Source organism: Macaca nemestrina, chromosome 2 (assembly GCF_043159975.1).
Source record: "Macaca nemestrina isolate mMacNem1 chromosome 2, mMacNem.hap1, whole genome shotgun sequence".
In the NCBI taxonomy this organism is placed as follows: domain Eukaryota; kingdom Metazoa; phylum Chordata; class Mammalia; order Primates; family Cercopithecidae; genus Macaca; species Macaca nemestrina.
This window is the reverse complement of record NC_092126.1, coordinates 97,724,659-97,796,391: the sequence shown is the minus strand read 5'-3', so window position 1 is coordinate 97,796,391 and position 71,733 is coordinate 97,724,659. Positions and strand designations below refer to the sequence as shown.

The following is a 71,733-nucleotide window of genomic DNA, read 5'->3' as shown; positions in this document are numbered from 1 at the left end:
TTCTCCAGGATGGCAAAGCGGGTGTGACTGGCCAGGAGTTTGGCAAGTAGGAGTTTCTGCCTCCCTGGGGATTGGCTCTGCCCAGGGAAAGAGCACATCCCTAGAAGGGCCATTAAGGTCAGGGTTGGTTCCCAGGTTTCTGATCAGAGATGACACCGGGAAGACCTGAGCTGGACTCCCTCCGACCTGTCAGGGATGATGTTTGCTTGGGTCTTGTTTTTGTTTTGATCAGGGCTGAAAGGCACCAATTACAGGACACCTAGTTGTATCCCAAACTATCGATGAGGAAATCAAGGTCTCAAGAGGGTGAAATGACTTGTTCAAAGTCATAAAGGGAGAGTCTTAGAGGCAGAGCCACAGCCCCAGCTGCAGATTTGTTGTTCTTTCTGCAAATTCTTCTACGTCTATTTTGATTCCCTAAGAAATGACAACAAAAACAAAAATATCAGCTACCATTCACTGACTAATACCTGCCAGTTACTAGATTAGGTGGTTTATGTATATTACCTCAGGCTGCAAATGGAGATGAGGCGTTCGAATGTCGGGTTTACAACTCTACATTTTCTTCCAGGTCTGAGGTGCAATCATTCTGTGCCGCATGCTCTCAAATTCACAGCCAATCAGGCTGTGCTTGCTTTATCCATTGATCTAGTACTTTCTACATGTGAGGATCTTGATTGGGCTCCAGGAATCCACAGATAAAATAGGACAAGTTTCTTGACAGTGCACTAGGATCAATGATTTACCAGAGTTATAGATAAAGGATCAGGAATACAGACAAATGTGTACTGGGAAGATGAAGAAGGCTTCCAGATTCAGTGACATTTAGGCAGGGTTTTGAAGGGTGAGTAGGAGTTTGCCAGGTGGGGCTGCAGATGAGAAAGATGAAGTACATGCAAAGAAAATCACATGTGGAAGAGCTGGTGGAGTGAAAGTGTTCTGTGTGTTTGAGAACAACAAATATTTTGAGACAGAGTGTGGTGGAATGAAGGGGAAGGTGTTAAATCACACCACAGAGGCAGGTTGAGACTACCTGAGCAAGGCCTTCCTTCTAGGCTAAGGAGGGCACCGCTCAAGAGGTTTTTTTTTTTGTTTGTTTTTTGTTTTTTTTTTTTTTTTGAGACGGAGTCTCGCTCTGTCACCCAGGCTGGAGTGCAGTGGCCGGATCTCAGCTCACTGCAAGCTCCGCCTCCCGGGTTTACGCCATTCTCCTGCCTCAGCCTCCCGAGTAGCTGGGACTACAGGCGCCCGCCACCTCGCCCGGCTAGTTTTTTTTTGTATTTTTTAGTAGAGACGGGGTTTCACCGGGTTAGCCAGGATGGTCTCGATCTCCTGACCTTGTGATCCGCCCGTCTCGGCCTCCCAAAGTGCTGGGATTACAGGCTTGAGCCACCGCGCCCGGCCAAGAGGTTTAAGCAGACATCTGCTTTGGAAGGATTCTGAGACTCTCATTCCTAGCTTATGTAAATACATATTCTACCTCTGATGTAGCCTGTCTCTCTCCCCCAGACCTCATTTGTCTAGGCACCTGTGAATATGTTTGTCCACCTGGAATGCTAAGAGTCCTCCAGTGAGGCTGACACTGACTGCCAGCTGTGGTCACAAACTCCTGCTCTTTGCCTCTGCACAAGAACATTCTGGGCGCTCCTCTGGCATTCCCCTCATTGACTGGGTATTAGTGGGGTCTTTACACCCTGGCATTCTGCTTGGTCAGGCGCTGTCAGATGGCCCATTCAGTGGAGCTGGGCCTTGGACCCACAAAAAACCCTTCCCTGTCCCTCTTCTGGTCCCAGCCCCTGGCCTACCCCAAACCAAGCTCTGCCCCCACGAGAACTACCCTCTCCACCTTACCCCAACTCACATCCCAGGGTGCTTTAACCTTCCTGTTAGAACATGCTTTCTTTCCCCTGCTTTCTCCCTGGCTGGCTTTCCAGCCCACCCTGGTCTGGGTGCCTGCAATACAGTGGCATTCTTCTTGTCAAGTTGAAAAAAGGACCTTTCTTTCATGTATATTTTCATTTTCAATCTCAGTTAATCATCCAAAAGAGACTTCCTGACAGAGAGAACAGAAGACGCCTTTTGGAGCCCGACAGGCTTGAAGCTGGGCTGTGACCTTCAGCAACCATTTCACTTCTCTGAGCTCCAATATCCTCATCTGTAAAATGGGAACATCAGCCCTCACCGGGCAGAGATTACAAAAGATAACATGCATGTCCATCAATCAAGGAAGGGTTGAGTTCAGTCGAGAGACCCGAGCAGGAAGGGGCACATTCCTAAGCTTCTTCTAAGAACTGGTACCTTTAGCTTCCGGCTAAAAAAACACAAAACAGAGTGTGTTAAATCAGGGCTTTGCGCTGTTGCAAGTGACGCTGTAGTGAAATGGGAAGGAACCCACCCCCAGTAAGGATCCTAAGGCCTCTGCCAACAGGAGGAAGACGTGTCCTTCCTGTTCCTAAGGGAAATGAAAGGCTGCAGCCAAAGCTATCTTCCAAAGCCCAGCAGACAGGTGGCTCTTGGGCTGACCTTTGCCAGGCTGGTAAGCCTCATAGTTTCATTGTTCCACCCGGGCTGGGGAGCTGGTTGGTGGAGTTGGCTTAGAGAAGGGTATTTTGTATCTGGCTTTTGGAATGACTAATGAATGAGCTGTCTCCACTGCAGGAGAATTATGCCACTTAAGCAAAACCCAGCCGGGCTGGTCGGCTCTGAGATAGCTAATAGGAAATGCCTGTCAGAGCACTGACGCTTCAAAGCCAAATATATTCTCACTGTGTTCTCTGTTTGCTAAGTTTACTTTATGCAAAATATAACTCAGCTGAAAATATGTAGATGGCAGAGTGCTCGCTCCTTCCCTCTGGAAGAAATTGCGAAGATGGGGAGGAGAGCAGTTCGCAGTTAACCCTACTGGTCCTGCCAGGCTGAGGAAGAGCCAGACCCAGAGATCTACTTGCTAGAAAGTCTGTGCCCCTGATGGGTCCATAGCAACTGCAGTCTTCAAAATAGAGGCAACTCCCTCCTGCCACATTTCCAGACAAGGGGAGTACAGGGAGCGTGGCACTGGTGAGCACAAACAACCTGCCTGCCAACTTGTCCCGTGTGGCAGGGGCCAACAAGGCCATGTGGGGACAGCTGAAGTTTTGACCTGTTTAGTGACCTTGCCCACCAATACCCACCCCTCACTGGTGAGGGGCAACAGCCTCCAACCAAGAAGCAACCAAAAAAGTCCGTGACTCCTATAACCCCTGAATGGAGCAACAGCCGGGGGATGCTGAAGCAATGTAATCTATGAGAAGAGCACTGGATGGGGAGTCAGGGGAGCTGGGTTCTGGTCCTGCTTCTGCCTCTTCTTCTGCGACCTTGCAGGAAAGGTTTTCAGGCCTTGGCTTCACCATCTATAAATGGAGAGATTGGACCAGCTCAGCAATTTCTAGTGTCACATGATACTACCACTCTGTATTATACACAACAGAATGGAGGCAGGAGTGTGGCAACGGCACCCCATTCTCAATTCCCTGACCCTCTCCCTCTCTCAAGAATTGCCATAAGGAGCTGGGCATAAAGACAGGATCATCTTTACAGAGATACGTGAGATTTCTCAATACCCAAAGTAGAAAAGATCCCCCGAGGCCATGACCATGGAATGAGCATGTGCAGATCCCTTGCTGAGGAGGAGCAAAGAGACAGGAACTCCTGCAGCCTTTGACTTGGAAACATCCTGATTCCCATAAGGCCACAGTCACCAGGTAGCTTGCTGGCAGCTCATTCCTCTTCCCAAACACCCTCCCTACATCAAAGGTCTGGCCTCCTTCATGGAAGGCATTTGGGTTTACTCCTCTGGGACAGAAGTGGTGAGGGCTGGGCCTACGGAGCCGTGGGCTTCTCAGAAAGACCTGGAGAATAACCATGGAACACCCAAGTGTGTGACGCAGAGTAGGGATGAAAATATTAATTAGACATGAAGAGCTCCCTGTTTGGTTGCAAGATGAGAACACGCAGAGGAGGCTAGGTGCGGTGGCTCACGCCTGTAATCCCATCACTTTGGGAAGCGGAGGTGGATGGATCACAAGGTCAGGAGTTTAAGACCAGCCTGGCCAACACTTTGAAACTCCGTCTCCACTAAAAGTACAAAAATTAGCCGGGCGTGGTGGCGGGCACCTGTAATCCCAGCTACTCGGGAGGCTGAGGCAGGAGAATGGTTTGAACCATGGAGGCAGAGGTTGCAGTGAGCCGAGATCGCACCACTGCTCTCCAGCCTTGGGGACAGAGAGAGACTCCATCTCCAAAACAAAAATAAAGAAGAACATATAGAGGAAACAAAGAATGTTGTAGGGCAAATCACTTGACACTGACGTTGCTTTTTAAGCACATTAGAAGTTCAGAGAGGTAACGCCCTCGGGCAAGTTGCTGAATCTCTGAACCTCCGTCCTCATCTATAAAATGGGGATGATGATGACTTCCCTTTGCTACAGAGACAATGTAGATAGAATGCCTCACACACCACCCAGCACATTTTAATCACTCAATAAAAAGAAGCTATTACTATTTTATTGTCAAGGCTTAGAGGACAGCTTCTCAACAGAATGGGTTCCAGGTGAGCAGAGACCTGACCCATCCCTTTAGCCCTTGGGGCTCAGCCTGGGGTGTCTGGACCCCTTAGCTGGCCCTTCTCAGGCTGCCGGCAGTTCCTACAGTGTGTCACACAGACAGTAGCCATTCCTTTGTGTGCAAAGACCGTTGGGAAGCCCTGACTTAGAGACCTCCAAGTAGGCTTCAAAACCTACAAGGCCAACCAGGCACAGTGGCTCAGGCCTATAATCCCAGCACTTTGGGAGGCTGAGGTGGGCATATCACCTAGGGTCAGGAGACCAGCCTGGCCAACATGGTAAAACCCCATCTCTACTAAAAATACAGAAATTAGCCGGGTGTGGTGGCGTGCACTTGTAATCCCCGCTACTCGGGAGGCTGAGGCACACGAATCGCTTGAACCCAGAAGGCAGAGGTTGCAGTGAGCCAAGATTGCACCACTGTACTCCAGCCTGGGCAACAGAGCAAGACTGTCTCAAACAACAAAACAAAACAAAACCTACAAGGCCTTTCATGAGGTGGGCAGCATGGAGGGGCTTCTGCTGCCCTAATAGGAATCAAGGAAAACAGCAAAAACCAGCCACAAATAGTGAGAGATGGTGGGCCTGAGAGTCAGGGGACAGTTGGGAGGTCTCGGTGCCCTGTACAACGCCTTGCACATGGACCCCCAGCACATATTATTAGGTGAGTCATTGATTCTGCTCTATGGGGAGCAGAGTCCAAGTTGAGAGATATTGAGGGAAAAGGCTGGAAAATATCCACTCAAGTGGGCTGAGACCGGGCAAGGGGCAGGAGGCAGAGCTTGGGGCTTATGGGGACATGCTGAGGCTTAGGAGCTTGTGCTGCTCAGGGGTCAGAGGAAGACAAGGGACAGGAGTCAGTGCAGACACTCAGGCAGGCATCAGATGGCAGAACAGGGTGGAATGCAGGCATTCAGGTCAGCAAGCAGCCGCGGACCGCAGGACGCATGAGCTCTCGTGTTGAGGAGGCATTGAGCCAGGCTCAGCCATACAGACTGGTCTCAAAAGGGGGCTACCAGGGCCACGGGGAAGAGGCTGCCACTGGTAGATAGAAGCGAGGGAGCTACATGAAGCCCAAGAAGCCAGGGAGAGGTGCTGACACTCGCTTAACCCACCTTAGAGAGCCATGTGGGGATTAAAGCAGGTATCGGCCCATCCAGCTGGGGGATGGTGGTGGAAAGAATCACATGAGAACCTCTCCATGCACATGGGACCGTCACAGACACCGGAGGGCAGGGCTGGGGAGCGGAGGAAGCTGGGCCCGAGAAACTGACTTGGCTGCTGTGTGGTCAAGCACAGCACTAGAGGGGCACAGAATTGTGCTCAGTTCAGGTGAGGCTGGGAGGCTGGTCCATCAGGCAGGTAGGGTGGAGCCACTGGGAGGTCAGTAGCAGGAAGGCAGCTGCAACCTGGTTCTGGGTGGCTGGACCCCAGCTAGAAGCAGGGTTCCCAAAGGGGAGTAGACAACTGTCAGAGTCCAGTCCTTGTCAGACACCCTTAGAAGGAGTGGTATAGCACACGGGCTTCGGTCTCGGACAAGCCTGGTCTGAATCCCGTTCCCCCACTTTAGCAGTTGTACAACACTCGTGGTAACACTTAACCTTTCTCGGTTTCCTTATCTGCAAAATAGAGAGAATCCTAGCACCTACTTCACAGGGATGAAGGTTAAATCAGGCCATTTGTGAAACTTCTGGTGTATATAGATGCTCACAAAGTTGTACCTATTCTAACCATGAGGATTAGCCCCTGAGATTGTCAGGTTCCCAGAAATCAGGAGGGCTTCCCAGGTTAGATGGGTAGAACATGGCAGAAGCCCAGCCCATGTGAGAAGGAAACATCACAAAGGCTGCGACCACAGAGAAGCCCAAATCTCTGTGAGTCCTTAACAAGTGACATAATCCCCTCAAACCTCAGTTTCCTCTCCTATAAAAGGGAGATACTACTGTCTGCCTTTGGGGTTGTTGTGATGATTAAATGAGATAATGTAGTGAAGAGTCCAATCCAGTAAGAGCTTAGTGAAAAGCTACTCTGTGGACTAGGATGATACAGGAGGGAGGTGAGTGAGGATGGGACCCTGGGGGTAAGTGGGGGCCCAGGCTTACCCTCTGTACTCCAGATCCCAGACCTCTCACAGTAGGAATACTCTCTCCCTGCAGAAGCAGACGCAGTCAGAGCTAAGGGGGCTCCACAGGAATGTAGTCTGCAAACACACTCACATGCTCTCTGATAGGATTCTTCCTACCTGGATGGAATTGACTCAGGAACCAGGTAAGCCATATCTGATGGTGGAGACAGCTTGTGGCTGTAGCAGGGAAGGGAGAAGAGAAAGAACAAGGGAGGTGTAGGGGGGCGGCGCTGGTAGAAGAAAGATATTTCCATTGACTCTGTAAGTAAGTAATGACTTGTGCACTTTCTACGGGTCCAGCCCTATAGATACCATGTGAACAAGTCATTGTCTCTGTACCCTCAAAACTGAGCCTAGCAGGAGAGCCTAGCACAGGAGCAATGAAAGGGGAGCTTTGGGGCTGGACACGGTGGCTCACGACTGTAATATCAGCACTTTGGGAAGCCAAGGCGGGTGAATTACTTGAGGTCAGGAGTTTGAGACTAGCCTGGACCAACATGGTGAGACCACATCTCCACTAAAAATACAAAAGTTAGCCGGGCATGATGGCATGCACCTGTACTCCCAGCTACTGGGGAGGCTGAGGCAGGAGGATCGCTTGAAGCTGGGAGGCAGAGGTTGCAGTGAGCCAAGATCAAGCCACTGCACTCCAGCCTGGGGGGACAGAGTGAGACTCCATCTCAAAAAAAAAAAAAAAAAAAAAGAATGAAAGGGGAACTTTGGGGAGATGGTTCAGTGACCACATTCTGACTGGAATGAGGCGGGGGCTTGTGCGGGCAGGAATGTGTTCTGTGATCAGGTGAGAGGGAGTGAAAGTGGCTGAGGTTGCAGGCTGTGTCACTGGTGGAGAGAGCACTGTGTGTCACCAGACAGACCCCATCCCATCGAAGCTCTACCTCTTACCAGCTATTTGGTTCTGGACAAGTGAGCTTTGGGGGCCTTCAGTTCCCTCCTCTGTAAGATGAGGCTGCTAGTACCTGCCTCATGGGGTTGTTGGTGACTATGAAATTAGGTGATAAATAGAAATCTGGCCTCTTAGTAAGTGTTCAGCACATGGGGGCTATGATTAATAAGAACATTCATCACAAGGAGAATCTAGGAGATAACTAGAAAGCATACATGAGGACTTGGGAAGTACTTTAGTTGATAACTGGGCAACTCTAACGTGTTGAGTATCTTTTGCGGGTATAGGAGAGGTTTGGACTGGAGCAGAGTGGGGAGTCTGGCTCCTCAAGAGGGAGGACCCCCAGGTCAGCTCAAGCAAGGGGATAAGATTCAGTCGAGGAAGAAAGCACTTGCGGCCAGTGTCTGGTTTAAACGTTTCCACCTTTACTTTCTCCAAGACGCACCCCGGAAGGGCAGTCAGAAGGATGGCCTAGATGCCCCGAGCCAGCGTTGGGCTTGACCTGGCCAAACTCTGAGAGAAAGATCCTGGACCAAAAGTGTAGTGTGAAAAGGAAATGGCTGCTCAATCGCCATCTTTCTTTCTGTAGACAGAACAAACCCTCAATAAACACGTTACCTTTGGTTTTTTAAAGTGGCAGTCCCATTGGAAGCAAAGGACTTATAAGACAAGGTCCCCGATAGGAACAAAAGAATCACCCCCACCAACGCTCTTGCCAGAAATGAGCTGAAATTCTTGGAGAAGTCTCGGAGCCAAAATTCTCAGGAAGAAGTCCCAGAAGACTGCCCATCAAATGAAAAAATGTAGGGAAAATGTAATGTGTAAAATGATGAGCTGGAGAACCATCCAACAAGCCTGCACCGAGCTATGTCTTAATGAGGCGAACTCCAAAGACGCTTTTCCTTTAATCTGGCATTTGAAACGAAATGCTGCTAAGACGCCCCCAACTCACCCACCCCACCCTCATGCGTTGCCATGACTACTCAAGTTCTTAGACCATGAAAGAACAACCTCAGCATTTTCCTCTGCAACAAAAGAAAATTATTCCAGGTTTCTAGGCAGAGAACTCCAAGGAATGGGACCTGTTACTGGATAGCAGGTTCTTCAGAATTGCTAGGGATGAAATCTGAGCCTATGGGGACCAGAGCTTTCTGAAAAGCCAGTGGAAGGAAACTGAGGGTGACAGGGCCCCCACTCTCGCCCCAGCTCACACAGCCTGTGCTCTGCCGCCATGGCTGGCTTCCTCCCTTCAGCTGGACCTCATTTGCTCCTGCAATGAAGCAAGTTAAAACACATCCCCTGTCCATATGGGAAAGGGCAGGGGGTGGGAGAGGAGCAGGTCCCAGCTCAGTAGGTCCCAGGGCAGCAGCAAAAGGTGACTTTGCCTGCTCTCTAGCTTGGTGTGTCTTGAGACAACCAAGGGAGGCCAACCTGTGGCATGGCTAGGAAGCCCCTCCAAGGCCCCCTTGAAAGCCTGAGGTCCTGCTAATGAGGGCCAATCTAAGCTTTCTCCCAAATCCAGAAAGCAAAGCTGAGGAAGCAACAGTTGGACAGGCAACCTGCTCCCTCACACTCCCTCCCCGGCCTGAGCTTCAAGTGGAAACCCAGACACTGCTCTCGACATCTCCCTTTCCTTCATCCTCCATGTCCAGTCCTTCAACGCCTTTTGAGACTACTTCCTCAACATTTCTCAAATCAATCCACCTCTTTCTCCATCACTATTGTCTTGGTTCAGGCCTCACCATCTCTAGTCTGAAGTGTTCCTCCAGACCACGTCCACACTAGTGCGAGAGTGGTCGTTTCAGAACACAAATCTGAGCAGGTCACCTCTTGCCGAAAACCCTTCGGTGGCTCCCATCGCCTTTAGGATAAATCTTCACATTCCTTAGAAAGACATGCAAGGCCTTTCATGATGGATGCCCCCATCCCTACTCACACTACTCCAGACATAAAGAAAGCATTTCCCCGGCCGGGCGCGGTGGCTCAAGCCTGTAATCCCAGCACTTTGGGAGGCCGAGATGGGCGGATCACGAGGTCAGGAGATCAAGACCATCCTGGCTAACACGGTGAAACCCCGTCTCTACTAAAAACTACGAAAAACTAGCCGGGCGAGGTGGTGGGCACCTGTAGTCCCAGCTACTCGGGAGGCTGAGGCAGGAGAATGGCGTGAACCCAGGAGGCAGAGCTTGCAGTGAGCTGAGATCTGGCCACTGCACCCCAGCCTGGGCGACAGAGTGAGACTCTGTCTCAAAAAAAAAAGAAAGCATTTCCCCAACTTATACATTCTTGCATACCTCTGGGCCTTCACAAATGGTTCTCCTCTTCCTAGAAAGGCCTTCTGTGACCCAGCATGCTGGATATCTTCTGCTTACCACGCCAGATCCGCTCTCCAGCCTGCTCTGTGCCCCAAAGTCTGCCCTGTATAGATCACATCAATCAACTCCAGTGCCCTCTGGCTCCTGGTTGGGTTTGGCCAATGGGGACCAACAGCAAGAGTTTGAAAGACAGGAAAGAATGAGGTCAAGGCAATTGATTCCCTCCTTGTAAGGTTGCATCGGGCCGGCTGATCCCTAGAGGGAAGATCACTCCTATCAAGGTGACCTGAACGACAGACTCTCCCTCTTTCCAGGGTACAGGCTGCCCCTCTCCCATGTCTTCTGGCCTAGGGGTGGAAAGAGCTCTGCTGCCCATGACCCTGAGTTTCTGTACTATCTTGTGTTGTTCTCCCACATTCTGCCCAAACCTTTGCAAATAACCTCTTTGTGGTTATTATAAACCCTCCCCAAATCACGCTAACTTAAGGGGGCCTGTTCCCTTTTAGGACCCTGACTAATGCACTCATCCTTTGTCTTTGCCGAATCATAGCCATTCCTTGGGACTACACTCAGGCACCCCCTCCTCCAGGAAGGCTTCCCTATTCTCCCCAGGCTGGTTCAGCTGCCCTTCCCCTTGGGCTCCCAGAGCTTCTGTATGCTCCTGTGGCAGCTCTTCCCACACTATTGCAAAAGCCAGTCATTTGTACTAAATCTAAGTCTGCAGAGGGTGACTGAAGTTGAGTGTCTTTCGTGGGTCTGAGGGGAAGGTTTGGAATGGGGTAGAGTGGGGAGTCTGGCTTCTGCTGAGGGATGCCCCCCCAAGTCACCTCCAGCAAGGGTATAGGGTTTAGTTGAGGAAGAAAGCACCTGAGATCAGTGTGGGGTGGGGACCTTGTGTCAGTGCTCATCCCTGCACCCCAGAATCTGGCACAAAGCAGGTCTTCAGAAAACATTTGCTGAGTGAAGGAAAGAAGAAATCATAGCTCAGAGTGAGACCCTGCCCGAGACCCACGGGGGAAAAGTGCAGCATCCCTTTGTGGTTGTCAGTTGTAGGAGCTGGTGTTCATCAAACCAGGGCCCAGGGGGTCAGTCAGATCACAGACCAAAGGGCGGGAGGATAGGCTGTTATTTAAAGAAGACCCCCAAGCCCAGGACCCGAAAACCATGTCAGTGTGCATGGGGAGAGAGCAAGGGAGATGTGCTGATCTGTGTTTCAACAGCTGTGCTTCCTGAGAAAAAGGAGTGAACAGCCTCCCTCAGCCTGCGGGGACACAGTGGAAGGGTTCCTCCTTGAGCTGACAGCCCTGCGAACCTAGGCATCAACCCCAGGGAAACTCACATTAGGTTGCTGAAATCAATTATTAAAAGCCCAGGGGTAGCCGGGTGCGGTGGCTCATGCCTGTAACCTCAGCACTTTGGGAGGCCGAGGCGGGTGGATCACGAGGTCAGTAGAGCGAGACCACCCCGGCTAACATGGTGAAACCCCATCTCTACTAAGTACACAAAAAATTAGCTGGGCGTGGTGGCGCGCGTCTGTAGTCCCAGCTACTCGGGAAGCTGAGGCAGGTGAATGGCGTGAACCTGGGAGGCAGAGCTTGCAGTGAGCCGAGATGGTGCCACTGCACTCCAGCCTGGGCGACAGAGGGAGACTCTGTCTCAAAAATAAATAAATAAATAAATAAAAAGCCCAGGGGCTGTTCCAAAGGACCCAGCAGTACTCTCCCCAAAACATTACCAAATCATTCATTCATTCTTTCAGCAAAATTTATTGGGGATCTGCTCTTTGCAAAATTCTTCCCTTTTATTTATTCTGTTAAAATTCTATCCAAAAGGGAAAAGTCATTTTTTTCCTTCCAGTCAGTGTCCCCAGTGAACCCTGCAAGAAGCCTAGCAGGGGCCGGGCGCAGTGGCTCACGCCTATAATCCCAGCACTTTGGGAGGCCGAAGAGTGTGGATCACCTGAGGTCAGGAGTTCAAGACCAGGCTGGCCAACATGGCGAAACCCCATCTCTACTAAAAATACAAAAAATTAGCCAGGTGTGGTGACGCGTGCCTATTAATTCCAGCTACTTAGGAGGCTGAGGCAGGAGAATCACTTGAACCTGGAAGGCGGAGGTTGCAGTGAGCTGAGATTGCACCACTGTACTCCAGCCTGGGCAACAGAGCAAGACTCACCTCAAAAAAAAAAAAAGAAGAAGAAAGAAGAAGACGAAGAAGAAAGAAGAAGAAGACGAAGAAGAAAGAAGAAGAAGAAGAAGAAGAAAGAAGAAGAAGAAGAAGAAGAAGAAGAAGGAAGAAGAAGAAGAAGAAGAAGAAGAAGAAGGAAGAAGAAGAAGAAGAAGAAGAAGAAGAAGAAGAAGAAGAAGAAGAAGAAGAAGAAGAAGAAGAAGAAGAAGAAGAAGAAGAAGAAGAAGAAGAAGAAGAAGAAGAAGAAGAAGAAGAAGAAGAAGAAGAAGAAGAAGAAGAAGAAGAAGAAGAAGAAGAAGAAGAAGAAGAAGAAGAAGAAGAAGAAGAAGAAGAAGAAGAAGAAGAAGAAGAAGAAGAAGAAGAAGAAGAAGAAGAAGGCGGCTAACGGGGCAGAGGGTGGGCTTCCAGGTAGAAAGGCCCTGCAGCACCTGGGCAAATCATGGAAGAGGGGGCAGACATGGTGGGTGGAAGGCAGAATAGTGAACTGGTATAGCAAGAGGGCTCTAGAGCTCTCGCTCCCCGATTTTCTAGATATCTGGCCTTAGGCAAGTTACCTCATGTTTCTGTTACTCGGCTTCCTCCGGTGCAGAATGGTGGGCATAATAGGACCTAGCTCAAAGAGTTACTGTGAAAATTAGATAAAATCAAATATCCTCCATGAGGTCACCTAGAGCACTGGGTCCCAACCCTATCAGACCCAGTGCTCCCATTTTTACATCAAATATTTTGTAAGACCACCTTGACTATTCTGAAATGAAATTTATAGATGATATAACCCATCTATGCACATATTTTTTAGAAAATCAATATACCACCCTAACTATAAGATAATGAACAAAAAGGAAAATAACTTAGAATAAACGAATATGCACTGCAATCTAGAAATGCTTGGGCATAACTACACTAGAAGAGATAATGTAGTCAAATGATTGCACCTATTTGTAATAAATAAGCTTGAATGTAAGAGAGGTAAAATAATATTCACTGGAACATTATGGGTACTTCTTTATATTTGGTGTTCTGAAACAAGACTAAATAAGAATTATACAGTCATACAGATATGTAGAATCACTACTCATCTACAAATGCAGATGAATAGAGGTGGGTTGTTTTGGCAACTCAAATACTATGAACATATTATTGTTGTTATTGTGGTTTTCTAAAATGGTAAATAACTCCTGGCAAAGATAAAATACAGTGTTCTTTCCATTTATATGATGGTAGCATTCATTAAAAATTCAGTGCATATTAAAATTGTACAAAGGGGACGGGCCCGGTGGCTCACACCTATAATCCCAGCACTTTGGGAGGCCCAGGAGGGTGGATCACTTACGGTCAGGAGTTCAAGACCAGCCTGGCCAACATGGTGAAACCCCGTCTCTACTAAAAATACAAAAAATTAGTCGGGGGTAGTGGTGGGCACCTGTAATCCCAGCTACTTGGGAGGCTGAGGCATGAGAATGGCTTGAACCCAGCAGGTGGAGGCTGAGGTGAGCAGAGAACATGCCACTGCACTCCAGCCTGGGCGACAGTGAGTCTCCGTCTCTAAATAAATAAATAAATAAATAAATAAATAAATAAATAAATAAAATTGTACAGAAGTCCTTTGTGTTTATATGCAAATTAGAATTAGGTTCTAGGCTCAAACCAATATAAAGAGGTTTTCTACCTACATGAACATCTGGTGGAGCTTTCAAATGTCAGGAGACGTGCAGGAGAAATCTTCATTGTACAAGACTGCCCTGCCTATGGCAGGAAGTCTGCTCCCCTCTACCTCCACCTCAGTAGTGCCCCCAACCAATGTAACAACCACCACACATTTCTAAAGTGCCTCTAGGGGGCAGTACTATCCCCATTGAAGACAAGTGGGCCAGAGTTTATGGGATTATCCAATAGGAAGCCTACCGAGGAATGCAGGATGACAGGCATACAATCTCCAGAAATGCAGAGCAGACAGTCAGCGTTAGGGAACTCTATCAGCACTTCACACTCAGACCCTGCTGTTTTGCTGTGTTCTGCTATGTTTTTGTTTGGTGGGGGCCATAGAGCAAGGCCATTCCCCAATGGACAGGGGATGAGATCTCTCCTGAAGACAGTGAAGAAGAAATCAGCACCAAAACAGACAGAGCTTTTGCACAGACTTCCAAGTTTAAAAAAAAAAAAAAAAAAAGTCTCTCCAAACTGATACACCCTTGTATTTTTCTTCCCTGGATGATTGTTGGGAGCTCTTTGAAAAGAATATCATCAGCATTCTTTGCAAATAACCCTCAGTTTGCTCACCTCTTGCTCTGCCGTGAACATCACAGAGTATTTCACAATGCTGTAACATTTTGCCTCTCAACTGAACGTATCTAAAGAAAAGTCATTGTCTTTTGTGGATACAAAACCGCACTTCTAGCAAGACCGGTCAAGGCATTGGGGTGAGGTAGTAAGCTAGTGTTTGCCCACCCCATTCCTTCTCTATGCAGCCTTAAGGCTTATTTACCACTAAAAAGAGCAATCATTTCTAATCATCCCGGGAAGAGACAGATCCTCATACAGAACTCTGTGATTCAGATGGTGGCATCAGACACAAGGGGAACTCTCGTCTTCTTCTCAACTCCATTCTTTATTTAGTGGGTCCATCTGAACTTTCAAGAGCACAGCTGTCCCAGCTTCTGCCCCAAGGCCGGGGCTGGTGCCATGGCACTGACCACGCAGAGGCAGCCCCCACACTGGTGAGGGCAGGCCCTGAGCCCTCACGATCAAGCCGTATCTTGTAAACAAGATTTTATGGGCTCATGTTACTCTCTCTGTTTATTTCTGTTTTTCCCCCAACCTGTGGTAAAGGCTGGTCTGAGGAATCCAGCCTGGTCTCAGCTGGCCTGTGTGTGTTGAAGGGTGGGGATGATGAGTGAGAAATCTCAAGGAGAAATTCTAGTCAACCCTCTCCACACAGAGACGCTCCCTTCATTGCTAAGCTTGCAGGAATTGGCTTTAATTCATTAGAAAATGTGGCGACTTTTCCGCCACAGGATCTGGTGGAGCCAGGGAGGCCCTAGTTTTAGATGAACCAGGCAAAACACCAGGAAGGGGTCTCAAGCCCATGGGCTAAGCCCCCAGGCAGGTTATTAGAATTTGAGAATAGCATGAAGGCTGACTTTGTAGCAAGGAGCTGTGATGTTGGTGCCCAATTTGTAGGCTGTAGGGAGCACATTTTTTATCTATTTGCCAGGAGACCAAGTGGGTCCACCAATAGTTGATGGTAAGTGTACATTTGGGAGAGAGTGGCTCCATCCACAGATAGAATAGATCCAGCAAAGTTGGGAACCAAGCAGGCTGGACACATGTCACCTACTGTATTAGTCCGTTTTCACATTAATGATAAAGACATACCTGAGACTGGGTAATGTATAAAGAAAAAGAGACTCACAGTTCCACATAGCTGGGGAGGCCTCACAATCATAGCGGAAGGTGAAAGGCACATCTTACATCGTGGCAGGCAAGACAGAATGAGGGCCAAATGTAAGAGGAAACCCCTTATAAAAGCATCAGATCTCATGAGACTGATTCACTACCATGAGACCAGTATGGGGGAAACCTCCCCAGTGATTCAATTATCTCCCGCTGGGTCCCTCCCCCAACACATGGGAATTATGGGGGCCACAATTCTTTTTTTTTTTTTTTTTTTTTTTTTTTTTGAGACGGAGTCTCGCTCTGTTGCCCAGGCTGGAGTGCGGTGGCCGGATCTCAGCTCACTGCAAGCTCCACCTCCCGGGTTCACGCCATTCTCCTGCCTCAGCCTCCCGAGTAGCTGGGACTACAGGCGCCCGCCACCTCGCCCGGCTAGTTTTTTGTATTTTTTAGTAGAGACGGGGTTTCACCGTGTTAGCCAGGATGGTCTCGATCTCCTGACCTCGTGATCCGCCTGTCTTGGCCTCCCAAGGGAGCCACAATTCAAGATAAGATTTGGGTGGAGACACAGTCAAACTATATCACCTACATAAGTTTTTGAGGACAGAGAAGGAGCCAAGAGAAAAAGAGAACAAATATGCAAATAAAATAGAAATAAAAACTAAAGGTGTTTTCTGAAGATTTATTTCTCATTATCTCCCACTCTCCTCAGGAGTCAAAGTCAGCATGGTCCCAGGGATCCTCTAGAGGTAGGGGAAGCTGCATCAGGACGGGGACTAAAACAGCTCCATCTTAAAGACAAACTGACATCATCTCCGAAAGCCCTGAGGAACGTGCTCTTACACAGACCTGAGTGTTGGGGCTGTTCACTTTAGCAAGCACAGCAGCAGCCTAAACATCGCCGATACCTCCACCATCTGGCCTTCTGCTCCACAGAGCTGCCGCCCCAACTTGGGGCACGCTTTGGGAGAGAACCAGCGGGAAAAACCTCTCAGCAGTAAATGTGGATCTCACAAAGCCTGCGCACACAAGCAATGGTTCTCAGCCCTGCGTGCACATTAGAATCACCCGCAGAGTTTTTCAACACACCCATGCCTGGGCCCCACCACCAGAGGTTCTGATTTAATTGGTCTGGAGTAGGACCCAGGCATGGATATGTTTTCAAAGCTCCCCAGGTGATTCTAACGTACAGCCAGAGCCCAGAACCACCACGTTATACAATAGGAGAGGCCCTCGGGCTCTCACTCAGATCCCAGTTACTCTTAATTTATATATACTTCGAACAATCCTGTTGTCTGGTTTTCTAGCTGTTATAAGATTAAAAGCAGTACTTTTAGAAGGGGAGAGAAAGGCTGCTAATGAAAAGACACTAAAAGCAGCAAGACATAACACATGGAAGTCTGATCACAGGGTAAAGATAGAAAACCTATAAAAAGCAAGCACAGCATCCAACCTCTCCCCACTCCAGCATATCTTATTTACAGTCAAGGCCTGAGGGCTCACTTGATGGGGAGAAGGGAGCATGATGGTTGCAGTGTAAAGGGCAAGTGATAAATATTGACTGTCCATGATGTGAAAGGCATATGTAGACAGTCGCTACAAACATTAGCTCATTTAATTCTCATTACAGTCCTATACGTATTATTATCCCATTTTATAGGTGAAGAAACCAAGACTCAGGGAGGATCATTGGTTTGCTCAAAGTTGCACCAGCAGTGAGCTGCAAAGCTAGGATTTGAATGTCAAATGTCAATCCATTTGACTCAAAAGCTCACATCTGTTAGAAAGTGCCACATCTGCCTGCTAAGCTAATATTTCTAATGATGACCCAAAGTGTAGAGCTGCGTTCCCTTCAGTGTCCAGCTGTTCAAGATGTTCACTTTAGGAATAGTTACACACACACACACACACACACACACAAATATGTGCTTTTTAACAGTGATGAAAGAATTGAGTACCCATACAGGAAATAAATAAATAAATAATACACGTTATTTCCCAGCTCACACCATTCATCAAAATGAATACCAGATGGATAAAGATGGAAATGAAATCGTAAAGGTACTAGAAGAAAATATGAGTGAATATTTTATAATCTTAGGATGGGGAAGGACTTTCTAAACATGTCAACAAAAGCAGAGACCATAGAGGAAAAGATTAATAGATTTGACTACAAAAAAAATTAAAAACTTCTGTACATCAAAACCCACCATAAATTGAAAAAATATTCAGCCTCACTAACATTCAAAGAAAGGCAAATTAAAACGGCAATAAGAGACCTTTTTTTGCTGATCAGATTGGCAATGATTAAAAAGAATTATTATACTGAGAGTTGGCATGGGTAGGGGAATCTGCACTCACACATGGTTGGAGGGGGTGTAAACTGGTATAAAGGCATTTTGGCAATATGTATGAAAAAAGCCTAAGGAGGCACATATCTTTGACCCAGAAATTCCATGTATAAAAATGGAAAGGACAGGATTGATTCACTATACACACAAATGCATGTGTGCCAGGATTTTATTCACCGATGCACTGTTTGGAATATTGAAAAACCAGAAGCAACCTGAAAGTTTAACAAAAACGAATTAGTCAAATAAATTATGCAACACATAAAAAGCAATACTATATAGCTATCAAAAATGGTGCTGTATAGACAGACCAATGGAACAGACTAGAAAGCACAGAAACAGACCCAAGTAAATACGAGAATCTGGTCTATAAAAAATATCAAATCAGTGAGACAAAGATAGATTTTTAAATAAAGCGCATTTGGCTAACTGGAAAAAGATAGAAGCTGGATCAATATTTCTCACAGCATGCCAGGATAAATTTCAACTGGATCAGAGAAATAAATGCGGAAAATAAAACCATAAAATTGCCAGAATAATAATAGAACTCTTTTATAATCTTGGAGCAGTGAAGACTTTTCTAACTGATTCAAAAATCAAGAAGTCATGAAATAAAAGACTGAAAAATACATCTACATAAAAATCTTAAAACTCCTGCATGGATAAACCCCATAAGCAAAGTAGAAAAATAAATGGCTAACTGAAAAAAAAATTACAACTCATTTCGCAGAAGGTCAATCACTCTAATACATATTTGTTTCTACAAATCAAAACCAATATCCCAACAAAAAGGTACCCATTTTCAGAAAAAAACACAAATAGTTTTTAAGCGTATGAAAGAATGTTCAATCTTATCTATAATAACAGGAGAGCAAATTATATAGGAGTTGCAATGATATACCCCCTTTTCACCTATCAGATTTGCACATATCCAAAATATACTCACTTGCTAATGTTGTAGGGAAAGAGATACCCTCATTCTTTGCTGGTAGGAGTGCAACATGGTACATCCTTATGAAGGGCAATTTGATATTTTCTATTGATGTTACTGATAATCTATTTTCCCCTTGATTCATCAGTCCTACTCTCAGAATTTTTCCTGCAAATATATTTGCACATGGACAGAAATGACATATGTACATATTATAGAATTATGTATAACAGCAGAATATCAGGAATATTTCGAATGTCCAATTATATGGGCTGGTTAGATATTATGATCCATCCATACCATGAAATACCAGGAAACTCTCTATATACTGATATGGAAGTCTCCACTATACGCCATTTTTTGGGTTGTATTTTTGTTTTTTTTTTTTAAGGAAGGTGCCAGAGGGGAGGGATGAACAGGTGGACACGGGAGATTTTTAGGGCAGTGAAAATACTTTGTATGATTCTATAGTGGTGGATATATGTCATGATACATTTGTCCAAACTCACAGAATAAACAACACCAAGAGTGAACCCTAATGTAAAATATGGTCTTTGGTGATAATGATGCCAATGTATGTTTGTCAGCTGTAACAAATGTGTTAATTGTATGTTAATCCCCCAGCAGTCGATACATTTGTTACAATTGATACATTTAACAAATGCAATACATTTGTTACAAAAATTGATACATTTGTTACAATCAGTACATTTAACAAGTGTATTACAATTGATACATTTATTATTATTTATTATCATTTGTTAATACATTTAACAAATGTATTACATTTGTTACAGAAGTTGATATATTTGTTAAAGTTAATATATTTAACAAATGTATTATAATTGATACATTATTATTATTTATTATATATTTATTATTGTTACAATGGATACTTTTAACAAATGCATCAATTGTAACAAATGTATCAACTGGTGGGGGACATTGATAGTGAAGGAGGCTATGCACGTGTGCAGACAGGATATATATGGGAAATCTCTGAATCCTGCTCTCAATTTTGCTGTGAACCTAAAACTGCTAAAAAGTAATAGTCTCTACAAAAAACAAAAACAAAAAAGTAAGGTGCCCAATAGTGTATACAGTGTGTTATCTTCTGTGTAAGAAAGGATGGGGAATATATATCTGCATTTGCTTGTAACTAGGAGAAGCAGTGACCTATGGGAAGGGAAGGCAGAGAACCAAGTGAATGGGGACGTGTGGGAACAAGAATTCTCAACATATGCTTTTTAATGTTTTGATTTTTGAACTGTGTAAAAGCATTATCTATTTTTAAAATAAAATTAATACGTAATGGTACAGATTAATTTGTGTTGACATAGAAAGATTTTCAAAATCGATTTAGTGCATAAAGTAGGTCACAATTATATATAGAATAATCCCAATTTTAAAAAATATATCATACTTACACGGTCCTACTCATCTATATTGGGAAATAGGAAAGAATAGAAAGATATAGTCTAAAATACTAATAGTGGCTACCTTTAGTTAGTGGGATTTAGGGTTATTTCGTTTTAATTGTTTTTCTTTTTATCTGTATTTTCTAATGTTTATAAAAATCATGATTTATTTATTTATTTATTTATTGAGACGGAGTCATGCACTGTTGCCCAGGCTGGAGTGCAGTGGCGTGATCTCGGCTCACTGCAAGCTCCGCCTCCCGGGTATCTGGGACTACAGGCGCCCGCCACCACGCCCGGCTAATTTTTTGTACTTTTAGTAGAGACGGGATTTCATTGTGTTAGCCAGGATGGTCCCGATCTCCTGACCTCGCGATCCGCCCCCCTCGGCCTCCCAAAGTGCTGGGACTACACCGGGCCCGGCCATGTTTTATTTTTGTAATTATGAAAATAAAGACTGAAAACTTACCTCAAACAAGTCCCAAGGAAAAATGAATAATCTAGGAAAGATATTTGCAACATGACAAAAAATTTCATATCTTTACTATTTAAAGAACTCTTGCAAAAAATAAGAAAAAGAAGAACGGTCCAGGAAAAACTCAAATAAATAACAGGATGAATGTTAAACACTTATACAATGTATTATTAGAAAGCAGTAAAATGATAATATTGAACACTAATGACAAGGATAGTCATTATCTATTAAGAAAAAGCAGGCTTGGCCAGGCGCGGTGGCTCACGCCTGTAATCCCAGCACGTTGGGAGGCTGAGGCGGGTGGATCACAAGGTCAGGAGATAGAGACCATCCTGGCTAACATGGTGAAACCCCGTCTCTACTAAAAATACAAAAAATTAGCCGGGCGCGGAGGCGGGCGCCTGTAGTCCCAGCTACTCGGGAGGCTGAGGCAGGAGAATGGCGTCGGCCCAGGAGGAGGAGCTTGCAGTGAGCCGAGATCGCGCCACTGCACTCCAGCCTGGGCGACAGAGCGAGACTCCGTCTCAAAAAAAAAAAAAAAAAAAAAAAAAAAGAAAAAGAAAAAGCAGGCTAGAAAATAGTATTGTTTTAATAAAAATGTATCTATACCAGACTTATAGACTTTATTCAATGTATCTATTTATGTATAGATATAAACATATGCACAGAATTAAATCTGTGAGGCTAGGCACTGAAAGGTATACAGATATGATTTCTGAATGGTAACTTTTCAGGTGTTTAATTGTTTTCTTGCCTTAACTTACATTTTTCAGCAATAAAATGATTACTTGTATAAGAGAAAATATTTATAATATTTCCCTGTGAAAAATTTTGCCACAAATAAGTTCCCCACATTTTATTTAATAATGAAAAACTGAAAACAAACTAAATCTATAACAATAGGCATTAAAGGTGACAAGGGATCCATGGGCAACTTCAATCACAAATAATTACCTTACAGGAAAATATTAATTAGAGTGAAAGACTCAAGGTATGTGAAGAAATATATGTTATGCATATACAAAGCCAAAGTATACATGTAGTATACACAAAATGACTCCATTAAAAAAATAAAATTGTATGTACTTAGAAAAATTGGAGGAGGACACCCACCAATGTATTTGTTTTCTGTAGTTGCTCCTGGGTGGTGGAATTACAGGTGTTTTTCTGTTTTGGTTTTTTTATTTTTGATGGTCAAGATTTTCTCAATTTTCTACAATAAATAGTATCTTCTAAAAATTAGGAGAAAAAGCACTAAGTTATTTTGTAATGCTTTAAAAACAAAGATGATTCAATAAACAAATTATGAACTACATAAGAATTGACCCCTCCAGAAAGACCCATATGAGTTAGGGATTTTGGCTAATTGAGGTGGGCTATCTCCATCTACTGATGACAAGGAGAAGTCAAGCGCGGCCTTGGTCTTCAGGGAGGATGCTTATCCCCCCTTCCTCCTTCCCTTGAGTCTCTCTTGACCATAGGGTGTTGGCCACCACACTGGGTAAAACAAAACTGCCCACCAGCGTATGAAGGCTGGATGCTGCAACAAGGCAGTGCTCCCCAAGAATCACTGGTCCAGTCACTCACCTTCCAGCAGGTAAGCTAACAGGCCTGTTGAGCCAGAAGGTAGTTGGAGGGCAGCATCATCGATGAAGAGGCCAGGGCACGAAGGTTCTCTGCAAGACTTGTTCCTGGCCCAGACCCTCTCTCCACTGCTTCTGCTATAGCCTCCTTGGCCATCTTAGTCTTATCGCTGAGTTTGTTAAAAGAAAGGAGCTGCCAGGCATGGTGGCTCATGCCTCTAATCCCAGCACTTTTGGAGGCTGAGATGGGCAGATCACCTGAGGTCAGGAGTTCAAGACCAGCCTGACCAACATGGTGAAACCTCGTCTCTGCTAAAAATACAAAAATTAGCCGGGCATGGTGGCTCATGCCTGTAATCCCAGCTACTTGGGAGGCTGAGGCAGGAGAATCACTTGAACCCAGGAGGTGGAGGTTGCAGTAAGCCGAGATGGAGCTATTGCGCTCCAGTCTGGGCGACAAGAGTGAAACTCCATCTCAAAAAATTAAATAAGATAAAATAGAATAAAATAAAGGAGCAGTTACAAGGTGGGTGTCTCTCAGGCAGCCCCCTCAAAAGTACCAGGGCAAAGAGGTGAGCTCTGAGGCCCAGGCAGCCCCCAGGCCCTTTATGTCTCCGGAGAGTTTATTGCAACAGCCTCCTAAGTGGCTTCTTGCCCTCAGTCCCCACCCTGCCCAACCTCTCTTCCAGGCCCCTGCCTCCCATCTTGAAATACAGCTAACAATTTTATTCCTGGGATCAAAACAGTTTGTGTAAAATCAGTGCTTCTCAATCTTTACCACTGAAGCACACCAACAGTAGACAAAAGATGTTATGTTCCCCCAGGGTACTGCAGAGCCTGAAGCTCCTGCCAGCACACCCAAACTCTCTTTGAAGTCTCCTGTTTTCTCTTAAAAATTCATGAGAATTTTGCATTCTACTCCATGATATATCTGAATTTCTTTTAATATGAAGATGTTTAAAATTATTCACTTCAAGGAAAATTGATGTCCCTGAAAGAAATACTGTGTTTATCTGGAGGCTTCAAGTATCCTCCTTGGAGAATTATCTACAGGATAAAATCCAAACTCCTGACAAGCAAGGCTCTTTAAAATTTGGCCTTCACAAACCATTCTGCTTTTCTCCTCCTCCACCTCGGCACACACTCCAGCGTCTGGGCCACCTGGACTCTTGTCATTTCCTGATATGCCAGCTTCTTCCTAGTCCCTGTGTGTGTTTTTGCTTCCTTTGGGACCACACTCCCTGCCTGTTGACAACCCACTATTCCTAAAGGCCTCAAGGGGGATCAAACACCACCTCCCACAGGAAACCTCTGATCGCCCAAGACAGATATGATGTGAGAGATGCCGTGAAAATAGCCTGTGTTTTGGAATCAGAAGGCTGGTGTTCATCCTGACTCCAGCTCTTGACAGTGGAAACATTATCTAACTTCTCTTAAATTTCATTTGTAAAATGGGGAATAATTATGCTTCCCTCAAAGGGCTGTTCCGGGGATTAAATAAGATTCAAGCAATTGTGCAGTGCCCAGCACATACTCCCTTCCACCCCTCCAAATTCCCATAACACTTTATTGATACCACTGATGTCAAGAGCACACATTGACGTAGTCATTCTTTTTACGACAGCTTATTCCCTGAAATAGATCAGTGGTTCCCAATGTCCCAAAAAGCTTCTTGTATTACCCCCATGGTCCCACAGCTTGAAAGATTTTGGTTATTAAATCAAACATATTTATGAAATAATAGCCTGCTTTTCTCAGTTCGTGATCCTAGTAAGCTCTCTGAACATGGAGAACTCTGCCAGCCTTTCCTCTCATACCTAACTCTAGGGACTTGGAGTTGGGAGCCACCCACCAAGACCGTAAACGCCTGGAATCTACAGCCCTGTCTCCACGCTTCCCACAGCACCTTACTCAGTGCCTTGGGCTTAAAACACACCTAGTAACTGCTTGTGGCATAAACAAGAAGTTTCACACACATGACAGGGGGAGAAGCCCTCTCCAAATGAGCTGGGTGGTGTGCAGAAAGGGGTCATTGTTATGGGAGGCAGAGCTGGAGGCGAGCCCTTCTCCCTCCATCCACCTGGAGCAGCACCCCCAATTACACCAGCTGGCCTCCAACTTCTGTGTGTGAGCCGATTAAAAAGCACCCTCTCTTCAGTGTCTGGAAACTCCTGCAAGGAAAGTTTGCTGCCCAAAGTTGGCTTTTGACTAGAGTCTTAATAAGAGGCCTCAGCAGGCTGTGGTTAGAGAGACAATGTCACTTAGAGGAGCAGCTTGAAGCAGCAGTTAGGAGAAGAATTATTTTAATGAATACATTTCCTTTCAATTGTATGGGAATATCAAGATCCCATTAGAATGGGGAAGCAATTAGAACTAATAAAGATGAATGCACAGTGCTCTGTGCGTGCGGAATAACAAGCAGCCCACAAAGGGGCTCCGGAGAGGCCGCTCTAATCCAAGCGGACCGGCGGCCAGCAGAGGGGAAACGGCTCTGTTCAGCCGCTCAAAGACCCCGCATCCTGCACATTCTGATCACGGCCTGCAAATGGCGTGAGGTGGGCCTCGGAGGTGGGGGTTGGGGCCCCCGCCCTTGCCTGGCCTCTTGGGGATTGAGATGGGCTGTTGGCAGCCCCTTGGCAACAGCCATTCAGACCAGGGCCCTGGCTCCTGGCCAGGCTCTCGCCCGCCCCTTGCACTGGGCCTCATTGTGTCCAGGTGGCAAATGCCTTCTCGCCAACTCTCCTTCAAGGTTTAGAGAGGGGGTGGGACAGTGGAAGAGGGAGAAGGGGAAGAATGAGTAGGGGGCCTTCTGCCCCCTGCCATTCCCCCTCCCCCGCAGGCCAGGGTCTGCTCCTCCTCTGGGTTTGGTGTTATATTACAGACACTGGTGAGTCACTGGCAGCCAAACACAGAAGTACTGTTGCTTACACAATTACTCTTCAAACAGTAACAAACAATTTTCATTACCCAAGTCAGATCGAATCATCTGCCTGGCCATCCTGCCTCAATCCCAGCCCCACAGAGGGACCCAAAGCCTCACACTCTGCCCATTCTGCTCTGACAAAACCAGCCTTCAATTTGTCCCAGCCTAGGGATAGGGACAAAGCTCTTCCTCTGATCCCTGCTTGAAGCCGGATCAGCTGCACGGCTATCAAGACTGTCAGGAGAAATAGGGAAGACACAAGCACCTATGCAGCCTGGGGACCATCAGATCTGGGGTGACATGTTACTCAGCACCTATGTGAAGAAGGCATTCAAGAGTTTGGAGGACTCTATTGCCAAGTTTAGAAGGAATCCAACAAGATAACCCTGGCTCCGTACCAAAGTATTCATTGGCCTCAAACAGAGTGTCAGTACTTGACATTTCTTTATTTAATCTTTTTTGGCCAGACAGTTTTTTCAACGAGGAATGTGTAAGCTATTCCGAAATGTCTGTATAAGAGGCCAGTCACCCTCATTACTGGGATTTTTCCACCACGTCTCTTTTAGAAAAGGGTCTGTAATATTTTATATTTATTTCTTAACGGTGGAGCATTTTAAACGCTTATTTACATTTATAATCTTGATTGAACTTCAAAATAACTCTGTGAGGATGGGCAAAACAAGGGTTGTCAGGGCCTAAAGATGAGGAAAAGGTGGCTCAGAGAGGTTCAGCAGCCTGTGCAAGGTCACAGAATGGGCGAGTACTGACGTGCTTCAGCCCTTTGTACCAGGACACCTCCTCCGCATCTCCACAGCGTGCTGGCATTCCAGGACAGCTCAGCCGCAAATCTACTTTTCCAGTGGAACATCCTCCTCCCTTCCACGTATGAAACTGTACGAAGCACTGTGAGCTTTTGAAGACTCTAGTCTAGGCTAAGAAGGATCCTCTCTCAAGAAGATTCCAACCCAATAGTCACTGAAGTATATGTTTCATCATCTCCCAAACCAAAGACATATACCTTTTGTCCCTTTTAAAAGCTTAGGTAAGGAATGTGTTAAAAGTCTGCCTGTTGCCGGGCACGGTGGCTCACGCCCGGTAATCCCAGCACTTTGGGAGGCCGAGGAGGGCGGATCACGAGGTCAGGAGATCGAGACCATCCTGGCTAACACAGTGAAATCCCGTCTCTACTAAAAAACACACAAAAAACTAGCCTGGTGAGGTGGCGGGCGCCTGTAGTCCCAGCTACTCGGGAGGCTGAGGCAGGAGAATGAGGTGAACCCTGGAGATGGAGCTTGCAGTGAGCTGCGATGGCGCCACTACACTCCAGCCTGGACGACAGAGCGAGACTGCATTTCAGAAAAAAGAAAAAAAAAAAAAGTCTGCCGGTCCAGTTACATGGTGGACATAATGAAATGAGAAAAATGATTGTTTGCATCCCTTCCACTATAACATGGTAACATCTAGGGACTGGCAAGTGGTAAAGCAAAGTCCATTCACCTTTCTTACTCCTCACCACCTCCCATACCTAAAGGGCTGTTCATTTTTTAAAATCCTTTTTATTTCTATAAATTTTGAGGTATGATTCATACACTATGAAATGCATACCTGCCTGGGTGTGGTAGCTCATGCCTCTAATCCCAGCACTTTAGGAGGCTGAGGCAGGTGGATCACTTGAGGTCAGGAGTTTGAGACCAGCCTGGCCAACATGGTGAAACCCCATGTCTACTAAAAATACAAAAATTAACCAGGTGTGGTGGCACATACCTGTAATCCCAGCTACTCTGGAGGCTGAGGCAAGAGAATCACTTGAACCTGGAAGGTGGAGGTTGCAATGGCAGGGACTGCAGTGAGCTGAGATTGTGCCACTGCACTACTCCAGCCTGGATAACAGAGTGAGATCCTGTTTCAAAAAAAGAAAAGAAATGCATAGCTATTAAGTGTACAGTCTGACAAGTTTTGACAAATGTATACCTACATCCAAATCAAGACACAGAACATTGCCATCACCTCCGAAAGTTCCTGGATACCCCTTTCCAGTCAACACCACCCCAAGCCTCCACTGTCCTAATTTCTATCACCGTAGATTAGTTTATCCTGCCTTGAACATCAAATGGATGGAATCATATTATATGTATAATCTTTTGTATCTTTCTTCTGTCACTCAACATATCTGCCGGACTCATTCACATGGTGTCAGTAATTTGTTCCTTCTTATGAGCAGTATTGTCATTCATTCAGTTCTTAAAATCCAGCCCTATTACCACAGATTTGTCCCTCAAAATTCTTTTCATTTAATGTATCTTCTGCATGCTCCTTTCCATGCATATATCTCCTGCATATCTTCCTGGCAATCCTTGTAGTGAGGAAAATATGCAAGTGGACTATTTTATCTCTAGCCCTGTCCTTTTAGGTATGGGTGGCTCGCTCTACCTTCAGGAAAAACAGATAACCAGGCAGTCTTGCTTCAGAGTTTACAAATCTGGGTTTTCATTTCTTGTCTAGCACTTAACAGATGGGTGGTTTGGGGCAGGTGATTTAACCTCTCTGTGACTGTTTTCCCATTTGTAAATGTGGATAATAATACCTTCTTAATAGGGATTTGTGAGGACTAAATTATATTGTACATAAAATGTTTGGCACAATGAAAACTAATAACAGCCTTGAGCTGGGCTATAATAAACATCTTCTCCTGCTTCATTCACATACTTTCAGTTTTTGTAAGTCATATGATACAAATGGGTATATATTTTCAAAAGTTTTTAAAAGGAAGATTTCATATTTAGATTTAGAAAAGTCTGTCAGATATTTACTTAAAATAAGTAACTGTTATTTCCCAGGGAAAAAAAGTAAAGCATTCTGTCATTTATTCATTGCCAATTATATATCGAGTATTGACTATGAGAAGCTCTTCAAAAGAGTTAAAGACATAGCCCTAGCTTTTAGGATGTTTGGTTTGGGAAGAGTAATAAGATAAGCACAACACATTATAGTACAAAGTATAGTAAATGATAATAATAATTAACATCCACAAATGTAGTGGTTAAGAGCACGGTCTCTGGAGTCATACTATATGGGCTCACGTCCCAGCTGTGTGATGTTGGGCAAGTTACTTAACCTCCTTGTGTGTAACCTCACCTGGAAAATGGGGCTAATAATACCACTTACCTAGCAGGGCTACAGTATCGGAAAAAAGTGGCCCAGAGTGTTTGAGCATCCTGTGCAAGGTCACAGAATGGGTGAGTACTGACCTGGTTCTGTGCTTTGTCCCAGGACACCTCCTCCGCATCTCCACAGAGTGCTAGGCATTCCAGGACAGTTCATCTTGCAATTCTAATATTGTATATTGCATATAAAAATATGCAATAATTAACAGCTAACATTTATTGAATATCAATATGTACCAAGCACTGTGTTAAATGCTTATGTGCATTACTTCACATAATCTCCACAATGCTGTTACTACTATTATACTCATTTTACTGATAAGGCAACAGAAGGGCAGAAGTTTAGGTAACTTGCCCAAGATTATACAGCTAGTAAGTAGCAAACTGTGCCACAGAAAAGACACAATCATCTATAAAATGGGGATGATGGTATTAGTACCTACATTAGTGAGAATCCGATGAATTAATATTTGAAAAATGCTTAGAATGGAGCTTGGCACCTAATAGGCCTGTATACGTGGTTGTTAACAAATTGCTAAGGTGATTCAGAGATGACAATAAATTAACTTCTATGCATGGTGACTAACGAAGGTTTGGGAAGGTGATGTTTAAACTGGGCCCTGAATGGTGGACAGGATTTGGAGAAATGGAGGTAACAAAGAAGGCATTTCAGACAGGGAAAGGAGGGAGGGAGGGAGGGAGGGAGGAAGGAAGGGAGGAAGGAAGAAAGGAAGGGAGGGAGGGAGGGAGGGAGGGAGGAAGGGAGGCAGGAAGGGAAGGAGGGAGGGAGGAAGGTAGAAGGGGAGGAAGGAAAGAAGAAGGGAAGTAAAGAAGGAAGGAAGGAGCAAGAAGCGGAAGAAAGCTCAGAGTCTGTAAAAAGAGAAAAAGAAGAAATACATGGCAGTAGTCAAATTTGACTTGGGCAAAAACAAAAAGCAAAACAAAAACAAACAAACAAACAAAACCAAAAAACTTCCCCTTTCTTCCAACCAGTCCCTATTTCTGCTGTACTTCCTCAGTATATCTTATCATTTTCCTCTGATCCCCATGGAATCTGCTGTCCTTACTCCCTTACCATAATGACCCATTGAATAATATTTATTGAGTTCCTCTCTGTGTCAGGCACTGCTCTAGGCACTGAAGATACACCCCAGTGAATAGGCCAGGTCCCAATTCCTAGTTTGCACTATAATAATCCTCCAAACTGGATTCTAGCTTTTAGCCGGCCGAACTCCAATCCATCTTCCACAATACCACCAGAACATGAAGACACAGATCTGGTCTGGACACTCACTTGCTTAAATCCCGCTGCAGTATTTTCTCTTTATGTCCAGAATAAATTTCAATCTCCCTAGCATCCCTTACTAATTGTCTCGCACAGTCTTACCTCCCAGCCTTCACCGTGCACTCTGCACTAGAGCCACGGTAAAGCACTGAAAATCCGAGATACACACACTTACAAATAGGCACTTGCAGAAAGAACGTGAGTGGCACTCCATCCCTATTTCATCCCTTGTACACTGAAACTTCCCCAGTCTGCATGCCTTGGATGGGAGAGTCCTGGTTACATTTCCCCGCCCCCGAGTTTTCGAGCCTAAAATCCTGCACAGGGTGCACCCACGTCCCACCCTCCAGGGCACTTCCACTTATAGCAGCCCGGGCACACGCCCCCACCCAGAAGGGGCCGGAAAAGGAGGGGCTTCGCGCGGCGCTAGGGTCGCCATCCTGGCTGAGGTGGCCGGAAGCGGCCCCTCGCGCGGGCGCGGACTGAGGCTGCGCGCCGCAGGTCCCGGCTGCTGGCGGCGTTGCGGCAGCAGGTTTGACTCCCGTGCGGTGCGGCCCAGCAGCTACAAAGTTCCTTCTGCCGTTGCTCCTCGTACTCCCGCCGCCCCAGCCGCTGTCCAGCCTCTCCCCCGGGGCTTGCACGGCGGCTTCCACACCCCTCGGCCCGTGCACGCGCTGTGCACCTGCCTGCCCGAAAACATGTTGCAGACACCAGAGAGCAGGGGGCTCCCGGTCCCGCAGGCCGAGGGGGAGAAGGATGGCGGCCATGATGGTGAGACCCGGGCCCGGACCGCCTCGCAGGAGCGCCCCAAGGAGGAGCTTGGCGCCGGGAGGGAGGAGGGGGCTGCGGAGCCCGCCCTCACCCGGAAAGGCGCGAGGGCCTTGGCAGCCAAAGCCTTGGCAAGGCGCAGGGCCTGCCGCCGTCTGAATCGGACGGTGGCGGAGTTGGTGCAGTTCCTCCTGGTGAAAGACAAGAAGAAGAGTCCCATCACACGCTCGGAGATGGTGAAATACGTTATTGGAGACTTGAAGGCTCTGTTCCCGGACATCATCGCAAGGGCCGCAGAGCATCTGCGGTATGTCTTTGGTTTTGAGCTGAAACAGTTTGACCGCAAGCACCACACTTACATCCTGATCAACAAACTAAAACCTCTTGAGGAGGAAGAGGAGGAGGAGGATCTGGGAGGAGATGGCCCCAGGTTGGGTCTGTTAATGATGATCCTGGGCCTTATCTATATGAGAGGTAATAGGGCCAGGGAAGCCCAAGTCTGGGAGATGCTGCATCGGTTGGGGATGCAACCCTCAAAGTATCATTTCCTCTTTGGGTATCCGAAGAGGCTTATTATGGAAGATTTTGTGCAGCAGCGATACCTCAGTTACAGGCGGGTGCCTCACACCAGTCCACCGGAATATGAATTCTCTTGGGGTCCCCGAAGCAACCTGGAAATCAGCAAGATGAAAGTCCTGGGGTTCGTGGCCAAGCTGCATAAGAAGGAACCCCAGCACTGGCCAGTGCAGTACCGTGAGGCCCTAGCAGACGAGGCCGACAGGGCCAGAGCCAAGGCCAGAGCTGAAGCCAGTATGAGGGCCAGGGCCAGTGCTAGGGCCGGCATCCACCTCTGGTGAGGGTTGGTGAAAAGTTGGCCAGTGGGGTCCCCGTGGGGATGAGCTACTGTCCTGAGTCATAAGTAGTATAGGTGGGGCGAGGGTCTTATTTCTGTAGAAATAGTGTGACTTTAAGGATTTAGATTTTGTATCTTATGTTTTGTTACATTTAATAATACTGTTAAAATGCTGTTTGTAAATGAGATTGTTCTACTTTTTCCTGTAGGATTTTGTTGTAGAGTTTTGCTGGTTTTGTAAAATGGCTTGAAGAACTTTGTATTTATACTGTGATTTTGAACAGATTATGGAGCATTGGAAGGAAGGCTGTACTTTAATGGTTTGAAGGAACTCAGCAGTATGATGATCTGGTTCCAGGAGAAAAAATAGCTGATTGGTGTCTAGCCTCCCAATACTTTTGTCTGTTGTATATAAAAGAAGAAAGACTGGCATGTACCTCCATTTGCTTAGCTATTTGAGTATCTATAGAAAAATTAAAATGTAATGAATTAGTATACCCTGGTACATTTAATAAATTAAACATTTGTGGAGTATCTTGTTTTTTGTGATGCACTGTGTGGGCACTTGGGGTTAGAATACTAAACAAGATAAAGGTCCTGCTTTTTTTCAGAGTTGGAGAGTAAGTAAATAAACGAGAAATTAACAGTGCAGTAAGTTGAAGACTACAAAGGGATATTTAACCCAGCTGGGGTGATTGAGTGAGGTTTGTTGTAATCTCAGCACTTTGGGAGGCTGAGGCGGGCTGATCACCTGAGGTCAAGAGTTCAAGACCAGCCTGGCCACCCTGGTCAGTAGTAGAAACCTTGTTTCTACTAAAATTACAAAAATTAGCCAGGCGTGGTGGTGCACGCTTGTAATCCCAGCTACTTGGGAGGCCAAGGCACGAGAATCCCTTGAATCTAGGAGGTGGAGGTTGCAGTGAGCCGAGATCACGACACAGCACTCCAGCCTGGGCGATATAGAGCAAGACCCTTTCTCAGAAAAAAATAAAAAATAAAAATACTGGTTTCAGATTACAGCTACTCCTCAGTAACATGAGCAGTACTTGATACATGGCAGATCTGGAAAATACTCTACCTTCACCAGTGTCCTCTTTCCAGACCAGATTGTTAACAGTGCACAAAGATGGTGATTGTTAAAATTTTGACCCTTTCTGTCTCCTTTTCAACTTCTACAGGGTTCCCTCTTCTACCAAAGCCCTCAGAGATCAAATAAGGTAATACTTCTGGAATATTATGTAGTGTGAACGAAGGGTACATAAATCTACTACTACCAAGAATTTCCACTTCAAGATTTCTCCTCTGGCACCAGGAAGCCCAGTTCTCCCTTCCATGTTTCTACCTACTGCTTTCCACCTGCCGCCTCCCATTTGGAGGAGACTTGTAAGGCATCCCTCCCCTTCATATTATCCGTGGAGAGTCATCCGTAAGCAGCTCTGGCTTCTTCAATGCCCACCACCTTCTGTGAGGATAAATCCCATAGAAAAGGTACTTAGAATAATAGGTAATTTAGAGAAGTGATTCCCAAACCAGAGGGTGGGGGGCAGGGCGGGCAGATCGTGAAACTGTTCCCCTGCAACTGCCATAAACAGAAGAGCTGCTTTCTTTTCTCTTGTCAGTTTTTTCTTCCATTTGTGTCCAAGTAACATCTCTGAGGATGTTAAGGTTGCCATGGAATACAAACTACTTTGGAACATAGGGATCCACCAAATCAGATTGGGACAAAAGCTACCAGCTTATGGGCAAAAAAGTTGGTAATGGTTAAAAATACAACTTCTGAATAGTTTATAATTCATTAAATGTAAATATTGAGTGCCCACTCGGTGCTAACAATATTGATGGGTACCAGAACTATTAAAATGAGAAGACTTGGCTGGGCGTGGTGGCTCACGCGTGTAATCCCAGCACTTTGGGAGGCTGAGGTGGGTGGATCACGAGGTCAGGAGTTCGAGACCAGCCTGGCCAGCATAGTGAAACCCTGTCTCTATTAAAAATACAAAAATTAGCTGGGTGTGGTGGCGCACGCCTGTAATCCCAGCTACTCAGGAGGCTGAAGCAGGAGAATCTCTTGAACCCAGGAGGTGGAGGTTGCAGTGAGCCGATATCGTGCCACTGCACTCCAGCCTGGGCAACAGAGCAAGACCTCCGTCTCAAAAAAAAAAAAAAAAAAGAAGAAGACTGGCTTTGCCCTCTAGGAGCAATAATGATAGTTTCTCACATTTGTATTTTCTCACAGGGATGAGAGGTCAGATTACTGGGTGATTTGCCTAAGGCCTTTTGGTTGGTAAAATGCAGTACCAAGACTATAACCCGAGTCTGTTGCCCCAAAATCCAGTGTGTTTCATTCTAGTACATTGTTCCCCATTCCTAGCCTTCAATTTTGGTCATCACAACTCCAAAAAACAAGTGAGGTGTGTGTAATTATCTCCAGTCACCACTGCAGTTGTTACGGGAGTGAGATAGAGTAGAAATTCTCCCTGTCTTACCAATGACAGAGGTGGCTTTGCTCAAGGTCAAACATGTAGTGGTGCATGGTAAAGACAGGACTAACGGGACCATTGACTAAATATCTACTAAAGGCCAAAGGCATTCTTTTTCTCCTTTTCACAAGCACATTGCAAATATCTCTATTTGACAGACACTAATGATAGTAGTTTTACCAATTATTTTTTTAATACCTAAGATGAGCCAGCTTTTTATGCTTTACATGTTTTAATGATTTTTTTTTTTTTTTTTTTTTTTTTTGAGATGGAGTCTCGCTCAGTCGCCCAGGCTAGAGTGCAATGGTGCGATCTCGGCTCACTGCAAGCTCTGCCTCCCGGATTCCCTCCATTCTCCTGCCTCAGCCTCCTGCCACACCCGGCTAATTTTTTGCATTTTTAGTAGAGACGGGGTTTCACTGTGTTAGCCAGGATGGTCTCGATCTCCTGACCTCATGATCTGCTTGCCTCGGCCTCCCAAAGTGTTGGGATTACAGGCGTGAGCCACCGCGCCTGGCCTAGTGATTTTTATAACTGTCTTAGAAGATATCATCTGTTCCATTTTGCATGAGGCAAACAGACTCAGATGCTATAAGGGTCTCACAGATAGACCATGACAGAACAAGGATTGGAGATGAAATCTGAGTCAAGAGGTCGCACTTTTCACTATTGTACATTTCCTTCTTGAGATTCCTTCCAGACTTGGGTCATTTGTCTCCTGAATCATCTTCTTTCTTCAGACACCACTGTCTCTCTGGAGATGCAAACAAGGGCTGTGTAGCCAAGGTAATTATGAGAAGTCGCTGGCCAGCAGGTAAAAATGAGGATAAAATACAGTTGGGGCATTGTCTTTGAATGTTGGTCCCAGCTCTACCTACTCTTCCCAGTGTTCTCAGAGTGCTGGCTACAAGTAGAATGTATTTTTGCTCAAACTTAGCGTATTTTGCCCTTACAAACTGTGTTTCCTCAGTCTTCAGTCTGCCCTCTCCACTAAACTTCAAATTCATCTTTCATGCCATGGAATAATCAAATAGCATTTGTGGATCTGCAAATATGATTCCCAGCACTGTTTTCAAATAATACAAAATGCTGGCAGAACTGGTACCCTTGCCTCAGGATGAAAGACCTCCATTGCAGATGTCCTTATCAGCTTCCCAGAAGTGCTAATAGTGTGGTCTCTGGGCCCATATGTGGAGCAGACATTGGCCATGTTAAGGGCAAGACACAGATTCTTCTCTTGCTTATGGCCACTCACATGAGGGAGAAGGAAGGCCTAGATCCCCCCTCCTGCCCCCTTCAGACACACACAGAACTAGATCTTCCTGGGTGAAACACTGTGTGTGTGGGGCAGGGAAGATTTGGTTGAGGGAGTGTTGGCAGATGGATTACTCCAAATCATATTTATTATAGTACAACTAGGAAGCAAAGCCAGTGAAGGAAATTCCCTCAAAAACTATGAATCAGAGACTGATTTGAGTAATAATAAAACTCTGGTCTCTCGCACAGCCGGCTCTGCATGAATTACTCTTTCTCTATTGTAATTCCCCTGTCTGATGAATTGGCTGTCTAGGCAGTGGCAATGTGAACCCTTTCGGCAGTTACAAATTTGGGGGCTCATCCGGGATTCATCGCTGGAGGGGGGCCAGTGAACCATGGACAGGTAGCCCCACTCCAATGATGGATCCAGAAGCCAGCCCAAGCAGTCACCTAGTTCTCTTGAACTGGGGGCTAACTCCAGTACTCTGTACTGGCAGGGTGCTGCCAACCCAATGTGCATGGATTTAATTACAATGGAGAAATAGTCCCAGGGAGACATCCCTTAACTGTAGCCCTATCACAGGGTGTCTATTGTATCCCCAGTGTGGGATGTCTGGTGAGTATCCTAGGTGCTGCCAACACCTTCTTCCTTCTCCTGACTGGTTCTGTAGCCCTATGGTGGGGTGTCTGTAGCTCCATTGCGGGGTGTGTGTTTGGCTCCTGGGCGGGTCTTGGTTGGCTCTTTCTAATCAGTAGGAAGAGTCCTGGTTTGAGAGACTTCTCTTCAATCAGGAAGATTTCGAGGAGGTTTCTCAGAGAATAGGAGAATAGTTTGGAAGGGACACTCTTGGAGTTCTAGGTTAGGGATCTGATTTGGAAGGCCATCTGTCCATCTCATTTTTGTGTGTGTTTGTATATGTAGAAAGCATCTCAGAGGGGTTGCTAATGAAAGTCCAGCAGGCCTAACTCAGAGAACCCTCCTTATTTGTCTGGTCACATTCAATGAGCTCTAAAGAAGGCTCAACAGGCCTCTCGGGGTAACTGTCTGGTCTTCCCCTTGCTCAGAGACCCCATTGTGAATTACCGTTCAGAGGTCATCCATCCCCACCTGGAGTGGGTCAAAGACAACAGGGACCAATGGAAAAATTTTGACCTTTGCTAGACTGATATTGGGTGCTGCACGAAGTGACTAATGTCTGTTTTGTTATGTGTATTTTGCTGGGATGGAAAATGTTAATTCGGTTCCCCATGTAGCCCATTGGGCAGCATCTTGCAAACTGAGAATCTTGTCTTTGGTTCCATAAAGCAGGAAAGGGTGATTTTCTCTTGTAAGTGACTTAAACCCCACAGCTATAGCACAAGCAAGCAGGGTCACCAGAAGCTGCTTCATTCTTCTGGAAGCTGCAGAGAAAGGGAACCCAGAAACCTGGTATCCCAACAAAAAGGGTAAGAAATTCTTACCAGCCAAGTTTCTTGTCTCTTTCTCTTTGTCTGGATAAACAGTGAACTATTTGTCTCCTCTGCAAGGGTTTGATTAATAGAAAAAAGGACTTGTGAGACTAGTCTTAGGCTGTAGCACATCTGGTGTACTTTGTGCAAAGAATTTGTCTTTCTGTGTTCTGTAATGGAGAGAGGGCTGCCACAGGATAGAATGTGGGTTTAGGACCCCTATAAGCCTGCTTTTCAAGTCAGCTTGGCAGGCTGGTCAGTTACACATTTTGCTACGGGTCCCTGAAACGAATACTCTATGAAATTTCTCTGTCTTGTTTTGTGTCCTTAAGAGCTTAACCTTGTGACCATGTGTGGATACTTTTTTTCGTTTCCACCAGCCAGAGCACAGGAATTTTGGGGTTCATGTCATAGTCCTAAAAGTTTTCCCTGAACAGTTAAAAGCCTTGCAAGCTTGAAATTGGCTTCTCTATGCTCCTTCTGGGAAAAGCAACAGAAGCTTCTCAATGCTGTATAGCTCAGTAGCTAAGCCTTTATCTTTTGACAGTGGTGGCCTGGGTTCAATTATTGGCTTCTGGAGTGATTCCTTTCTGGTTTGTTATTTGTGTAACTTTGCCATTTACTGAGATTTTTTTCTTTTATAAATAGCTTCTGATTTCCTGTCTTGAATTTGCCTTTCTCTGAACTACCTTGTGGAGATTCTAAATCTTGTAAAAAAAAAAAAAAAGAAAAAAGAAAAAAGAAAAGAAAAAGAAAAAAGAAAAGAAAGAAACTGCTTACCATGTCTTCGAAGCACCTAGGAGGTTACCTTTGGTAAAGTTCAGAAGCTAGAAATATTGGCCACTTGTCATGGCTAACGTTGGGTACTAAGAGTTTTGAAAGGATTTCTTTTTTAAAGAGCACTATGGTTAAAAGTCACCTTAATTAAAAGTGGATAAACAAGCTCTAAATGTATTTAAAAGGCCTTTATGTGTTTCTCTTCTTGGAACTTGTTTTTCTGGAAAAATTTTTTCTTCTCAGTCGGCTGAAATATTTTTCTTCATTTGTTTTGTCTTGCCACTCTTAATGCACACATGAGAGGCCCTCAGATAACTTCTGGTAGCCTGGGACTCCTTGGGAAAAACAGAGGAGGCACCACAGACCCTGTTTTGGGAAAAACAAAAGCAAAAACAAAACCTCTGTTTTCCTCATGAAACACCAGGAGTTAAAAATGGATGGCTCCCTCTCAAAACCAAAGGCTCTGGTCTGTTCTGCACTGTGTTGTCGACGGTTTTGAGTTTTGGGGGTACCAGAAATTACTTCTCACTATGAGAGAGCTTTGGTGTGTAATAACTAGGTAGGAAGTATACTTTAAGGGATGGCTAATAGCAGTTATGGAGGGATACTTGACTCTGCACGCTTGGATCAGAGAAGCATGTTCGTGGACACCTGGAAGAGAAGGGAACATCCCCAGCCCCTACAATGGAGATGAGACTCCCATGAGGGATGGGCTGATTGCAAAATGGGCTGATTGGCTTTAGGCTGCCTTGCAAAATGAAATGCAGGGTGGAAGCACTGCACTGTCTTCTCCCATAGTATTTCCCTCCCTTTGAGAGTTCAGGAACCAGTATAAAATGGCACCCTTAATTTTGGGGATCTGTCTTTGCCTTCAGCTGCTTATTTGCTGCTTATTTGGCCCTGGAAACGCATGCTTTCCTGGCCCTCTTCCTCCACAGGCTCCACCCTGAAGCCAGTCATCCAGTTAAGAAACTGGCAAATGAAAAATCTTACAAGTGCTGAATCTTCTGTCTGTTTGTGTATTTATATGTGTTGTATGTTTATATATAAAAGAGCTCTGATTAATTGGCTTAGAAAAATAAGCACTTAAATATTTTGTCAGAAAAACAGAAACTTTAATGTCTTCGTTCACGTGACTTTAGTACTCTTTTGGAAATAAAGACAGTTTTAAAGATTATTGGTAAAATAGAATGTCTCAAAAATGTAGACGCTTGGTCTAAATTAAGGTCAGATATCAGATTTGCTAGATACTTTAAGGTCAAACTATTTCTTTGACTTTTGAAAATTATTCGATTTACCTACTTTGGAGCATTAGATTATAGATAAGGCCTGTGGACATATGGAGAGCCATGGTCACTAACTATACTAAAAGGATTCAGACCTTATCTTCATTTCTGTCTGATGTCCTAGGCTCTACCCCGGTACATAATTAAAATTGCTTACTTATCAGGGTTTTCACTAAAAATTAAAGTTGCTATGAGTTAACATTGTAACATGTAGTTGAGACCACTAGAGAAATGGTTTTATATACAAGGTGTGTAGGGAATGTGTTTTTGGTAAAAGATTATAAGAAGGCATGGAAATATGGCTTTTGTTAAAGGGAATGTAGTTTTGTCTAGTTCAGAGGGTTTTATTTTATTTATTTACTTTTGAGGTAGAGTCTCGTTGTTGCCCACGCTGGGCACGATCTCAGCTCACTGCAACCTCCACCTCCCAGGTTCAAGCAATTCTCCTGTCTCAGCCTCCCCAGTATCTGGGACTATAAGCGCATGCCACCACACCTGGGTAATGTTTTTGTATTTTTAGTAGAGATGGGATTTCACCATATTGGTCAGGCTGGTCTCAAACTACTGACCTCAGGTGATCCGCCCGCCTTGGCCTCCCGAACTGCTGGAATTAGAGGCATGAGCCACTGAGCCCAGCCCAGAGGGTTTTAAAGATTGTCTTAACCTAAAAGAGTAATGGAACAAAACAGAAGGTTTAAGCAAAGTGAAAAAGGCTTGAAAAGTGTTGATCTTGTAAAAATTCTGTGGGTATAAACAAGTTGGCTAAGATTTAAAAGAAATTGTTTAGCTTTTTTCTGTAGGTTAAAACATTAAAATCATACTGATGTGGGGCCAGAATCTGGACCCATTTGTCGGAATAACAGGGTTTTCTTAGAAAATTGATCTGCTGTTTGATGGAAAATTGTAAAGAGTTCTAAAAAGTTGATGAAAATCTTACCTTATGGTCAAACTAATTAAAACTGGATAGAAATATAAAATAGTATTTAAAAAACTAACTTTAACATTAAAGATGCACTAATGCAAATGTGAAATTTGGTTTTCTCTTTTGAAGATGATTTTTATGTAATGTTAAAAGATAATGAAAGGGTTTTGTTTTCTCCTTTGGGTTAATGGCAGAGGGAAAAAAAGAGGAGAGAGAGAAGAGACAAATTCAGTTGGCCTCATGCTATCTTCGTTGGGTCTTGTTGGAAAGCTAAGTCTCTTCTATCAGAGTAAAGGTTTTTCTTTTTAAAAAATTTTTTTGGAGTTATCATTTTGGCCAAATGAATGACTTTATGGTGATCTGGGAGTCTATTTTGTGATATCCAGTGTTTTAAACATTTGATATTTGACAAACTTTCCAAAATCAAATTATAAATTATGTCTCTTTCTAACCTAATATTTTAGACATTAGGTCCTCTAAAGTCCAGAATTGACATTTGGCTTATTTGTTACAAAAATCATACAGGAAGCATTGTCCAATATGAAATGGTGTTTGGCTTTTTTTGGTCTATATTTGTGTTAATGTGTTATTGGTATGTATTCTGAAATTATGTCAAATTCCTATAATTCTAATATGACTTAGTATATGTTATCAGTAATAATTATAATTATTATGTTAACAGGCTGTATGCTGCAGAGGTAACAAATTTCCTTGTCAATCATGTCTTTAACTGTCGCTGCCCTAAAATGTTTTTGTCATTCACAGATAATTGTTGTCTTGTTTTGGTCCTCTTTAAAAGATGGTTTTATAATCAGCTATAAAATTTAACAGGTGCTCTTACATTTAGGATTCTGATTAATAACTCTGGAGATTGTGACATTAGAATAGAGGAAAAACTTTCAAATAGAAGAGTGAATGGTCTTTGGTTCACTTTGGACTGTGTTTGTGTAAATATGTTATTAGTATGTATTCCAAAATTATGGGAAACTTCTATAATGTTGATATAATTTAGTGCACATTATTAATAATTATAATTATCATATAAAATTGTATGCCACAAGTGGCCAGGTGTTGTGGCTCATGCCTGTAATCCCAGCACTTGTGAGGCTGAGGCAGGTGGATCACCTGAGGTTGGGAGTTCGAGACCAGCCTGACCAACGCCAACATGGAGAAACCCCATCTCTACTAAAAATACAAAATTAGCCGGGCCTGGTGGTGCATACCTGTAATCCCAACTACTCAGGAGGCTGAGGCAGGAGAATCACCTGACCCCAGGAGGCGGAGGTTGCAGTGAGCCAAGATCGTGCCATTGCACTCCAGCCTGGGCAACAAGAGCAAGACTCTGTCTCAAAAAAAAAAAAAAAAAATTGTGCTGAGCATGGTAGCTCATGCCTATAATCTCAGCACTTTGGAAGGCCAAGGCGGGCATATCACGAGGTTAGGAGATCAACACCATCCTGGCTAACGTGATGAAACCCTGTCTCTAATAAAAATACAAAAAAATTAGCCAGGCATGGTGGCTGGCGCCTGTAGTCCCAGCTACTTGGGAGGCTGAGGCAGGAGAATGGCGTGAACCTTGGAGGCAGAGCTTGCAGTGAGCCAAGATTGTGCCACTGTGCTCCAGTCTGGGCAGCAGAGTGAGACTCCATCTCAAAAAAAAAAAAATTGTATGCCACAAGTAACCAAAATTCCTAGTCAATTGTGGCTTTAATAGTGGCTGTAGACTTTTGTCATCCACAGACATTTTGTCTTGCTTTGGTCCTTTTCAAAACGAAGTGTATAATCAAATATAGGACTCTTAAGTGCAGGTCTCAGATAACTTTGCTAACTTTAAAAATCATGCTATTGGAATAGAGGAAAAAACCAAACTTCCAGGACTCTCATGGAGAGCTAATGTGTTAAACATTGCTAAACTTTTTGTTTTCAGAGTCAGGAGAACTCATTTCTTTAGAGCTATTTGCAACTTTTAACAAGTGAGTAAAATATACTCTTGTGAACAAAATTTGGAGCATATTTGCTCCTCTCTACCTGATTTCTCCAGAATTTGGAAACTATTTGTGAACATTCTCAATTTATGGCAGTATAGCTAATTGCATAAGTGCAATAAGAATCTGTTTTCTTTTGTAATAGGACACAATTGGAGAAATTGGTTATTTTACCAAGGCTTTGACTGGAATGGATACTTTAAAGAATCAAAGTTGACTTATAGAGCCAATTAAAGCCTGTTGGGGCATTTGGCCTCATACCTTGTCCACACAGAGTCCCTGTACAAAATTCCTGACCTGTGGTAAGTAAAGAATGTCACTTTCTAACAGGCCCAGGAACCCCAAGTTATCTTGGGACCTCAAGAGGAGAGGAAGTTGCCCAACTCATAGGTATTTGAGGGTACAAACCCATGGCTGGGCTTGGCTTCTGAAAAGTCTTATCTGAGATTCTACATGGAACAGAGTTCTATCAAAGCCGATTTAAAAAGCCTAAGTGAAAAATAATGATTCTTGCTGTACATTATGCAAATGATCGGTAACACTAAGGTTTATTTTATAAACAAATCAGTTCTATCATGATTTGTTTTTAATAAAAATGGGGACTGGAGAGAGAAAAATTATGCTTCAAAAGAAAAACTATAGTACATTGTTGTTAGCTGTTCTTGAGGTTTTTTTCCTGCAGTTTAGACTAAATTCTTAATTCTTTGTGGGTTAGAAGTCCCCAAACTAATGCTTTCAAATCTTTGCTTTTAAAATTGTGAATTGTACTCCTCATCCTAGGACTTGTTATTTACCTTATACTAGGCTGTTTCAGTTAAACCCTGTAGTAAAACTATAGATGAGAGTGCCAATGTTTTTGCCACAAAAGCCCACCCAGGCCTGCATGAGTCACTCAGAGAGTTGCAAAGCGGTTCCACACTTCTCACCTTGGGGTTCACTCCCATTCCCACTACGTCCCGTTAGCAAGAAGAAGCCAGCGCAATTGACAACCTTTTCCATCTTCACATCCTATTCCTTAAGATGAAGGTGTTGTAAAACTCAAAGGGAGGGATCGAAACTGCCTTTGCAAAATTATGACTGAGACAGTGAAAGAGATCTGACTTAACTGACTCCATCTTGCTTCTAACCTCCAAGCTGTCCTTGTTCATTCCTGGGCATAGGCTGAACTAACTTTGGGAGAAACTTAGTTTATGGTTTAAACAAAGATGGTAACAGCCCTTTCCCAAAGCAGACCTCCTTCCTGCCTGGGGACTAGATTGCCTTTGTAGGACTAACATTAGCCATTAGAAGCCATTAGCCATTTCTGACCATTAGAACTTATGGTTTAGGAGTCCTGCAGCTGGAGGCTACAAGATTCTGACCCTCCCTAAACTGCTCCTAAGATCAGTGCTTGAGATATTTTGCAGACCCTGCACTTGATGGATCAGCTGGCACCATCTAGATCAATAAATTGGCTCATCTGATCTTGTGGCCCCCACCCAGGAACTGACCCAGCAACCAGCTCCGACTCCCTATGATTTCATCTCTAACCAATCAGCACTCCTGGCTCACTGGCTTTCCCCACCCACCAAGTTGTCCTTAAAAAATCTGCTCCCCAGGCTGGACACGGTGGCCCATGCCTGTAATCCCAGCACTTTGGGAGGCTGAGGTGGGCGGATCACAAGGTCAAAAGATCGAGACCATCCTGGCCAACATGGTGAAATCCCGTCTCTACTAAAAATACAAAAATTAGCTGGGCGTGGTGCTGCGCGCCTGTAATCCCAGCTACTCGGGAGGCTGAGGCAGGAGAACCGCTTGAACCCAGGAGGCGGAGGTTTCAGTGAGCCAGGATTATGCCACTGGACTCCAGGCTGGCAACAGAGCAAGACTCCATCTCAAAAACAAAAACAAAAACAAAATCTGCTCCCTGAATGCTCGGGAACACTGATTTGAGTAATAATAAAACTCCAGTCTCCTGCAAAAAATAAATAAATAAATAAACAACTCTGAATCATGTCTTGGACAAGAGGACATTCTCTTGGTTCAGCCACACACTCTGCAGGGATCATGACACTCACCAAAGTCAGGACTTCTGACCCATCGGAACTCAGAGAGCCAGTGTTTGGAAACAGGCTCAAGTTGATTACAGACCCATATCCAGTAGGCACATAGTGCTCCAGAAGTCGCAGCTCATTTGTGGTCCCTGCAAATCCAGCCTCAATTCATAGCCTCAATCACAGTTTCCACTTGAGGTAATTATGCTTCATGCCTTGGTCATGGTGGCAATTGATACTTGTGCAAATTATTCCACAAATTGTGCAGCCCAGCAGAGAGGACAGTTACCTCCCAGCAGAAACTGTACTGACTAAGGAGGTTAGCTATTCTGAAAAGTGTCCCAATCAAGGCCTTTTCAAAGTCCACTATGTGACCTTGATCAGGGAAATTCAGTCTAAGGACTGAAGATCCAGGAAAGAGGTTAGTGGATTATTGGAGTAGGGGTCAGATGCAGTCCACATGCCACAAACCATCCTACCAGCTGGTTTCAGACCAGCTGGTTTCAGACTACCGAGTTCCCAAGTCAGCCATGACCAATAGCAGTAGCAGCCAGCATTTATTAAGCTTTGTATACCAGGCATAGTGCTAAGCGTGATAAGCACATTATCTCATGCGTCTGCATGACAGCCCTATGAGGCAGGTTCCACATTTGCTAGCATTAAGATACTCTAAGGAAACCATGAGGAAGGAATAATTTCTTACATTCTTTCAATGCACAAGTTAAATGACTTGGACAAGCTCATGACATAAGTAGTGAGTGGCACATCCAGAACTTCAACCTAAATCACCTGGGATGTTGCTGGCATTCTACCCTCAGAGGGTACTTAGGGGGCAGCCAGCTCCCATTACAGCAGTGGGGCTGTGGAGGGAGGAAAGACCTCTGGCAGTGTTCATGTGTACCACAGCCTAGAGCACCCAAACTGGAGGGCGGAGGCAATGATGAGGGACCGGGGCAAGTTGGCTTCTCTGATTGTAGGGACCTTATTTGGGAGAGAAGCCCATTTTTAAGGGATGATGCCTCTGAGACATCTCCCAGACCTGCTGCAGTAGCCCTGTGGACCATGCGCTGGGGCAATCAGTGCAGAGGAAACAGCAACCTCAGCCTAAGAAAGCTTTGGGAGGGCTGCTGTGTATCGAGCATGGTGAGGGACAGCCACATACCCAAGCCATAAAGATAGAGCAGGACCAGGGGCAGCGGCTCACTCCTGTCATCCCAGCACTTTTGGGAGGCCAAGGCAGAAGGACTGTTTGAGGCCCAGACTTCAACACCAGTGTGGGCAACCTTATGAGACCCTGTCTCTACACAAAATTTAAAAATTAGGGGTGCTAGCATGCGCCTGTATTCCCAGCTACTCTGGAGGCCTGGGTGGGAGGATCTTTTGAGCCCAGGAGTTTGAGGTTGCAGTGAGCTGTGATTGCACCACTGCACTCCAGCCTAGGCAACAGAGAGAAAGACCCGGTCTCAAAAATTAAAAAAAAAAAAGAAAGAAAAAGGAAGCCTCCTGAAATGAAAAGCTCCCAGAGATGACACTCACTCCATTCCCGCTTGCCCATTTGCCATGGATGACAGTGCAGCATCAGCAGAGTTATCTGACCTGTCTGAGCTCTTTAAAATGGAGATAATGTACCAACTCCTCAAAACACTGGAAGACTGGGAAGTTACTAACCACCTACCACAGGGTCTGGAATGTGGTAACTATAAATATTGATTGAGCATCTTATAAATGCCAGGCACACACATGGTAGTGCGATTACAGTAGAGAACCCAACATAGACAAAAACCTTGCCCTCACAGAGCCTACATCCTAAGGATATAGATGACGACACATGTCATAAGGAGAAATGAAGCCGGCAAGGGGGAAAGAGTGCTGGGAGGGTGTACAGTTTTAAATAGCTTGGTCAGTTTTAAATAGCTTGGACCCAATAGAAGGGTCCTTTCCCTTCCAGCTTGGGAAAGCCTCACTGAGAAGTGATGTTGGAGTCACAAATGAAAGCCATAAGCAGGGGCCCAGAAGCTGTCTGGGGGGACTTGGAGGAGGGGAGCTGGCGGAGTTAACAGCAAGTATGAAGGCGCAGGCTGGGAGCAGGCCAGGCATGTTCTGAGAAATAGCTCCAGCAAGCAGAGTAAGTGGCGGGTGGGGTCGGAAGAAGGAGAGATGTTCTTGATTGTGAAAGAGCTGGCAGAGCTGGCACATGTACCTGCAACAAGAAATAGATGCTGATCTGCCCTGACTGCGTGTCAAGCCCTGCACCTGGGAGGTACTGTCGGTGTGGCTGCAGGCAGCGGGAAGGGGAAGGAAAGATAGAGTATCTTCTTTATTCATATAGCTTTTGTTTTTCTAAGTGCAAATACTTACGGTGGAAATATCGGAAGGTTTCATAAAAATACAAAGAAGGAAAGGAATTCTCTACAATACTGGCACCCAGAGGCAACCACAGTTAACAGTATAGTATGGCTTTCTATCTTCAGTAATGTTGTTTTCATTTGCCCAGGGTATAAATGACTTATTGCTACTTTACCAGTGAGTTACAATGACACTGAGCCTACCTTGTAGTGGATGTCTCACATGATGTCACAAACCCATCTGTCCACTGCAGTCATAACTAGGGCTCGTGGAGGCCCAGGAAAGGACCCTCTGCTGGGAACGTGCCTTGAGGGGTCCCCAGCGTTCACGGCTGCCACTTCCTCTAATGCCAATGGAGTTCTGCAGAGATACCGGGTTCCCTCCAAACTGGATACAATGTCCCTTTCTGCAGTCTGTGCCAACATAGGTCACCTAGGTCCCAAAGCAACAGTGCCAGGGCCCTTCAGCCTCCTCAGGAAGGCTGTCTGTCTCTGCTTTCTCTCTCTTGCAGCAACTCTCCCAAATTCAGCTGAAAATAGCAGCCCCCATTGGGACAAGTCTAGGTTCCCTCCGTCCATCATTTCTGTCCTCAAATCTCAGGGTAAAAAAGAAGGGAAGGCAGACCAGGTTCCCAAGGCGGGGCCATCTCCGTCGCTGAACCAGAACAGTTAACATCTGTATTTAGGCTGACAGTAACTATACAGTTTTAGGTTTGTGTTGATTTTCCCAAAACAAAGCAAAAGTCTGCCCCAGGGGTGAATTAAATTCTCTACCTCTAGCAAACTGCTAGCAGTTTTGCTCCCTTCCCCCAACCTTTTTTTTTTTTGAGACAGAATTTCCAGGCTGGAGTGCAATGGCGCAATCTTGGCTTATTGCAACCTCTGCCTCCTGGGTTCAAGAAATTCTCATGCCTTATCCTCCCAAGTAGCTGAGATTACAGCGGCACACCACCACGCCTGGCTAGTTTTGTATTTCTAGAGACAGGGTTTCACCATGTTGACCAGGCTGCTCTCAAACTCCTGACTTCAAGAGATCCTCTCACTTTGGCCTCCCAAAGGGCTGGGATTACAGGCATGAGCCGCTGCACCTAGCCCCTTCCCCCAACTTTTCTTTTTCTTTTTTTTTTTTTTGAGATGGAGTTTCACTCTGTCACCCGGGCTGGAGTGCAGTGGTCGGATCTCAACTCACTGCAAGCTCTGCCTCCCAGGTTTATGCCATTCTCCTGCCTCAGCCTCCTGAGTAGCTGGGACTACAGGCGCCCGCCACCTCACCTGGCTAGATTTTTGTATTTTTTAGTAGAGATGGGGTTTCACCGTGTTAGCCAGGATGGTCTCGATCTCCTGACCTCGTGATCCGCCCATCTCGGCCTCCCAAAGTGCTGGGATTACAGGCTTGAGCCGCCGCGCCCGGCGCCCCCAACTTTTCTAGCCTTCTCCTCACCCCATTTTTAAAACCTTAGGGTGCAGCTTAGCCAGGGATGTTACCTAGTGTTAAAGATGGTGAAAATGTAGCGGAAACGTTAGAATGGGAAAAAGGATTCCTGGCGAGGGAAACAACTCCCCCCAGAAGCGGAAGGGTAGCAGGAGTGTGCACTGTGTCCCGGGAACAACGAGGGGACTGATTATACTGGAGCCAAAAGTCTGGAGGAGAGGATAGGGTGCTGTGGATGGAGAGAGCCCCTGGGGGAAGTGGTGGAGGGAGGGAGGGAGAGCAGTGAGCTCATGGCGCTGCTTGAGGAAGATGGACTGGCTGGTTGTGAAGGGGGAGGCTGGAGGCAAGGAGGCCAAGTGGGAGGCCTCGGCAATGGTCCAGATGACAGCTTGACCAGAGCAATGGTGGCAGCAGGAATGGGGGTGGGAAAGGATTGGCTGGGGAAATAAGCTGAAATGATTTGATAACGGATGAACTGTGGGAAATGAAACGGAGGGAGATGTAATATATGACTCAGTGTTTCCAGCTGAAGCACCTGGAAACGTAGCGGAGTCATTCGTCAGAACAGCTGGATGCCCAGGGAGATCTGGTTTGGGGGCAGGAAAGTGGATATGGCTTCAGGCACACTGATCCTCAGTTGCTGAGTTGGACAGCCAATGGACACTTAGAAATGGGGCAGAGGAGGGACACTGAGGCTAAGAGTAGACACTCTGAGTCACCTTCTTAGAGGACATAGCCAAAACCATGGGCTTTCTCCTTGGGAGACAGTTAGAGCAAGGAGAATGGGAACCGGACTCACCTCTCTTCTCACTCTGTGGGAGGAAGCAAGAATGGTGGGCGTCCTAAGCGGATCATTCAACAATACAGTTCTGCTCCCACAGTTCCCTGTCGAGGGCTGGTCCTGGGTCTACCTTCTAGATCCACTTTTACAAATGACCTGGGGGATACTGGGAGAGTCTCAGCAGGGAGCAGCATGGCCAAGATGTCATAGAACTGGGAAAGAAAAGCTGCAAGTTGGTGTAGGTGGGTGTCCCCAAGGGGTGGCTGAGGATTCTTTGTGTGCACTAAAAACAGAACTGCAAATGAGAGTCACACTGCAACTGGAGGGACTCATGATAGACCTAAGCCAAGGCTTTAGCAGGCCAACTCGTAGGATTCCAGACAGAACAACCTTTACTCCCTCTTTATTAGTGGGCCTCCTGGCTCAGAATGGAACAGGCAATGCCACCTTTAGTCAGACCTGAGATATCTCTACAGCACAAGGCGCATCCTGAGGGAAGGAGATTGTCACCTGGGGAGAACCCACACATTTAGACCTCTCAGACACATGGGACACCCTGCCCAGATACAAACACATACTTGGTGTATACATGCAGAAATAGATCCACCAACTCCATAGGAAACATGAAGAAAAAATATCGTTTGGCAACTATCATGTATCAGGTATTTTGCTTAGAGCTTTCCAAGCATTTGCATATTTAGTCTCACAACAGTTGTGAGAGAAAGATATTATTTTCCCATTTTATGGAAAACCAACGCTCAGAAAGTATTTTGCCCAAGATCACATGCCTGGAGAATGGCAGATGTTTCCTGACCCAGGTCTGCCTTATTCTCCATTCCTCACCTGTGTGTGCACCATGGACTCATGCACACAGCACCTATCCATCCCTCCAGACATGAAATTCCCATTGACCTCACATTCCTCGAGTACAGGGATCTTCATTCTGTTCACAGGTGTAGCCCTAGCATCTAGAACAGTGTCTGACACATAGTACACACTCAGTAAATATCTTGTTGCTGTGTGAATACATACACACACCCTTCACATACACTTACATACACATCCAATCCACCGTCTGAAAGGAGACCCCCGCTGGGAGAACCAGGCCTTCCAGGCTGCCCCCACTGGTCTGCTCCTGGAAGGGGGGTCTCACACCATCAGTCCGCTGCTGGTACCCCCAGTCTCCTTCCTGGAACAGGCGACCAGCCCTCTCTCTAGCCTCCTTCTTTTCTTAGCTCAGTCAAAACGAACAGTTTTTCTAAAACATCTTTGCTGAGAGAGAAAGCAGAAGAAAATGAATCAAGAGACTACAAGCACTTGAGCGGGTGAGTTTACAAGAGCCTGATTCTTATCTTAAGCGATCCTGGCTGGGCTGCTGGAGCCGTGGGCTCACGGACCCCGGGCCCTGGCTTGGATGCTCTGGCGTCATTAACTCAGAAGTGAAGGGGGTGGGCACAGCCGCTCAATCTGGGGGATCCTCTCTTCCTCCAGATCCTGCTGCCGCTCCTGCTCTCAGGGCATAGATCCTTCTGCCATTGTGGCCTTGAGCTAGTTGCAATTTTACACCCTCCTTGCCATCTGCTGTGCCTTAGGCTGTAAACCAGGCGGCTCCGACCCAAACCATTCAATCGGACTGTGTCAGTTCCCTGCTGAAAACCCCAGCAGTCCTCATTCCTTCCTAGAGCCCCAAGGCTCTGCCTGAGGTGACTCCTGCCTGGGGCTGCCTCATTCCACTCCACTCCTTCACTGGGTCTCCAGCTCCATTTGCAAAGCAGTTCTGAGCGATTTACCAGAGCCTAGGAAATAATCCAATCCTTCTCACACCCCTGCAGCCCCTGCCATCAAGACACACACACACACACACACACACACACACACACACACACACTCACAACCCCCCCACACACACCCCAAGCCTTCCCAAGGCTCTGTTCATCCAGACACCTCAGTTGACTCCAGATCAGACTCTGGACCAACATGTCAATATCGCCAAGGCCTCTGGATTAAAATGTAAATTCCTGAGCCCTCCTAAGATCTGCTGAAACAATCTCTGCGGTGAGGCCCAGAAGCCAGCACTTTTAGCAAGCTGGGGAGCAATGCTCACACTCCAAAGTCCAAGAGCACCACCCCGAATCTAGTAATTCCACACACATCCCAGTGCATATATAATAATAACAGCTAAAACGTTTATTGAGCACTTACTATGTGCCAGGAAGTATTTTCATGTATTAACTCGTTTAATCCTCACAGTGGAGTTTGGGGGCATGCTGTTATCCCCACTTCGGAGTAACTTGCCCACGTTCACACAGCCAGTTGGTGGGAAAGTTAGGAATGGAACCCAGGCCCTGTGGCTTCTGAACCTCCATACGACCACCACACTTTTTCTAGTACATATAAGGGTACACCCATGTGGACTCCAACACCTACCACACACAGGACTCCCACCCCTCAGATCTGCTCAGAAAAGGGAGCCCAAAGGCAAGGGTGTTTTTAAAGGCTCCTGGCTTCTCTCTTGCCCCAAGTCTGGCCTACTCATATCTGAGCTGAGAGCCAGCAGCCACAGCCGACAGGGCCAGGGAGTTGGTGAGCTGCGGCTCCAGGACGTTGGCAGCAGCCTCAGGCCCCCAGGCCCAGCACTGCCTGCCTCAGTGAGCGTGCCCACCACAGGCCTTGACTGCCAGCGGCCCTGCACCCTGCCCGCCGCCCCCCCCGCCCCGCCCATCGTGTCCTGGCTCCCTGAGACCTGAGCCCCCTGACAGGGCCCTCCCGGAATGCTGCAGTCAGAGAGCAGATGTGCTTGCAGCTCTCTCCAAAAACGAGTCTTCTCAGGAATCCTGCCATGGGGGAAAGGCAGGGGTTGGGGGAGGGATTGGAAAAACAACCCAAATACCATAACACAGAAAAGTGATCCAAATAAAAAGCAGCAACTGTGTGTCTGGAAGGAATAAACTGAGGAGGAGAGGCGCGGAGTTGTGCAGCGTGGCCATGAGGCTGCCAGCCCTGGCAGCCCGCAGATGGGGGCTGGGCAGCGGCCGCCAACGGGCCACAGGGCTGCTCTGGCCAGGGGCTGGGGCACCGGAGGAGCAGCATCTGGGCTGACTTGGGGGCGCAAGGCGTGGTTCCCAACCCGAAGCCTCCTCCTTCCCGGGGCTCTGAGTGCTGCCTTCGGCAGTCCTCAGTGGGCCACAGAGAGGAAGTGTGGTCTCAAAGGGGGCTTTTGGAGCCCCAGCCACCCCACGACCTATCTGGAGGGTTCTTCTCACCCTTCTCCACCTAAAGGGTCTGCTTGAGACCATGGGAAGGGCCTGAGTGATGCCCCTTCACACTGACATTCTGAGCATAGGGCAGGCGGCAGGGGTCTCACAATAAGGCAGGGGAGCCCTGACAGTGAAGGAGAGAGTGGGAACAATTTATCCTGGTGCCACAGAATGCAGAATCACAATGCCGGGGTTCCCACCCAGCCCTCTCCTGATGACCAGGGTGACCTTAGGCAAGTCACTTACTCTTCCTGAGCCCAAATCTCCTTAATTTAAAATGGGTACAATGAAGTTTTCCCTGCTCACCTCAGGGTAGAACAAGACCGATAATGATCGTGAGAAGCGTTTGGGAGCAGGAGCTGCCGTCAGCTCCCTCTGTCCTCAGAAGCTGGGTATGAGGCGCAGAGCCGAGCATGTATCTCACTGCGGTGCCTGTGTTTCTCTGAGAGAAGTGTCATTCCCATTTCACAGATGAGAACCGTAAGGCCCAGGGACGTTAAGGAACTCTGAGAGCTGGCAGATGACAGAGTTAACTTTGGAGCCCATGTCCTCTCTCCTGAGCCACGTTGCTAGAGGGCAAAGTATTCTGATATTGCAGTCCAGTGGGCAGGAACGGACAGTGTCACCACTGGTGAGCCCAGGGAAGAGGCAATGCCTAGAGCCCGGGCAGAGGAGCCTGGCTGGGAAGGCTGGCAGCTGGTGGCAGGAGACCTGTTTGGGCTCGGGCCAGGGTGGAAGGCTCAGTGGAGTGAGCTGTGCCCAGACCTGGAGGAGCCAAAGCCCCCAGTCCCTGTGAAGGCCTGGAGGTTGGCACACCAGCCAGGGTGGCCAGGAAAAGGGGAGCACCTAGGTGCCGGAGGGTGCCAAGGCGCTGCGAGGAATTGTGATGCAGGTCAGGGCTGAGGAACCAAGCAGGGAGCACATGAGCTGTGAAGTGAGGCACCGCAGCACCAGAGTGTCAAGTGAGGCGAGAGGAGCTGCACGGTCGATGGGGCGGACATGAAGAGAGGCCTAGGCAAGTCCCAAGTCGGCCCAGGAATAAAATCCACAGCTGCGCGGGGCCCTCCTCTCACATCACCTTCCTTCACTGCTCCAGGAGGCGAAGGGGGCTTCTCCAGGCCTGGGCTCGAGCACAGAAAGCAAGTCAGTGGTACGTCACAGGACGTGGAGTTGAGGACTGGGGTTTTAAGATGTACTTATAAGCTCTGTGACCTTTGACGACACACTTACCCTCTCTGTGCTCAAGAGAGCCAAAACCTGGGCCAGGTGCAGTGGCTCACACCTGTAATCCCAGCACTTTGGGAGGCCGAGGCAGGTGAATGACCTGAGGCCAGGAGTTCGAGACCAGCCTGGCCAACATGGTAAAACCCTGTCTCTACTAAAAATACAAAAAAATTAGCCAGGCTTGGTGGCATGTACCTGTAATCTCAGCTACTCAGGAAGCTGAGGTGGGAGAATCGCTTGAACTTGGGAGGCAGAGGTTGCAGTGAGCTGAGATCGCGCCATTGCACTCCTGCCTGGGCGACAGAGTGAGACTCCATCTCCAAATAAATAAATAAATAAATAAATAAATAAATAATGAATTTTTTAAAATGCCAAAACCTAGATAGGAGCAGAGCCGAGGGTGCTTTCCCTCCAAGCTCCTGCCCCGTTACCTCCTCCATGAAACCTGCCTCTCTGGCAAAGTGAGTGAGCAGCTCCCTTTCCAGCACCTGTAGTGCCCTTCATGCCTCCCACAGGCCTTCGTGACTGTTTCATTCTGGCAGCAGGTAGCAGGAGCACATGTCTGTTGCCCCATCAAGACTGGGATTCTTTAAGGAACCCCATCTGGTGCCTGACAGAGGGGCTGGTAAATGCTTGAGAAATGGAGGGACTAAATGAACAAAATTTTATTAGGGGGGCTTCCTAAAGGTAGTAGTTGATCTGGATCTTTAAGAAGCTGACGTCTTTGGATCATACTTTTTCTTCAAAGAAATCAAAGCTCTTTCTGGTTCCCAATGCTTGGGCTTAGCTGTACCAGTTCCTAAATGTTAGAATTCTCTAACAATGTTTATTCATTCATTCCATAAATGTTTTTTTAGCATATACTATGTGCCAGGCTAGAAAGCAAAATGTTAGAAGACATGGCCTCTATCCTCAAAGATGTAACTATGAAGTGGCCAGGAATGGGTGCAGACAAGCACATGGATAATTTTAAGCTATGACCATCTGGAGGATTCTATAGCCTCCAGAGGCTCCACCAAATCCATCCAGGAAGGAGTAAGGAAAGACAAGGCTGCCATGTGTGGCTACTCAGGTCGTGCACTGCACAAGCCAGGATACCTCTTAGAGTCGTGTGATGCAGCCATCTAGTCCTTCCAGGCCAGCAGCAACTGAAGCCCTGTTGCTGCCCCCACCCCAGTGCCCAACCCCATCCATCTATCTGGTCCCAGAGCCTCTTTCCCCTCTGGCTCCCCTTCTCGCTAAGAATTCCTTTGTCCAACCTTCCAAAGGTTTCCTTAGAAAAACTCTCTAGGAGTTCTTGCTGTCCCCTTTCTCCTGCCAGCTCTATAAAGCAAGCTGGCTCCTCTCAGAGATTTACATTTTTGGGACATGTGATTCATGGGGAAAGAACTCTTTCCACAGCTTTCTAACCTTTGATGTGACCCCCAAAACCCTGTGGCTAATACAGAATGATCTAAATCTCACAAAGCTCATAAACACAAGAGCTGCACTGCACTGGGCCGTGAAAAAGGCCTCTGGCTAGCCAGCTCCTGCCACCAGCTGGGGGAATGTTCCCCTTTCCCACCTACACCAACAGCCCTCCTCCAAGATTCCTCCACTCTCCTGGCAGCTCCTGCGGGGGCAGCGGCCCAGGGCCCCAGTGGCTGGGAGAGGAGGTTTGCTAATCCCTCCCCCGACCGCATGTCCCACCAGTCCATAGCTGGACCCAGAACCTCTGCTCCTCCAATTCTGGCAAGAAAGGCCTCAGTCGTTGAGCAAGAGAGAGAAAGACTGGAGAAACAGACATCTAAAATACAGCCTCCTTGATGAGAGGAACAGCTGGGACTAGAAAGATGCTCGTGAATTATGGGTGACATGACTGTTGAGGTCATGCCTGATGTGGACACAGGCAGCTATGGGCCTGGCTCAAACTGAAGTTTCTGGAAGTTTTCCTGCGAAGCAGAACAATGTAAGTGAAATCTACTTTTTCCATAAAAATGATGGCTTTTTGAAGACCAATCCATCAGCAACAAATGTAATGAGCTAGAAATGACAGGCCTGCTCTCCACACACTATACCTCTTTCTCAAGCAGGGTACAGAACAAGGAAGGCAAGGTGGTAACTAATGAGATAATATCGATGAAACGCCTCGCCCAGTGCCTGGCTTATAGTAGGCGATCAATAAATGCTCACTGTTACTATAATGTTTTATTTTATTATTTGAGCAATCCCTGAGAGAGGAACTGAGTAGTGCAGAGAGAGGGGCTATAAAGTTTCCAGGAACTAGTCTGAGGGCCTGCCTGCCCGCGTGCCTCGGGAGGGGCCCGAGGAGACCTCCGGCTAGGGTTTCACATCAGGAAGTTGGCTGACTGCGCAGAACGACACTTGCGCTACTACTGCTCATGCTGAAAATAGCACCACCGCACAACTGGCCACGAAGGCAGGGGGACAGGCAGTGGCAAAACCGAACTGATGGCCGGCTTCAGGATACTCAGTCTAGGATGGACGCCCTTTCCTTCCTCACTCCCCTCCTCCCCATTCCCCATAGCAATCTGGAAGTCAGAGGGACTCAAAGCACGTCTTTGTCACTGGGTTTGGGCCCCACAGGCTGTGGGGTCCTGGGCCACCACACCCTCCCAGGGCAGGGAAATGGAGCCTGGGCTGGCTGCCAGCAACTTTCTCCGGGTCTCCGCAAACCCGCCCCATCCATCCCTCCCATTCTAGTAAGTAGGCGACACGGACACTTGACCCAGACTCAAGTCAGGAGAGGGGGTTGCTTTCCTGCCTCTCTGAACACTGCGGGGATCTTGCACCCTGGAAAGCCTTTCAGAGATTTCTCTTCTCCCATGGCCAGGATGCATCGGAAGGGACACATCAGCAGGAAACTTGGTTCTCTTTCCCGAGGGTTGAGGCTGGGTTGTGGGAAGGACTAGGTCATATTCTGCTGGGGAACCACCTAAGAGGCCTCAGATGTGGCATCAGCTGATCCTCTGTACTCTCAAAACACCACCTTTGACACTGAGCATCTGCCTTCTCAGCCTATTAATCTCACACCCAATACCTGGGGAAGATTACCCACTACGAGTGCAGTGGCGTGATCTCAGCTCACTACAGCCTCTGCTTCCTGGATTCAAGCAATCCTCCTGCCTCAGCCTCCTGAGTAGCTGGGATTACAGGTGCCCACCACAATGTCAGGCTCATTTTTTGTATTTTTAGTAGAGACAGGTTTTTGCCATGTTGGGCAGGCTGGTCTTGAGCTCCTGACCTCAGGTCATCTGCCTGCCTCAGCCTCCCAAAGTGCTGGGATTACAGGGGTGAGCCATGGCACCTAGCTTCTTCTTTTTTTTTTTTTTTGAGATGGAGTCTCACTCTGTTGCCCAGGCTGAAGTGCAGTGGCACCATCTTGGCTCACTGCAGCCTCCACCTCCTGGGTTCAAGCGATTCTCCTGCCTCAGCCTCCCAAGTAGCTGGGATTACAGGTAGTGCCACTACGCCTGGCTAATTTTGTATTTTCAGTAGAGACAGGGTTTCACCATGTTGGTCAGGCTGGTCCCAAACTTTTGACCTTAGGTGATCCACCCGCCTCAGCCTCCCAAAGTGCTGGGATTACAGGTGTGAGCCACTGCGCCCGGCCTCTCCTACCACCACTTTTGTTTCCCCACCTCCCTTTTAATCAAATGCTCCCTTTATCTACTGAAAGGAGAACCAAAGGACTTCCTTTTGGCATGTGCAGGGCTCCATACACAGGGAGAAGCCCCAGGAGGCTTCCTGTTGAGGTCATGTTTACTGCACTTATGTTTAAATTCCAGGATTTGTGGTCAAGAGACATTGTTTTATCACTTACCTCTCATCATCATCATTTACTCTGTAGAACCTCAATGGCCTCATTTGTGAAATGGAGACAATAATGTCACCCACAAGGTTGTTGTAGAGAGGAGTAGATGAGGTATGAGAAAGTACTTTCCAAATTGGGGGGCCATATAATACTTATGATTATTATATTGCTGTGAGTTTATAAGAGCAACCACTGTCCCTCAGAAATACCCCCAATGCTTGCGTATGTTGTTCAGGGAAACACTCCCAGAGCCTTCTAGACTGGAGACTGGAGTCTGTCCCCTGACTCTGAGATCCTGTGGTGGGGCGTGGCCAGGGTGGGAAGGTGGGGAGGGGACAAGGTCAGCCCCCTTGCCGTCCTCATTCAACCTCCAGCAAGGACAGTGATTATAACCCCCTAAGAAACAGCGACATTCTCTCCCCAGGAAGAATGCACTTCTGAGGGATTACCTCACCCCTTCAGAGCCAAAGAGACACAAAGAAATGGCTAAATAGCCAGCCTGAAGTCACATGGCTTTCCCAAAGCCAGCCCCCCACACTCAGCTCTGAGAGCAGAGCATTAAAAGAGGCCAATCCCCAAAGTCAAGTCCAGGGTCCTCCCCCAGCCCCAAGAGCCTGGCTTAGGAGGGGCCAGGAAGACAGAGGCACCAATAATAGCTATTGTGTGTCGAGGCTGTTCAAGGTGCTTTATGTCCATTTTCTCTCCCTTGACCCAAATCACAGCCCTGTGAGACAGGAGTCATTATGTCATTTTCCAGATGAGGCTCTGACTGCATGTAATTTTCCTGAGGTTGTTCATTTCGTAAGTGGCAAAACTGGATGAGATTTGAACCAGGGTCTGATTGGGTCCAAAGCTTATAACCACTCTACCCACTGCCTGCTTTATCTGGGGACCAACCTAAAATGCCAGAATGGGCTGGTCTATCTTCTGGGTGGGGCCTCCAACCACCCTGGGAAGAGGAGAGAGCCTCAGAGAAAAGGGAAAGTTGTTGACTCTCCGCAACCACAGTTCTGGACACCTATCAGCCCTGCAGGCACCAAAGACCACAGGGCTGCCTTTGCACCCGGCTGGGAAAAGCGTCAAGGCTGGCTTGCCCCAGAGCTGGACTCTGAACCCAAGGGAGGCACTAGGAGCCCCATAAGGGGAAAGTACATCTGAGGGAGTGGCCTCCCACTTCCCCTCCTGCTCCCTGCAGAATGACAGGAACCTGTCCATGGGACGCAACGGATCCTGCTCCTGGAGCACAGTTGTAGTGAGGACACAGCCCTTCCATCTCCCACTGCCAGACTGGGTGTGGGAAAATCTGACCAAGTCGCCACCCCAGAGCAGGCCTGGTGGGCTTTCCAGCGGGCTCACAGAGCCTCCCACCTCTGTTCCTGTCCTCTTCTAGGAAGGCATGGAGGAGACAGAAGATGAAGGAGTGCGGATCAGATTTGATGGTTTTAGTTGGGATGGATTACCCCCAAATAAATTTTTCTTTCCCTTTATTGTAAGTCATATAGACACATTACAGAAAATTTGGTAAATAAAAGAAATAGAATTATGTGTAATTTCACCATCATAACACAACTGCTGGGAACATTCTCATGTATTCTTCCCCCGCTCTCCTACCTCTTTATTTTCCTTTTTTCAATGTTTAGTAATTGTGATTATGCTACTTCTAGAATGTGGATCGGATGCTGCCCCCACTTCGCGGCCATCATCCTTGTCTTTCCGTGCCACTGTGCGGTTTGCCTCTTCTCCTTTTGAATGGCTGCAGGTGAGTCCATCATGTGGCTGGAGGCAAAGGCTTTTCCCTCTGACTTAAGAACATTTGTATTTGAAGTCTTACAAAAGTAGAAAAACTGAATCCCATTTAGTCAAGCCTTTAACACACCACCTACTTTGAAAAGAATGCAACTACATGGACTCACACCTGGTCCAAAAAAATCCAAGCAGCCCTCGGTGGTGGCAGATTGGGGAGGGGACCTGCAGGTGGCGGAGGCACTGCTAGGGTGGGGTTGGGGCACCTGCCACCCATCCAGGAGCCACCAAAGTCAGATCTCTTGCCTTCTTGACCATGAGGGACCTGTGCTCTCAACGGTGCTTCTGGGCCAGAGAGTTGCCAAGAGAGACTGAGTGTTGGAGAATGGTACATTAGAAACCAAGGAGCCTCTCTCATTTGGCCGCTGTCCTTTTTAGAGCCTGTCCTGTCCTTGTTAGAGGCCTGCCTGGGGAGGGCAGCCCTGAAACTCCCCTGGCCCTGAGACTGCTCGGCGCACAACAGAGCACAGCACAGACCTGAATCCTTACGGGCCCTGAGGCTAGCTCTCTAGCCTCTCAGCCTGCATTCAGATACTTTCAAACAGGTACTCTGGGATGGAGGCGGTGGCACACTTGTAATCCCAGAACTTTGGGAGGCCAAGGCGGGCGGATCACCTGAGGTCGGGAGTTCAAGACCAGCCTGAGCAACATGGAGAAACCCCATCTCTACTAAAAATACAAAATTAGCTGAGCGTGGTGGCACATGCCTGTAATCCCAGCTACTCAGGAGGCTGAGGCAGGAGAATGGCTCGAACCCAGGAGACAGAGGTTGTGGTGAGCTGAGATCGCACCATTGCACTCCAGCCTGGGCAACAAGAGAGAAACTGTCTCTAAAAAAAAAAAAAAAATACAAAAATTAGTTGGGTGTGATGGTGCCCATCTGTAATCTCAGCTACTTGGGAGGCTGAGGCAGGAGAATAGCTTGAACCCAGGAGGTGGAGGTTACAGTAAGCCGAGATCGTGCCGCTGTACTCCAGCCTGTATGCTGTACGCCCAACCTGGGTGACAGAGCGAGACTCCATCTCAAAACAAAAAAGCAACACAGGTCCTCTGAGGTTCAGTCAGTATTTATCAAGGGGTTGCTGAACGCCTCATTTGAGAACTGTTGCAAACAGGAATAAAGCACCCCTGCCCCTGGACGCGTAGATTCTTGTGACGGAATCATCGAAAGCAAAGGCAGCATAGTCTAGGAAGCAATGACTCTCACTTGGAGTCAGGCTTGCTGGGGGGTTGAGTGCTTCCTCCCAGTTCCCTTCCACTGATTTAACAAGTTACTTTAACCTTTCTAAGCCTCAGCTTCTTCATCTGCAGAATGGGGTTAATCTAATTTACCTTGCAGAGTTGTGATAAGGATTAAAGATAATATACGTAAAGTGCCAGATGTTCAGGAAAGGCGTTCAGGTAGGCATTCAGGAAAGTTGGTTATCATCAAAGTAGCACAAAACACATGTAAAATGCTAAAGGGACAGCATATAAAGCACAGGGTCAGAGCATTGAGGGGTGAAGGAGCAATTGGTTCTTTTGGGGCAGGAATTCTTAACCCTTGCTATGCATTAGATCACCTGGAGCCCTTTAAACTATGCTGATGCCCAGGTCCCAACCTGACTAATTAAACTCACCCCGACTCCAATTAAGAATGCAGTCTGGGCTGGGCACAGTGGCTCATGCCTGTAATCTTAGCACTTTGGGAGGCCGAGGCGGGCAGATCACAAGGTCAGGAGATGGAGACCATCCTGGCTAATGCGTTGAAACCCCGTCTCTACTAAAAATACAAAAAATTAGCCGGGCGTGGTGGTGGGCACCTGTAGTCCCAGCTACTCAGGAGGCTGATGCAGGAGATGGCGTGAACCCTGGAGGTGGAGCTTGCGGTGAGCCAAGATGGCGCCAATGCACTCCAGCCTGGGTGACAGAGCGAGACTGCGTCTAAAAAAAAAAAAAAAAAGAATGGAGTCCAGCTGGGGGCAGTGGCTCACGCCTGTAATCCCAGCACTTTGGGAGGCCAAGGTGGGCGCATCACCTGAGGTTGGGAGTCGAGACAAGCCTGACCAACATGGAGAAACCATGTCTCTAACTAAAAATACGAAATTAGCTGAGTGTGCTGGCACATGTCTGTAATCCTGACTACTTAGGAAGCTGAGGCAGGGGAATCGCTTGAACCTGGCAGGTGGAGGTTGCAGTGAGCTGAGATCACGCCATTGCACTACAGCCTGGTCAACAAGAGCAAAACTCTGACTCAAAAAAAAAAAAAAAAAAAAAAAAAAAAAAGGAGTCCACTCACGCCTGTGATCCCAGCACTTTGGGAGGCCGAGGTAAGTGGATCACCTGAAGTCAGGAGTTCGAGACCAGCCTGACCAATATGGTGAAACCCCATCTTTACTAAAAATACAAAAATTAGCTACGCATGGTAGTGTGTGCCTGTAGTCCCAGCTATTCGGAAGGCTGAGACAGGAGAATTGCTGGAACCCAGGAGGTGGAGGTTGCAGTGAGCTGAGATTGTACCACTACACTCCAGCCTGGGTGACAGAGAGAGACTCCCTCTCCAAAAAAACAAACAAACAAAAATCAAAAACAAAACAAAACAAAAAAATGGAGTCCAGGCCTGGGTGTATGTGTGTGTGTGTGTGTGTGTATATATATATATATAAAAAATAGAAAACTTCCCAGGTGATTTCTGGGTGCATCCAGGGAGAACCACTCCTCTAAAAGATGTTTTGAAATGTGATTTGGAAAGGACAGGGAAGGAAGCCAACGTGTATTGAGTTAACTGCTCTATGCTAGTAGCTTTGGCAGCTGTTGGCTCATCTTGCTCTCCTAGTAATCACCTGAAGCAAGTACTTTTAATCCCATTTGAAACGAAAGGAAATAGAAGTTTAGAAAGGTTACATACCAAGTAGCACCGAAAGGGAAATCTGCCCACCACCCAGCCCAGGCACTTTTCCTGCGTGATACTCCGGAGCAGGCTGGCTAGTAGACATTACTGCAAGCCACACATGGGAGCCACATGGGTAATTTCACACGTTCTAGTAGCGCATTTAAAATGTAAAAAAGAAACGGGAAATTCATTGTAATAATATATTCTATTTAGCCCAATATATCCATATTCTTTTGACATGTAATCAATATAAAGATTATAAGCATTATTAATGAGATAGTTTACATTTCTTTTTTTTTTTTTTTTGAGACAGAGTCTCGCCCAGGCTGGAGTGCAGTGGCATGATCTTGGTTCATTGCAACCTCCGCCTCCTGGGTTTAAGTGATTCTCTTGCCTCAGCCTCCCGAGTAGCTGGGATCACAGTCGCCTGCCACCATGCCCAACTAATTTTTGTACTTTTAGTAGAGATGGGGTTTCACCATGTTGGCCAGGCTGGTCTCAAACTCCTGACCTCAGGTGATCCACCTACCTCGGCCTCCCAGAGTGCTGGGATTACAGGTGTGAGCCACCATGCCCGGCCTACATTACTTTTTTCATACCGAATCTTCATTATCTGGGTGTGTATCTTACAGCACATCTCAGTTGGGATAGACTGCAAGTGCTCCATGGTCATGGGTGGTTGGTGGCGGCTATATTGGACTGTCTAAAGAGATGGGTGACCTGGAGCATCTCGGGCAGATAATAAGAGCAGGTGGTGGGGGCTGAGGACTTTCAGACAGTAGGGAATAACCGTGGGTTTTTGAGCGAGAGAGTATCCTGGCACAGCGCTCTGATGCTGCGGAGTTTGGAGGCTGCCAATGAGCTAGAACAAGAAGTTCAAGGACAATGAGAGGTCGAAGGAGGAAACCCAGCAGGTGACCAGCCCCACAAGTAGGACTGGGAGCCTTGGCCCTTGCCCTCACCTGAGACTGGAGGAGACCCCAGACGGGGCCTATAAGTATGAATTTACCTCCATGGGGAGGTGGGCAGGTCACCTTGGCTGGCCCTGGTTGGGAGAGGGCTGTTGAGGACCCAGGGGCTGTTTTACGGTTCCTTTGGCTCCCCATTCACGGAAGCAGACTCACACCAGATCCCTCCTGCCTGCTCCCCCCACCGCTCCTGCAGCCCATAAAGGGTAATGAAGCTGAAGTTAAAACAGTCACATGAAACCCACTCATTTGAAAGGGCACCTGCTTTAAAGGCCAAATTTCCTGAGCCCAGGTTTATACATTAAGCTACAGAAAGACCTAATTAATTCAGACCCCACTCACTCTGAATTTGGGATAAATTCTGCCTCAGGCTGGTCTGAAGTCTTTCCTTTTGCACTATCTATGAAGAAACGGTTTGCTAAGCAAATAAATAGTGCAGGCCAGATTACAGAGACAGGTCTGGCTTACTTAACTGTTTTTAAGAACTTTAAAAATCACTTCAGCAGCCTCATTCCCAGAAAGTTAATGAGATCATTACAGCTGGTCCTTATCTATTTATTTCAGCATTTCAGTTTTCCAAGCACCTTTATACCCATTAGTTAATGTGACCTGGGGTGGGGAATCCTGTTATTTTTCAGCTTCCAGCAACAGACTTAGCACCTGGCACATAGCTGGTTCTTAATGTTTGCCAAATGAAGGAAGGTAGGCATGATAAATGATAATAGTCCCATCTTACAGATGAGAAAAAATGAGGCTCAGAGAAGTTAGTTATAATATATTCTGTCAGGGCCACAGTGGCTTTGGGGTGTCCCTAGAGCTAGACCAGCCACATAGCTAGTTAGTGATGACATCAGAGCTTGAACCAATACTGGTTGCAGGTTTCTCTCCACTCCGTTATATGTTACCAGGACTGCTGCTTGACAGCAGTTTATTATCTGAGTTTGAGGAACAGTCTGTTCTTAGGGACCACAACAAAAAAGACCCAGTTTTCTTTTGTAAATTGCATTTTACCCAGGGAAGGGAATCACTGGGTTCTGGAACGTGTGCTTCCCCACTAACCAGCAACAATCCCCTTCTGCGCAGCACCTGACTCTGACACAGGCCTCCTGACACCTGTGGCCGTTGGGATGTCAGGGCCAGTATAGGTCACTTTCCTCCCTGGGGTGGAAGAGCTGGAGGAAACGGGGACTGCGCAAATCTATCTGGTCCTGGCTCCTCCAGGGAGTGCTTCCCGAGGCACAGGTCTCCCAGGAAGGATGGTCTTTGTCCTCTGGGTGTACCCTTCCCCCAGATCCGGGGAGCAGCCTCTGTGGGCTGGGTCTTTCTTGCCGCTGATGGGGGATAGGAAGAGACGGGTCTCTGTCTCTCTGCCCTTTGTTCTGGAGGCTCTGCTGGCTTGGAACACTGTGCAGGGAAAATTCCCTGACCGTGAGATCTGCAGGCTGCAGGGTCCCTGGGGAAGGCTGGCCAGGGGCTCTTCTGAGCTGCAGCTGGAAAGAGGGGTTGGGTTTCAGCAAGCCAGGCTGGGGGACGGCAGCCTGCCTCCCTGGCGGTAAGGGAGCTGGCCCTGCGAGCCAGCGGTGCCGACAGCTTCCTGTCGAGAGCTGGGGGCCCACGTGACCACTCCCCACTTGGTGGATTAGGGGGTGAAAGGCCCAAGAGGGAGGGAGAGCAGGAGGAGCACTCAGGTGCTCTCTGGCCCAGCTGGGGGTGGGGTGAGAAGCAGAGCACCAAATCCTTCTTTATGAAATGAATTCTGTGGGCTCCTGGTCACAAGGTCCAGCAAGCCGCCTCAGCCTGGAGAGGGGGTGTGGGGGTGGGGGTGTGGTGAGCCTTGGCATTGACTGGGGCCATGGACTGTTTGTTTAAAGTCCCCTCCCCACAACCTGACTACACACATCCCCACAATGTCTGCCAGAGAGGGAATGTGGTAGCCACAGCGCTATGTGGTGAAAAGGAGATGGGATCTGGCCGTGACGGGAAAGAACCCAGCGCTGGATTGAAGGGCAGTGCACGCTCTGACCACCCTGGTCTCTCCCGCACCGGACCCCCGGGCCAGGGGCAGCTGAGGCCAGAAAGCTGGGCCTCCCACTGAAGCCGTCCTGATCAGGGACACCAGGCCTGGCCTAGAGATGCCCCATTCTGTCCAACAAGCATTTATTGAGCACCTGCTGTATATGGAAGTGTGCACAGAGATAAGTCAAACACAGCCCTGTCTTAAGGAGATACACTTGAGGTGATAAGCTCTGAGTATGACGGGGTACAGTGCAGGGCACACAGAGAAGCTTGGCACCCCCAGGGTGCACCTTGGGGTTCAGAGAGGGTTTCCTGGAGTCCATGGTGTCTCAAAGAGAGGAGGAGGCCAGCAGGGCAGTGAAGTCCCTAAGGACCAAGTTTAGCAGTGGGTTTCTGGGGACAGTTGCAGATCCCCACCTCATAGGTAGACCTGTGCACACCTGCCCTGCCATCACCACCTAAGAGTGGCCTAGAACCCCAAAGGTCTCCGGTGAGGAACAGCAAGCTGGGCACAGGCTTTGCCAGGGTTTCTGAGTCAGCTGAGCTCACTTTCCCTGTCCCTGGTCCACATGCCTTGGGAAGGGTGCAATAGATGTCAGGGAGAAGAAGGGAGTACCACACAGCCCACCAGGTGCGGGCCTTCCCTTTCACTGACCTCTGAATGAAGACCTCACAGCCCTGGGGTTTGCCCCGGGCACCGACACTTCACTAATATCTGAGTTTTTGTGCTGTTAAACACCAAGGAGCCTTGGCCTCCTCCCCGGAGGGATCTCTGGTGCAGCTATCTGCCCTGTAGGTGATTTTTGTTCCAACTCTATCTCTATTGTTTACATAGCTCAGAGTTCCATGGAGTTAGAAAAACATGCTTTAATTTCCACTAAAGGTGCTATGAAAAACAGCCAGTCTGCGGAGGGGCAGGAGGGAAGGCCGTGCGTGCCGTCAGGCCCCTCATTCTGACAGGCTCACTGGGTCTCCAGAGGCCTCTGTGTCCAGGACACCTGTTTGTCACGCTCTCCCTGGAGCTGGCTCAGCCGGAGGCTCTGGGATTCGGAAGGAGGCCCCATTCTAGAACTCTCACTGGGAGTTCTGGCTCTATGAATGGGGTTGTCCCTGCATGGAGTCCTACAGGCCTGGATGCCACCAAAAGAGGGGGCAGTGGAATGCTACTCCCCTCTAATCTGGCCACCAACCGCCACCTTATCTGCGGGCCCTGACAAGGGTGACAGAAGCTGATGCCTGGACGTCCAGCAGGCAGGACAACGGGAGAGCGGAGGGGCTGGATGGGAGAGAAGGAGGTGAAAGGCAGATGCACTCACCCTGGGGAGGGATCAAAAGCTCCTCCCTGCTTTAAAGCCAGCAGGTTTGGCCTCTGGGTATTCTCTCCAGCACCATTTTTCCTTCTTCACTACAGAGATTTTACTTCTCTCTTGCTGAGTTTGAGAACTGTCCTGATGCAGCAGGCAGAGGTCTGAGTACTTGAGGGCTCCGGTGATGACTCCTCAGGGTCTCCCCCTGAAGGCCTGGTTCAAAGCTCCCAGCCCTCTAGTAGACCTCAGCCCTGCCTCTTACCATTTCCTGCAACTTCCCCTTTCTCTGCCTGCATGCAGCCCCTGTGTCTCCAACACATTCCCCTTTGGGTCTCCGAGTCTTCGGCACTCACACTCTGCATGTTACTTAATCCCGTCCATCGGCCAACAAGCAATGGGTCATGTCACTTCACTTCCCTGGTTTTCACGTCTATGAAATGGTGAAAGTGTGGGTGGCGGTGGGTTGTCTGGTGGTCTTGAGAGTCCCTGCAAGCCCTTCTACCCTAAGATTTGAAGTCCTTATTTATTGATGCTCTGATGCCTGAGTGGGCATTATGAAAAAAAAAAAAAAAGAGGCTGCCCAATATCAGCCTGACCAACATGGAGAAAACCCATCTCTACTAAAAATGCAAAATTAGCTGAGCATGGTGGCACATGCCTGTAATCACAGCTACTCAGGAGGCTGAGGCAGGAGAATCACTTGAACCCAGGAGGTGGAGGTTGCAGTGAACTGAGATTGCACCACTGCACTCCAGCCTGGGCAAAGAGAGCAAAACTCTGTCTCAAAAAAAAAAAAAAAGGGGGGGTGGAGGGCTGCCCAATACGTGCGCTGGGACCCTCGACCCCTCTTCATTCCAGGCCAGCCTAGGGCTGAGGAGTGATCCCTTTACAGATTCAAGCTGCCACAGGTCAAATGATAGAATGGGGTACAGCAGGATAGGGAAGCCCAGTGGGAAATGGGGCAGCAGGATGGGCTGGAACAAGCCTTCAGCTCTACCTCTCTGCCTTGACTACTCCAAATATTCTTGACTTCTGAAAAATTCCCAAATGTTTCCGAGCCAAGAATCCCCCAAAGGAGCGGCTCAGTGTCTGGGGTTACAGAGACTTTGTTACTGCAGCAAAGCATACTACAACCCATTTACTGGTTTAATTTAATTATTTATGATAACACTTCAGAGTAAAAACTACACTTGTCAAAATAAAGGGGACTTTGTGCTGCAGTGACCCAGATTTTATTGTTGCATTACCTAATGCACCAAAACCTGGTAATCGGCACCAGATCTCCCTGCCACTTGGGCAAATCAGCACTGAATGAGGAAGGCTGAAATGGATTACTGTTTCCTGGGGGAATTATTTTCAACGATTCGAACAAAATGGCATTTTGATTTTCTTCCTCCCACTCTGGTTGCATCCCCTTTTCCCCCAAATAACCTGGTTTCTACACATATTTGAGTGTTTGCCGTTCCCTGTGTGCCCTTAGATCACCTCCCTTTCTTTGCACATGCAGTTTCTGCTGCCTAGGATGCCTTCTCCACTGCTCACTAGACAAATCATTCCTAACCTGTCGGCACAACAGATTCCCCCATGCATTCGAGAAGAAATTCAGATTCGGCCGGGTGCGGTGGCTCACGCCTGTAATCCCAGTATTTTGGGAGGCTGAGGCAAGTGGATTACCTGAGGTCAGGAGTTCAAGACCAGCCTGATCAACATGGGGAAACCCTGTCTCTACTGCAAATACAAAAATTAGCTGGACGTGGTGGTGCATGCCTGTAATCCCAGCTACTTGGAAGGCTGAGACGGAAGAATCGCTTGAACCCAGGGGACAGAGGTTGCAGTTAGCTGAGATTGTACCACTGCACTCCAGCCTGGGAGAAAGAGTGAGACTCCGTCTCAGAAAATAAATAAATAAATAAAAGAAACCCTGCCTCTACTGAAAATACAAAAATCAGCTGGGCATGGTGTCACGTGACTGTAATCCCAGCTACTCAGGAGACTGAGGCAGGAGAGTCGCTTGAACCCGAGAGGTTGCAGTAAACTGAGATTGTACCACTGCACTCCAGCCTGGGCTACAGAGCAAGATTCCATCTCAAAAAAAAAAAAAAAAAAAGATAGAAATTCAGATTCCCGGGAGCCACCCTAAACTCCCTCCGAGCTTAAATCTTGCCCCTTTATGAAGCCACCCCTGCGGTCCATGCCCTGTCTGGCACTTTCTCCTCCATGCTCACCAGCCCTCTGCCCTTTCCCCGACAGCTTCTACTCCTTGACCATACGTTCTCTGAGGTCTTTCTCTTTTACCTCTGTATCCTCAGCCAAGCACGGTGTCTGCCCACGTGGAAGTTCAATAAAAGGTGGCTGGTTGCATGTTGGGCAGTATTTTGAGGAATTAAGAATTTGTAGGGGTTATTCATACTAAGGCCAGAGCATCAACTTCTGTCCTCACCCAGCCCCTGGGCCCCTCTCCTTCTCACCTGGAACCTGCAGGTCCACATTCTTCTTTGGGCAGAAATGGCCTTTGAGGGTGAGAAATTCCCGGCTACACTGTGTGATGGGCCTTAGGGAGATGTGGATTCACAGCAGGGTATAATGGGCATGTAATCTGGCCTCACCATTCACAGCAAGCCTGTCAGGACCAGCTTCGGATACTTACTCCTTATTAATGGCCCTCCCCTGAGTCCCAAGGCTAACAGGTTCTCTCAATACCCTACTGCCTCCCTCAGCTCCTGACACTCCATTATTCACAACAGTGACAGTGGTGATGACAGCCTAGGTGACCCATAGCAAAATGTAGTGATGAGTAAGGAAGGGAAATTTACCTGTGGAAGGCCCCATCCACCCACCCATCCATCCATCCATCCATCCATCCATCCATCCATCCATCCACATAGTCATTTATTGCTAAGTCAGGAGGACACACACACATACGCACACACACACAACAAAGGAGACCTGGTCTCTGCAATTAAGGTGCTTACAATCTAGTTGGGGAGACAGATAGTGGTTACAATTCCAGTGCCCCAATCTCCATCCTCAATGACTCCATCTGTAGTAATTTCCCAGTGTTGGTGCTTTACGTTGACAAAGCACTTCCCATCTGAGCTGCGGGTCCTCCCAAGGAGAGGAGGAGTACTCTCCAGCTTTGCCATCTCTAAAACCAAGTTGGAACAGGTGGGCTCTGGGGTCCCTTCCTGCTCCAGTTCAGATGGGTTTGTTTAGGAAGAACTCCTGCTACAGGAACTTCTTGGGGCCCGCAGTCTGCAAATTGATGGCTTCCTGAAGGTGTTTCCTAAGCAGCCAGGAATTTTTAAAGAAGACCTGATAAGCCATGCAGTCAGAGACCTTGGGAGCTACTCAAACCAAAGGCTGCACACTAGAATCGCTTGAGGGCCTGAGGGGAAGAAATGGCCTTGCCTGGAACCCAACTGAATCAGTAGTTGCTAAAATCTCCTCTGGTGACCCCAGTGTGCAGCCGGGGTTGAGAGCTGTGGACCTAACAAACTCTTCTATGCTTGAGGGGTCTGAAGCCGGGAGAGGCGTAACTTAAGTACAGACACATGTAGAAAGCGCAAAGCACAGAGCACAGACGCAGTGCAGCTGAGGCCCTGCTTTCCCATGCTGCTGGCTGCTTCTCCATGTCTCCATGAAGGCTTAGTCCTTTCTCACCCCACTTCCAAAGATGACCAGGCCCTGCTGGCCCTGGAGACCCTGCTCTGTCCCCATTCTGAAGACAGTGGCTACAGCTGTTCCTGACTCCTTGATGTGTCCTTTCCTAATGTGCAAAGGCAGAGGGACAGGCGGGTGGCAGTTGAGGCAGGCCTGGGCCTTGAGTTCAGGGAGGGGCTTTCGCCAGAGTAGATGGTGATCATTTGATTTAAACAAACAGGGCTTATTCCTGGAAGACGTTTGTCTGCACGGGGCAGCAGCGCCATTCATCATGGCAGCTCTGAGGCTGGGGGCAAGAAGTCAGCTTTTCAGGGTCCTGGCCCACAGGGAGGAGCTTGGGGGCGGCTCTCCCAGGACCAGCCCAAGAAGATGTCAGGAAAGCTAATGAGCAACGGGACAGCTGCAGCTTGTTACACAGTGCCCGGGGCCCATTGTAACTGAGACCTTAAACATACATTGTAGTCAAATAACCAGCATCCTCCCGCCCAACTGCAGGTCCGCCAGGGCCAGGCTGGTCCAGCCCAGCCCACCCAGCTCCTCCCTCCTAGCCTCATCCCTGTGTCTGAGGGATAAAAACCGCTCTCCCTCCCTCTTTGATTGGAAAGGAATAGATTATGACTGCAAGAGATGGGTGTAGCCAGGTTCTCTGACCATGCTCACTCTTACTTCCCTCTAAAAAGACACAACTGTAGCTCTGTCACTGCCCTTGTCACCCTGCCTAGGTCCTGCTGGGTTTCAAAAATCAGCATAGCACTGTGGGTCCTTGGAGAACCTCTATAGGACGTATCTCCCACCTCCTAAAGCCACTGAGAGCCAGCCTCAAATGCCTGTTCCACGGTCCTCCACTCCTATGCCTCCTCCAAAGCCCGCTTCGGAGATTACCAACTCTGTCGAGCCTTCCCAGGCTTACCAAGGCAGAGCTGGTGCCCTGTCCCCTACACTGGATAAGTGTGTGGGTCAAATCTCTTAGCCCAGATGAAGCCGTGGGCCTATGTGAGCTCCTTGAGAACAGGGACCAGTTTGTATTCCCATCTGATCTCCAGAGGCCATCTTGTGCGCGACACCTGGGAGACCACAGGAAATGTGTGCGAAATGGCCTCCTGTACTCCATCCATCCCATCCTTAATGGACGCATCCATCCAACACGTGGTAAGTGGGCTCTGCACAAAGGGAACTCTCACCCAGCAGCACGCGGTGCTGGGAGCGAGGAGCCCAGGTGAGAAGCCACTGGCTGTCCTCAGGGTCATGTCTGTAGGACAGGTATTTTAGGTCCATTTCTAGGGAAGGAATCCTGAGCAGCGATGTCTAATTTGAAAGTGGAGTAGTAGGACCGGGCGCGGTAATCCCAGCACTTTGGGAGGCCGAGGCAGGCGGATCACGAGGTCAGGAGATCAGGACCATGCTGGCTAACATGATGAAACCCCGTCTCTACTAAAAATACAAAAAATTAGCCCAGCGTGGTGGCGGGCGCCTGTAGTCCCAGCTACTGGGGAGGCTGAGGCAGGAGAATGGCGTGAATCCAGGAGGCGGAGCTTGCAGTGAGCCGAGATCACCCCACTGCATTAAAGCCTGGGCAACAGAGCAAGACTCCGCCTCAAAAAGAAAAAAAAAAAGAAAGTGGAGTAGTAGACATAGGAAGAGAAGGCAGGGTTATGAAGCAGAAGGTAGCACTGCTTCTCACCAGAGCATTTGCCCTCACCAGTGAGCCTCCGTTTACCACTGTACTCCACTACATCCTGGGGTACTCACCTGCCACAGTGTGCCCCACCTCTCCCCACACCATACCCCACTTCATCATGGGGTACCTCAGCCCCCACACCATACCCCACTTCATCATGGGGTACCTCGGCTCCCCACACCGTACCCCACTTCATCATGGGGTACCTCGGCTCCCCACGCCGTACCCCACTTCATCATGGGGTACCTCGGCTCCCCACGCCGTACCCCACTTCATCATGGGGTACCTCGGCTCCCCACGCCGTACCCCACTTCATCATGGGGTACCTCAGCTCCCCACGCCGTACCCCACTTCATCATGGGGTACCTCGGCTCCCCACACCGTACCCCACTTCATCATGGGGTACCTCAGCTCCCTATACTGTACCCCACTTAATCCCAGGGTCACTCAGCTCCCCACCGTGTATCCCAATTCATCCCAGGGCTGCTTAGCTCCCCACATTGTACCTCACTGCATTGCAGTGCCAGTCAGCATACCACCTCATACTCCACCACAAGTGCCTGAGAAGTGCCACGTCCAGCGTGTGGCATGCTCTGTGAGCCTGTGCCACGGGCAGCAGAGGAGGTCTGTCTCTAAGCCTGCTGGTTGGGAGAGGAAGAGAGGAGAGACGAAGGACCTCTGAGCAAGTGGACAGAAGGAATTTCTCTGTGCGGCAGATAAAAGTCTTCCTCATCACCTGTACCAGCCCCACTGACATGGGCCAGGTGTCAGACCTCACAGATGTGGACTTCCCAAACCAAGTGGTTGTGCACATGCGTGTATTTGTGCATGTGTGTGTGAGAGTGTGTGTGTGTGTGTGTGTGAAATGACATCCCCTGAACATTCATTAGTTTGTACAGGCATTGTGCTGGGTGTTTTATGTATATCAACACATTCCATCTTTATCAACTCCTAGGGGGATGGTATAATTGAATCCATTTTACAGGTAGGGAAACTTGAGACTTATCCAGGATCACTTAGCTTATAAATTGTAAAGTTGGAATTTGAACACTGGTTTCCCTGACTGGAAAGTCTGTTACCCCTTGTCATAGATAGCCCAAAGATCATTATC

At 47.4% G+C, this 71,733-nt stretch overlaps 1 protein-coding gene and 1 long non-coding RNA gene across 2 annotated transcripts; one reads left to right on the top strand and one right to left on the bottom strand.

The window, feature by feature from the left end:
• Positions 1-17,601: 17,601 nt before the first annotated feature.
• LOC139361933 (uncharacterized) lies at positions 17,602-28,669 on the bottom strand. Its single transcript, XR_011619949.1, has 5 exons — positions 28,455-28,669; positions 26,971-27,106; positions 21,814-21,932; positions 18,823-18,975; positions 17,602-18,091 (listed from the first exon to the last, which is right to left on the bottom strand). It is a non-coding gene; the product is annotated as an uncharacterized lncRNA (long non-coding RNA).
• Positions 28,670-30,109: 1,440 nt separating this feature from the next.
• Positions 30,110-31,807, top strand: LOC105480136 (MAGE family member F1). Its single transcript, XM_011738644.2, has one exon. The coding sequence runs from the start codon at positions 30,354-30,356 to the stop codon at positions 31,278-31,280; it is 927 nt and encodes a 308-aa protein (XP_011736946.1). The 5' UTR covers positions 30,110-30,353; the 3' UTR covers positions 31,281-31,807.
• Positions 31,808-71,733: the final 39,926 nt, after the last annotated feature.

Coding starts and splice junctions, on each gene's coding strand:
- LOC105480136 (XM_011738644.2), top strand. CDS start 30,354: ATGTTGCAGACACCAGAGAGCAGGGGGCTCCCGGTCCCGCAGGCCGAG.